This window comes from Neopelma chrysocephalum, unplaced genomic scaffold (assembly GCF_003984885.1).
Source record: "Neopelma chrysocephalum unplaced genomic scaffold, ASM398488v2 Primary Assembly neopelma1_42, whole genome shotgun sequence".
Lineage (NCBI taxonomy): Eukaryota > Metazoa > Chordata > Aves > Passeriformes > Pipridae > Neopelma > Neopelma chrysocephalum.
The window spans coordinates 17,865,771-17,937,859 of record NW_020897700.1 but is presented as its reverse complement, the minus strand read 5'-3'; the positions used below and the strand labels follow the sequence as shown (position 1 = coordinate 17,937,859).

The 72,089-nt window shown below is 38.6% G+C and overlaps 2 protein-coding genes across 10 annotated transcripts; one reads left to right on the top strand and one right to left on the bottom strand.

Moving 5' to 3' along the window:
- Positions 1 to 26,542: 26,542 nt before the first annotated feature.
- GASK1B (golgi associated kinase 1B) lies at positions 26,543 to 47,150 on the bottom strand. Of its 3 annotated transcripts, none has more exons than XM_027676824.1 (5): positions 43,876 to 47,150; positions 41,996 to 43,280; positions 34,792 to 35,006; positions 30,809 to 31,035; positions 26,543 to 30,509 (listed from the first exon to the last, which is right to left on the bottom strand). In XM_027676824.1, exons 2-5 carry the CDS (start codon positions 42,990 to 42,992, stop codon positions 30,302 to 30,304), a joined length of 1,647 nt encoding a protein of 548 aa, XP_027532625.1. In that variant the 5' UTR covers positions 42,993 to 43,280; positions 43,876 to 47,150; the 3' UTR covers positions 26,543 to 30,301. The 3 variants fall into 3 exon arrangements, with proteins under 3 accessions (XP_027532625.1, XP_027532627.1, XP_027532626.1); XM_027676826.1 differs by having other exon boundaries at positions 47,048 to 47,150; XM_027676825.1 differs by lacking the exon at positions 43,876 to 47,150 and having other exon boundaries at positions 41,996 to 43,576.
- A 938-nt stretch (positions 47,151 to 48,088) lies between these two features.
- On the top strand, positions 48,089 to 63,983 carry TMEM144 (transmembrane protein 144). Of its 7 annotated transcripts, none has more exons than XM_027676828.1 (14): positions 48,089 to 48,154; positions 50,472 to 50,557; positions 51,518 to 51,578; positions 51,667 to 51,863; positions 53,013 to 53,135; positions 53,529 to 53,628; positions 54,403 to 54,483; positions 56,325 to 56,406; positions 57,126 to 57,199; positions 58,093 to 58,211; positions 59,509 to 59,628; positions 60,098 to 60,195; positions 62,479 to 62,532; positions 63,655 to 63,983. In XM_027676828.1, the coding sequence occupies exons 4-14, from the start codon at positions 51,725 to 51,727 to the stop codon at positions 63,736 to 63,738; spliced, it is 1,074 nt and encodes a 357-aa protein (XP_027532629.1). In that variant the 5' UTR covers positions 48,089 to 48,154; positions 50,472 to 50,557; positions 51,518 to 51,578; positions 51,667 to 51,724; the 3' UTR covers positions 63,739 to 63,983. The 7 variants fall into 7 exon arrangements, with proteins under 7 accessions (XP_027532629.1, XP_027532633.1, XP_027532630.1 ...); XM_027676829.1 differs by lacking the exon at positions 48,089 to 48,154 and adding an exon at positions 48,208 to 48,322; XM_027676830.1 differs by lacking the exon at positions 48,089 to 48,154 and adding an exon at positions 49,191 to 49,330.
- Positions 63,984 to 72,089: the final 8,106 nt, after the last annotated feature.

The following is a 72,089-nucleotide window of genomic DNA, read 5'->3' as shown; positions in this document are numbered from 1 at the left end:
AAGTGGGAAGAAGAAATTCTGATTTTTAGATAGGCTTGGTTTCACAAAATGGATTTTGAGAACATTAGCAATGTTGTTTAAGGACACCACTTGTGGAGACCCTGTAGTGCTGACAGTAGTCTGATTAGATACAGAGCCTGACGGCCTGTGAAAACACCAGACTTTTTTCACAGGCCAGGATACATTCTGCAGAATTGCTCATAGCAAAAGCAAGGGACGATTTTGTGTGCCCTCCGTGGCCCTCATCAGAGCTTGTGGAATGCCTAACTCTTTCTGTTGACTGGTTTTCAAGATCTTCATGGAAAGACTTTGTTTGTACCTAGGATTCATTGCAGAGAATTGATTTAATTATGTTCTGCCTGATCACACTGGTCTCAGTGCCTTAGAAATTGCTGCTACTCAGTATGACAGTGTGCTGCTGCAGCAAAATTTCCTATGACATCCATATCATCTATGATACTGCTTATAAGCTATAGTAAGACAGAATTGGATTTCAGAAAGAGCTATGTTACTCTCAAAAATTTCAACCTGGCCTAGTAGTTTCTTCTAGCTGCTGGGAAAGATAGCCACAAGAACTGTGATAAGAAGGGACCATAAGTACCCCATGAATTGGAACAAATAGGGAGTTCACAGCTACCTTTAAGTATTTCATGTCAGGATGGTCACAAAAACTCTTCTCTAAGTAGTACACAAGATATGGATTGTAATAAACAAATTTACAGTCTGTATAATTTCTATAAACTCAAGTATATATCTCAAGTTGTTGGGATATTTGTTTTCCACTTTTTAAAGTAAAAGGTATAAGCAGATGACAGCACATTACCAACGTCAGAAAGACTCCTCTGTGTCATTTCTGTCTTATTCTTATCCTTCCCTCTTGTTTAATTTTTTCTACCAACTAATTGAGTGCCAGGAGCTAAACAGAGATGTGAAAGCCACAAACACAAGGCATCACTTTAGATTTTTGTATGGACCAATGCAGCAATAGAAACACTGAATTTTGAAAATTAACATCGTTCATTGAATGTAAAGAGATTAAATGCATTTTTTGAGAGATCTGAGAATGCTCATTTTTTTCCCATCTTCAGTGATTTATGAAACTTCTTATTCATAGCAGATGTGTCCAGCCACATACAGGAGAAGTTTGGCTTGTGAAACACATTTGTTATTTGAACTTTACTTAATGCTCTATACTTTTGCATACAGAATGTAACCTGTGTATGAAAATTGCTCATATTTTTCTTTTAAATGCAATTTTGATTGGAGTTTTCAACACCACAATCCATTATACATTTTGGTAGAACACAAGAACACGAACGGAATTACTGAATTTGAGGCAGGCATTTCAAAGAAAAAAAAGTCTATTTGGAGAGGGTACTCAGGGGTTACAAGTCACAAGTTTTACATTGTTTTCTGTTCTGCCCTGTTGGCTCTCTGACCTGCTGACCGGTTGCAGCCTTCGTCCTTTGACATTTACCAAATGGTTGTAAACTAGCTAAATATCTAAAAGGCTTCCAATTGGAAATCTTCAAAAGACCATCACTGATATAAATGATAGAGATACACTTGGGGAACATCACTCAAAGTTGAACTTATTCACCACCTGGAACGTAAAATATATCAGATCAGGAAACTAATAAAACATTTCTGGTTTCTGTGTGATGTTTGCTCAGGTGAAGAGCCTGAAATTAAGGAATTAGCTAGGTTTGTAACTATAGGCTTGTACCTGCATAAGTCTTACAACTAATCCATGACAGTGCTGGAATTAAAAAGCTCTGTGCATTTACATATGAGAAAGGATCAAGATGGAACTGGCCCAAGGCAGCCCTCTAGCAAGATTATTCAGCACGACTGTAATGACTTTTCAGTCCCAAAACATTACCTGCAATAACAGTGGCAGGGTCAGAGTAGTGCATATATTTTATATGATGTCACCTTTTCAGAGTTATTCAGTATACTCAGCCCAGTCTGACCTCAGCATAATTAGCAGCACATATAGCAGTTATTTCCAAATGTTGTAAATTTCTTTTCTCTGCTTTCCTTTAAATTAGCATTTTCAAGCTAGATATATAGAGAGCAAAAAAGGGATGTTGGATTTTGACAACTGTTGAAACAAAAGTAAAGCTCAAAGGTGAAATCACAAAAGCCTTGGTCTTGTGTTAACAATGGCAACACACAGAAGCAACTAGACCAGAGACCCACCCTGCATGAGATCTGAAATCCAGGGCATTTAATACATGAAGAAACCCTTCCAATCATAGGGTCCCTGCAATTTTGCATGGATCTAAATATAGTTAGAAAAGAATCTCCCATCCTCAGCACCTTTCCTGGGTGAGAAGAACAGGAACGTTATGGAGCGTGAACAAGTTACTGGTGTAGAAGGTGAATACCTAAGATATGATAGAAGCAACAAGAAGAAAGGATGGTACAAGCGCAAAAGTGATTCCACTTAAAAATTTTCGTGGTCTTTACTGAACCAGTTTTACTAGAAAAATGCACTGTGAACCATAATGATATGTTTAAGGTAGTAGATAGGGTTTTTTTCAGCACACAGCCTAATAATTTCATACTAATTCTAACAGTGAGTGTGAATACTGGCCACCACTTTTTATTTTACATGCCATTATACTATCCTATACCATTTATTCTGTAGACACAGGGTCTCAGATAATCAAATGGAGGGAACAAAAAGGAAAGCAGACACATTGTTTTCATCTCTCCTTGACAGAAGTTCTGGAGCATTCATGTGAGTCCAATAAAAATAGACCAGAGTATTTAGAACCTATTCAGACAAATATTAAACTTATAAAAAAATCAAAACCATTGAGACAATCTGATGGGCACATTCACAAGAAAAACTGAAATGAGAACAGAGTGGACTAATAATGTTTGTCTCTGGTTTGTATTTTCAGATGAACCTTTGATAGATGTTTGAAAAATTTCATTTTCACTCAACACAGGTCTGAAAATTACACTAATTTTATACGGCACAACTTATTTCAGGTGTTTGTTTATTTTTTCTGCATTGGAATCGCCTGTTCTATCCTTCTATTGTGGCATATTTAACCATGGAAAATGGCCCATTCCTTAACTTTACCTCTGTCAAGTAGAGGAGTTTTTAACCTTCATGAGGGGACATATCTGCTGACAAATCCTATGCCAAATTGTCCACTCTTACATACCAAGTCTGTGACATTATGAAAATGACACAAGTACAATTAATTCACCAAAATTATTTCTAATTTTTATGAGTCAGAGACAATAATTTGGTGCCTTAATTTTTCTGTTCTTTTCTTGACTTGATCTACCTTTAATTATGGAAATGTGAGCAAAGTAATTCTACCTTAGTATGTGTCCTGGTTGTCAGAGAAGTCTAGATACTCCTTGTCTAGGTGGAAGTGATCTTCCAAACTGTTATGGTAAATCAAGCAATGTAGCACATGTAGCAAATGAAATGCACAAATAGGGAAATAAAAACAATAAAAAAAGAAAGCTTCATTTAGCCAGTTCTCTGCAGCTGAGTACTGTACTTTGCAAGATGGAGAGAGAGAAGGATGAGAAGTGGTCAGGCTCACTTGAACAGGTGCAACTCTTAAACTGAATTTCAGTACTCTTACTGAACTCAGTATGGATTTAACAAATACTTGGCAAATTCCTACTCCTGCCTTCATCTTCATTTTCTCATTGGTAGAAGTGATACTCTAAAGTGTGTTTTGTGCATCAATCATTCCTCTCACATGCTGCAACCAATGCAATGCTTATATAAATATGTGATTTTAGCCTTATAAAGGCTAATGAAGAGCAACATCCAATCACCCTCTGAAAGCCTTACACATTTTTATCTCATACACTGAATTCTCTGTTACTATCAAAATCTAAAAGACTTTTTTCAACTTGAAACTGGTACTCTGTAGTCATTCCTCAAAAATGGCATTATTTTGCCATTCTTCCTGCAGATTACCCTAGGGTTACATCAGGATGATAACAGAATGTCTAGGTGGTTTTTATAATGCAAGTAAGAAAAATAGGAAGCATGCTGCTTGAGTGGATCTAGATAAGAAACTACTAATAAATGCTTATAAAAATCACTTAATCCTCACTTGACCTGCTCTAAAAATGTTTACTAACATTAAAAGGAATTTCCACTTTTGTAAATGGACAACTCAGGGTAATAAAAATAACTTGCTATTCATAGGAGCAGAGCAGGGGAAGTAGCTACTTTGTTCAACTATATGCAGAACTGAATGGGGGAGGAATGCCTTTTCATAAAAAAGGCAAGGGGTATTAAATCCCCTAAGACTTTGGAGAACCCTGTTAGCTCCATTTTCACCCATCTCTCCAGTCTTTCTTCATGGATAGTTGTAGACACAGGCAAAAATCAAGTGGTTCTTCTCACTTTCTCCTGGGACTTCTCTGTTAAGGGCTGTTCCCAATGTAGACAGAGCTGTCCAACAGACAGAACCCCACCTCCCAGCATCTACCATCCAATCCCACAGCAGATCTTTCAATTCATCTCACTTGATAACCTTTCTCAAACAAATGCAAGAAGATTTCATAGTTCAATATAGTTAAATTTCCAAAGGTCTTTCCTAGAATATGATAACACTTGGTTAACTTGAAAAGACTACCTTTTGTCCAATGTTTACAGTAGTAAATTCAAAAATAAGTATTTAGAAAATGGAATTCTTATTTGCAGTTAGCTGATGAATTCAGCAAATACTAGCATTTTCCATGAAGGAATCAAGAGTTAAAAGGAAATTGGCATACTGACCTAATAGGGTCTCACTTCTGTGTATGCCAGAAGACTGCAGCAATCTTTTAGCTAATAGCTTTGAAAAAAACTGCTAAACACAAATGCTTCTATTGTAATACTCTAGCTATTTTAATTACAGCAACTAACAAAGCTGTTGTGTTTTCTATGCAATCACCCAGTTCATAGTTTGAGCAGCAGACATTTCAGTTCTGGAAAAGTTCACTTGATACCATGATTTTTGAAACTGTTCTGCAGTTATGAAGATTCCTTATGATTTTTGCATATTTCTAATATTTTTAAAGAAATTCTATGTTCATAGTTACAAAGGGTTAACAGTATTTGACCTTGCTATTAAAAAATTATAAATCCCTCTCAATATAGTTTCAAATGCTTCTCTGTCATAAGCACTATATAATGTTTTCTTATGGATATGGATATGAAATTGAGCCAGCTTTCCCCTTTTGTTAGCATTTAATGTCCAGTTATGACTGAAATAATAACTCTATATTTAATATTCTAACTTAATGTCAGATTTTTGAAACATTGAAATATGTAGAAACCTTTAAATTCAAGAAGGGTCAGTGGGAGCTGTAGAGTGCTTAGAGAAAAGGAGATAGAAGCCACATAGCTAGGTGTTTAAAAAAATTTAGGAGGCTAATTTAGACCCCTCTATTTTTGCAGTTTATTTTAGGTGCTTGTTATTGTTGCTTTAAATGACTTTTTGTGATACACTTCCACCAGCCATCTCACTTCTAAGGCAATGGACTTTAAACTACATAAAGAACCACTGCAAGATGTTATGCAACCCACCTAGTAAGAAGACTGCACTAGCCTGAGGAGTTGTGCATGTAGTAAAATAAATCATCAGCAAATAGATTCCAGCTCTGCTTTACGTGACAATGATTGGGAGTTATTTTACATATGTGGTATTCAGAACTTAGGGACTTATAAATCCAAGTATCTTAAAAATGGCAGTGATAGAAAAAGCATTGAGAGATCTTTTCTCTATAGAGAATAAAGAAAACCCACATTTCTAACTCTGGAGCTTCCCAGTATTCCAAGGGACTTTTTCTCTATTAGCACTGACATTAATTTTCCAGCAGCTGTGGTAGGATAGGTAAAATGCACATTTGCCTTCAAAACCTCATTGCTGCTGTTCTAGTGAAGCATTCTCTGATGGCCACTTGTTTGAACCTCTTGTAAATGATTGGTCATGACAAGAAGCTCTAAAATCAGAAGCAAGTTACAACAATGACAACACTTAGCCCTTACGTGTCACTTCTGCCTCTTTCACCTCTTCCCCCAGCTACTAGTATTCCTGTAGTTTTCTTTGGCATACACAACAGACTTTTCATTATTTTCTGTTCTTAGTTCCCAGCAGACTCTGGGAAAAGTTCTCATTTGCATTGCACGGGTACAAAACATTATCAGCAGACAGGCAGGTATCACCAGAAACCACCTACATCTACGGGTTGAAAGCTATACTTTTATATGAATTGTACAAGGTCAAAAGAGTATTCTTATGGAAGTTCTTACCAGGAAGAAAAGATTTGTATTCCAGCTTCTCAGAGCACCTCACAATGAATCACAAAAAAAAATTCTTTCACTAGATAAATTTGCATGTTGCTACGATGTTACATAGCACACTTGCTACAAACACCATTTATTCAATATAAATTCATATCAGAGAAAATAAAAAAATATCCATCAGCCATATACAACACATGCAAAATGAGAAACAGATTTCTGAGCTGAAGGTATACAGAAATATATGTTTGCCAAATTCAGTCCTATAATGATAATCCCTTAAAAACTTCTTTACAAGATTGTTACATTTTTCCATCAACTATTCCAAGAAATTAAAGGGAGTTGCTACCATTTCAGAAGTTCTTTAAAATATATTCCCTTTAAAAACTGCCTTACTGCTCCATAAAATAGATCCGCTTAATGCAAACCCATAAATTCACTTGCCTGTAGTTGATACTTAGGAGAAAAGATAGAAACCAGTTGTATCTAAAACAATCTTGGTATACCCTTCTGTTTTCCAAATGCCAGTGATTTACAGGCTTCCTGAGTGAGTGATATCATCCTGAACACAGTTTCCCAAAGAACCCACCCCATATAAGTGCTTCTAATCTTTTAACTGCTTGTGTTGACTAGCTGGGCACAGAAAAGGCAGAGGACACTGAAAGGGAAGGTGAGTGCAGTAAAGGAGTGCTTCACAGCAAGACAGAGCTGAAGCTGGCAGGAGCTGCTGGAGCATGTCACTGATGTGAGAACTGGGAGCTACACAAAGTTTCATTAGCCTTTAGTCCCTGCCAGTTTGACTTCACAGCTGGTGTATCTCCTGCACATGTGCAGTGTGTAGTAGCCAGAGGGGAGCTATCAAAGGCCACAAAATCAAGGGTTACGCTGCTATAAACACAAAACCAGCAGGATTTAGGGCTCCCTGTTGAGGTGCACACAGACCAGATGGAAGCATGCATGAAGCAAAATCCTAAAGGAATACGATGCTTGTGTTAGTTAATCACCAAATCCTCACATTACATTTTATCACCTGATTCTGATCCATTACTTATCATTTTCAGGGCTGTGTCTTCTTCTACAACAGTCTCATTTTCAGGCCCATAAACCTAAAAGAAATGAGACCTTTCCAGTGTCACAAGTAAGTCCAGTCAGTGAATGATAGCACTGTTGTATCTGAGTCAACTGATCTAATTATTTCTCACGGCTTAGAAGGGATTTCAGACATTCACAGCTGCTTACACAAAGCATCACCTTTTAGAATGAGAAAACACGCTGCTAAAATTTCACATGACTATTTCAGCTCAGGTTGAAATGTTGCTGTTTTAAGACTGGTCATATAATTGCAATTTACTTAACTCTTGTGTGTTACTGTCCTCCTCATCCTAATCACTGCTTTTAAAATTTATGTTGTTGTTCTCCCTAAGGCTCAAATGATATCCAACTCTATGTTCAGTACATTTATCAGATGTCTCTAATTACAACCAGCTTTTCTTTTACTACTTGATGTAATCCTGAAACATTAAATAATCACAAATATTGATGTGTAAAATCCTCTATGTTTATATTATACAATCATAACAGTTAGAGATTAAATATATACATAGTTCATCTATTGTCTCTGTGACAGATTTAGATTTGTTTTATGAAAATTTAGGGTTTACTGTTTGCTCACATGATCTACAGCAGCTGCCAGAAATGGTGTCCACAGCTGCAGCAGCATGTATAGCCCCTCCTGGCTCTGTGCCTGATTATGCCCCTGTGCAGGAAGAAAAGCGGTGTCTATTGTCCCCTCCTCTGCTGTACAATCTAGAGGTAAGATCCAATACTGCAATATGCAATAAGCATCCACTGATTAGGTTGCTGCTCCATGTCCTCCTCTAATGAAATTTTTGCTCTAAACGCAAGTTTCCTGTCTGGGCATCCTGTGCTGGAAGAAGACAGGGGGATGGCATTGATCCTGTGTGCCACAGGGGTGCTGCCTACCTCCACCTTGGGACCCAAGAGCCAGGTCTGATAGAGCCTGGAAATGTGAATTAGTTTCCAGTCACAGCTTTGGCACTTGGGCAGAAGGCAGTGCTGGCTCACGCCTCAGCTTGGGTTAGGCGGTGGCAGAAACTGGGATGTGGGACTAGTTTCTGTCACATACCAAGTTCATGTGGTAGGTGTGCCATGACAAGAAGCACTGACTTTCACTGTTAGGTATTTTTTTATTTGCTCCACAACCACCATTGGTGCCATCCTGTTCTTCCTAGTTACATTCTTACTAGCATATAGGTTCACTGTCTCCCAGAGTTCACAAGCTGAGACTACTTATCTTGTTTTCATTATGGAATAACTAAAGAATGCTGCTCTGGGCTTTTTTTTTTTCTTCCTCTTACTTCACACCCAAGCTCTCTACTCATTTTGCTGCTTTTTTTCTGAAACCTTTCAGCTTTTGCGTTCCCTATGATATAGTGCACCGAATTTAGTGTGATTCTTTAAATTTAGTGGAATTAGATGAACATGAAGAAACATAGACCCCTATCTTGCTTTATCAGCTGGATTTCTGATATAAGCACCTCAGAAAACATTTGCAACTATATTTTGTAGCAGACATAGTGTTCTGCAAATTCAGTTTGACTTTGGCGTTCTCCCTCAGATTTAGGCTTTTTCCATCAGTTCTCATTAATGTAATTCTTTTCTTGCTATATATAGAGAGAAAATCCTTACAAAACTCCCCTTTCCTCCAGAGATTCGACTTTTAAGATTGATAACTTTTAGAAATATATCAGCCTAATTCTTTGCCACATGGTAACGTTATTTTCTGTTGATGCTTGTTAGTTTTAGATTCTCTGTTCATTTTCCTTCTCTTCATTGCTGTTTTCATTGCTTCCAATAGTAATTTACATTTTAATTAATTAGTTTTATTTTATATCTTAATTTAGATCACACATTAAAAATCCATTACATTTGAGAATTAACATTAAATTAATAGAATGGAATAGAAACATCTGGGAAGAATATAAAGCATATATAAATTATCCCCTAATTTGCCTTACAATTTTCAAAAGTGAAAAACTGCAGAGAAATTCTCAAAACAAGAACTTTTAAGAGCAGGATTACACTTCACTCTAAATGTATTATCTCTGAATTTGTTCTTGAGATATTTAGGATTTGTGAAAAAAGTTTCAGAAGGTTAAACAATAGAATTATCACTTTTATCCTATACCTTAATGGTAACTGAGGAGCCAGTTTTTAGGATAGTAACAACACTTACTCTAAACCCATAGATGGAAAGGAAAGTGAATGTTCCAGATGAGCAGCTAGAATGAGAATGAGATTCAGAAAAAGAGACCTTTTTTTTATCTTTGGAGAAGCACTGCTCCATGTAAGTACTGACAGTAGGAAATAAGAAGTTGAGTAGAATAATGGTGGAGATTCATATATATTTATTGTTTCCCTGACTCAATAGGACGCTCAAAGATGGGGAACCGATTCTGGGATATCCCACCAGCTCAAGCATTTGCACTACAAAAATTAATCTATGCTGAACTGAACATATTGTGAAAAACTGTAGGTCACTGAAGGCATTTATAAATGCTAACACATTCATTTTAATTAGAAAAAAACTAATAGGTTGCTTATCCTATCACAATCTATAGAGGTAGAAAAGTTAAGAGAAAAGATTTAGTCCTGACTGTGTGGGAAAGTTTTTTCAGCATATAATTTTATGTCAAAAAATTAAGCCAGGAAAACTATGTGGCTTGTGGCTTTAACTGCTATATTTTGCTTTGGCTAACCCTATGTAATTTCAAGAGGAGTTTTAGTGTGCACAGCTGTGCACCTTGGCTCCAGTGGTAATTATGCTAGTATAACTGACAAACTCTCTCTTGCAGGCAAAACCTTAGTTTTCCTGTGTCTGATGTGTGGGGAATAGCTATGCCTTCAGGAATATCCTGAAACAGTCACCCCAACAGATCTTGCCTAAACAGCACTTTAAACTGTCTGCTGGGACACATTAAACCATTTGAATGATGTACTCTGATCATTTCAATCAAACCAACCTAAAGCAATTAAGTGAATAGCATTGATGTGATGGTCTTCCGATTTTGTATTTGTATCCTTCTTACCATACCAAAAGATTTGTGCCTGCTTGGATAAACAATGACAGAGAAAACACTTCTTTTTCATTTTCTCTGGCAAATAAATGCCTCTATATACTCTTCCTACGCATTTGATATACATCCTTCAGCTTATCCAGACTTTCCAATGTATTACACATATTTCACTACACCAGCCACTGCTCTACTGCTTTCAAAATTTCAGCAAAAAGAAAACATTAATCATCAGTCTTAACTTTCCTGTATTTTTTTCTTCCTGTGAGCCAGTCATTACAGTATGTCTGATTATTAGGAACAAGGAATAAACATTTCCCCTCTATGGAGAACAGGAAACAATGTTTGGAGAACAATCAAGTCTATTCTCACTGGAAAAAAAAATGTAGCAATGGGGGAGAGGCTTGACCTTTTTCCAAACAGAAAAAAAAAAAAAAAAAAGAAAAAGTCCACTTTCATCTGAAGAAGAAGAAATTAGCCTATGTATTCACCCAGTCTGATCTCTTTTCTAAAGATGTATTTCATTGTAAAGTACACTTAAATATCAAGTATAACCATGAAAAGATACCAAAACATTAGGAGTTTTCAGTAAGTATTTTGCTTTCGTCGTGTGAAATTCTTGTTTATACCTGCCTGCCATTGTAAATTATGTTTTCAGCGTAACATGAAAAAAGGCACAAGTTATGTAGAGGGGCCATTCCCCTACATGAAGCACACATGAACATGCACTGCCACCTGCTCACAGCTGTGGTTTACATGGGACACTCAGCCTGGGAAATAACATCAGGAAAGGCAAAGCAACTGCTCTGACCACAGTCCAGCTGAGGTCTTGTAAACATCAACATATCTCTTGGAGTCGGAGTTTTTAATTTTGTTCTGTACTTTTTCCAATATTTATTAAATATCGGGGGGGGGAAAGAAGACACAAATGTGTACGGCAGCAGCAAGTGTGGTGGTATATGCATCAATTCCCTTAATCTGACAGAGTTCAAAGCCACACCTCTACATACATCTCCTGCCACCTGTTTCATCCTATCGTATTTTGTACTCCAGGTTTCTGTTGTATTGCACAGTTCTTCTCTTTGTGCTAATAACTACTTCTTCAGCGTGGGGCAGTATGTAATTTGTTGCCAGAGCACCTAAGGAGTCACAATATGATTCCCAGTTTGGCCCAAAGGGAGGAAGTAATAGATGCCAATTTTTAACTGATGAACAATACTTCCCTGTGTGTCAGCTCAGACATGTGGTTTGTGCATCTGGGAACTAAACACAAGGTTTAAATGTTCCCACTCACACCGCACACAGCAGAAATTTGATGGAAATTTTTCTCCTCACTGTGCAGTATAACAGCTGCACCGACTGTTGCAATCTGCTGTTAAAGTCCCTGGGGCTGCACTCCCTCTCTGGCCCCACAGGTGCCATGAGTACAATGACATCTCAATACACTACATTGCAGCAGAATAGACAAATTTACCAGTCATATGCACCAAAGATGTTGCCAAAGCTGATTTTAGTATTAGTTTTTCCCAACTTGCTGACCAACAACAGAATCTCAGGGAAGGGAGACACTTTTTTTCCTCTTTCTAAAGCCTATTTCTAGACCTTTTGATTAGTGGGAAAGAAAAGTCTTGAAAACAATGAAACATATACGTTCATTGGGGCACAGAAAACGGGGGGCTAAAACAAGGAAACTAAAGTTTGTCATATTTTTGAATTCATTATTTTTCCTCTGAACTCATTTTCACTGACAAAAACATGGGGTTTAGAGACCTGAGTTACTGAAACTGCAAATGCTCCTTGCAGTCCCTCTGCACACTTAAAGCTGACATATTTCTATCCCTGAGTTCTCAGTCTTTGCGGTGGCTTGACAAGAACAGCGTAGCTGCTGTGACCTTACCATGTTCAAAACCAAGATAATAAGAAAGGGCAGCAAGAAGATCAGGACTGCTTATTCTAAGGGGAGAAAGGCACGCTGCAAACAAAAATGCCTATCAGGCACAAATTCCTACTTGGAGCTCACAGGAGACTAAGGTAACATTGCTCTTTAAAAGGCTGCACGCTTAAAAATTTTCATGAACTGATCAGCTGTGAAACTCACTGCCATTAGATGCCACAGAGCTTAAACCACATCAAGAAGAAGATTTGTGCATATGAGCAAATTCAAACAACTGACATGCACAAGGACATGAAGATATTGGGATAATTTGATCTGGTGAGCAGGAAATGTATGAAGCAGGACTGGCGGTATGTAAAGATTATGGGGTTTTTTCCCCCAGAAAATGCTCCATTGGTGCTTGCCAAAACACAACCTCCATCTGACATCAGGCTGAGAGTTTATTGATTAATATGTGTAGGATAACCTTCCTGGTAAATTTCTTTAAAATTACTTGTTGCACTTTTGATGCATTTTAAATTTTACTCCCTCTAGAACCAGATAGTCTGTTAAAGGCATTCAGCAAATATGTTTACTGAATTTCATGTTGTATTAAAAAGCTATTATTCAAAGGAATGTTCTCAATGGTTCATTCAGCTCTGGTCAAGACGCTGCCATAAGTGGTGTTGTTCACTGAATTTGCAAATCCGCCTCCACATGCAGTAAAATACCAAGGCATCACAAGAACAAGTTAACTTTATAAAATCTCAGTCACCTTTTCCCTTTGCTTGAAACAATGCTGCTATTTGCTTATTTGTAAAATTCCTCTTTGGATATAATGACCTCTAGTCTCAACATATCACTGTACTACCACAGAGATCTTAACTTTCACAGTTTGTTTGCAAAATTAGGCAATTAATCTTGCAAACTCAAAACATTATTTTTTTTTGTCTCAGGAATCCAGTGTCTGGGGGCTGCTTTAAAATACATAAGGAGCAAATCTGTCAGTAGTTGTCTCAACATTGAGTACAGAGCAAAAGACTGCTAACCATATCTTAGAGATTTAGCTGAACATTTATCATAAACTGTGGGTATATTCTAGCAGGTTAAAATTAGCATTCATTAATCACAAAAATGTATTAATTTATATTTTCACATTCCATCCAGGTTTTAATGCATATTGTGGACTGGATTCCACATACTTTGTGAGCTTTTTATATTCCATATTTTAACTCATTTTTTAAACTGGCTTGAAATACCAAGCCAACAGTTTGTTTTGACCAGCTTGTACGGTTAGAGTTAAAAAAAACCCAAAATGGAAGTTGTCAGTTGTACACTCCTTCATATCTTTTTAGTCATAGTAAAGAAATTACATATTACCCAAAAAGTTAACTTCGGTTTCCACTGTCAATGGACAAACATTTCTGAATTAGCCTTACAGCAAAAAATTTCTGCCATTCTGTTACATCCTGTGAAGAATTACTCTTGGGTGTGCAACGCCTTCCAACCAGAACACTGAATACACTAATCCCCCCTTCTTTTTTACCACACTGGGCCTTTTTCTTTCTGTACCTCCTGCTAAGTGTCAAATATATTTTCCTTTTTGTACAGATCTGTGGACATATATAAAAGGCAATCCTCAGTGAAAACAATAGCACAGCGCTAGTGACACCATTTCTAGTCTGTCAATGAGCAGCTCAGAGCCTGTTGGTTATGGCACCAACACGTGATAGGATTTGCCATAGAGACATGCCACAAAGTTCTTTGAAATGAGTGACAATGTTTGCATTTGGTGCGTTAGGGAATTGAAAGCTACTAGAAAGGGAACTGCTGTGGTCATGACCTTTGCTAGCTTCATAGAATCATAGAATTATAGAATATCCTGAGTTGGAGGGGACCCACAAGGATCATCGAAGTCCAACTCCTGGCCTTGCACAAGACACACCAAGAATGACACCATGTGCCTGAGGGCGTTGTCCAAAAGCTTCTTTGAACTCTGTCAGGTTTGGTGCTGTGACCACTTCCCTGGGGAGCCTGTTCCAGTGCCCGACCATCCTCTAGGTGCAGAACCTTTTCGTAATATCTAAACTAAACCTCCCCTGACAGAGCTTCATGCTGTTCCCTTGGATCCTATTGCTGGTCATCAGAGAGAAGAAAACAGTGCCTGCCCCTCTGCTTCCCCTTGTGAGAAAGCTGTAGACTCCAATGAGGTCTCCCTGCAGTCTCCTCCAGGCTGAACAAGCCAAGTGACCTCAGCCGCACCTCATACGGCTTCCCCTCTTACCCCATCTTCATACCTCTCTTTTGGATGCTTTCTAATAGCTTATGTCTTTCTTATACCATGGTGCTCAAAACTGCCCACAACACTCAAGGTGAGGCCACCCCAGTGCAGAGCAGAGCAGGACAACCTCCTCCCTCGACCGGCTGGCGATGCTTTGCCTGATGCCCCCCAGGACATGGTTGGCCCTCCCAGCTGCCAGGGCACTGCTGACTCATATTCAACTTGCCATCAGCCAGGACACCCAGGTCCCTTTCCGTGGCACCACTCTTTGGGCTTTCATTCCCCAGTCTGTCTGTACATCCAGAGCTGCTCCATGATATTATGAATGGCTGCATATATGGCAACATTTTGGTCACTGCAATATAAGAAAGATATTAAGCTCTTAGAGAGCATCCAAAGGAGGGCAACAACGATGGTGGAGGGCCTTGAGGGGAAGCTATGTGAGGAGCAGCTGGAGTCACTTGGCTTGTTCAGCCTGGAGGAGACTGAAGGGAGACCTCATTGCAGTCTACAACTTCCTCATGAGGGGAAGAAGTGGGGCAAGCACTTCTGTGGTGACCAGTGAAGCACCCAAGGGAATGGCCTGAAGTTGTGTCAGGGGAGGTTTAGGTTGGATATTAGAAAGAGGTTCTTTACCCAGAGGGTTGGACATTGGAACAGGCTCCCCAGAAAAGTGGTCACAGCACCAAGCCTGACAGAGTTCATAAAGTGTTTGGATGATACTCTCAGGCACATGGTGTGACTCTTGGAGATGGTCCTGTGCAGGGTTAAGAGTTGGACTCAATGATCCTTATGGGTTCCTTCCAACTCAGCATATTCTGTGAACCCTGCAATCAGCAAGCATACTCCAGATACAAGGCATGACTCCAGTCTTGACATGACAGCATGCACAAAACTCTTAGCTGTAGGTGGAAGAAAGAAGGCTGTATCCTGTAGAAACTATGCAGCAGAACTGCAAAGCTGAATTTGACAGCAAAGTTACAAGTCTGAATGACAAGCTGGCTATTGATGTTGTCCACAGTGACAGGGGAACTGTCTGTGAGGATCTGAGGAAAAAAGATTAAAATCTCCATTAAACTTTAGCAACTGGCAAGAAACACATAAGATGATATCAGGCAGAGGCCAGTCAAAACAAACTGGAGGTCTGGTATTTCAAGCCAGTTTAAAAAAATATAGACAATGAGGAACTGTTTGAAACAATGGTGAACTTTCAAGTCCTTTTTATAGTTTGTCTTGATTTTTTTCCCAAAAGAACACTATCTTGGTGCAAAAAATGGTATGCAAAAGAGAAAAATTCATACATTTTTGCATTTTCAAAGCACATAAAAGAATTCTGAATTCATATACATTTGGTGCAAACTGCCTTCCACTCCTACTAAGTGATCCTTAGCAGCTGTTCATTTCACTATCATCTTCCAGCAAAAACTTATGCATTTTCATTTTCTACCTTTCACTGGAGAAAATCAGCACTTGCCCCCTGGGGCCGCCTCAGCTGCCAGTTTGCCTCCACTGCCAGGGGTCCCTGAGATAAATGCCTGAAGACAACCTCATCCTGCAGTGTTCCTCCTCCTTTCTCTTCCCACTCTTAGGAAAGTAATTCTTTCTCTGTGGCAGGTACTGGGAACTTGCCTTTCAACACAAGGCCTTCAGCTGAGTTGTGCTGAGATGCTCTTGCTATTTTCTGCTTCGTTCCATTTTTGAACTAACTGTATGACAAGCAGCTCAGCTTATAAACAATCCCATATATCATCCTCCTCCTAAAAAAGACAATTGTTTCCCAGTTCCTGTGTGGTTGGATGGTTACACAAATAGTGTGAACATCCTTCTGCATGAAGATTTTGGCTCTGGCATTGTTTGTCTCACAACTGAACACATCCTGCCCCATGATGTCTCCTTCAGTTACACTAAATTGTTCAGAGGATTTTTAAAGTCTTGGTTTGGTGTCTCCTTCACTTCCCAGGAGAGCAAGAGCCTCAAGAGAAACTTTACTGATCACGTCTACCAAAGTGAGCAAAAGTTTTCAAGGAGATGCTTTATGGTATTCATTTTCCAGTGGTGACTTGACTCGCCATGCTCCATTAAGCACGTGTACTAAGCAAGCCTCAGAAATGGAAAATTATGTCTTACGGTAAATTAGACGCCATCCCCCAAAAAAGCAAGATTAAATCCTATAGGATATGTTCTGGCACAGTTCCAAGCAGCTGGGCTCACACAAAGCAGCCTTTTTTCTTTAATAGATTCTGGTGAAGTTTTGTTCCTCTTTATAAAAATTGCCTGTGTTATCCTGAAAATAGAAGCAATTGAGCTTTCCCTGACCTGATCTGGAGGAAACATAAAAAGCTCATTTAGTTATGAAACCTCTTTAATTTATGCTCTCAAAGTTCATCACAAAAACTTTGTAAAAAATTATTTGGGAAGGCAAAGAGTGCCTCAAAAATGCTGTTAAATTACCATCCATTTTGTGGCTGTTGTCCATCCTGATTCCTGGGGAGTACTCTAGAAGTTTTCTATGTGCAACCATTGCACAATAGTATCAAACCAGACACAGATTTCCTAATATACTCCAGTTTCATGCTGTAGAACTACTAAAACCAACTGTTTGCATAGCTTTCTGGGATGCAACGTTAGGTTTCCAGCATCATCACATTGTTTTTGCAAATGTTAGAACACAAGCAAGGTGGTGCACTAAATAGAGATCCTCATCTTGCATGAAGGTTTTATTCTACACTAAGGATTATCTTTGAAACTCACCCTGTGTGGAGTAGTTAAAAGACATTTAAGGATTTATTTAATTTCAAATTAATGCTTTCATCCTGGTTTTGTTTCAGTGAAGTTAGCTTAAAAATGTTTATAAAGCAAGCTTGTAAAGCTCAAACAGTGAGTTCTGCATGGTTGAATTATGGAAAAATAAACAAAACTGTAATTCTAGTACTGTAACTGTCTAGCTGTCCTTTGGGGTTTTTCATTTTCTATTGGGTCTTGTTGTTTGGAGTCCTTCTTTCCTTTTTTAAAGCCTTCGAAGTCTTCAAAGTATTGATCTTTTTTGGATCTTACCTCTTGCTTTTGAGCAATTGAATTTGAAATATATCTATCAAACATCTGATTTTTAAGGACTTTTTTATTCTCAAAATTACATGTATTTCAACACCCCACCAGCTTTCCTTTTTTTGTTGAAAGTGTGATCAAACCTGGATCAAGGAATTGAGAAGAGGCTAAGGAAACATTCAACTAGAATGTTGAAAGACATCTGTGTATCTGATGTATGCCTCCCTTTATTGTCCTAGTCATCTTCATTTTTGAGCAATGCAATTTAAAGAAATGGTTATAGTTTTGAGAAATTATTTTACACACCTGAAAAAAATAGGCAAGTTTTCAGGTGCAGAATCATAATTAATTGTAATTCAATGATATCTCTGTTTCAATTTTTAATGTAATTATTATCATGGGTCAGTACATCAGTCAAGAGTCACCATTTTACCATGTGAATCCAAGTGCATATGCATATGAAGTGCAAGAGATCTGACAAGTTATACCTGAACTGAACACCCTTTCCTAAACCTTTGAATTCTTCCAAGTTAACGAGCGTTTCCAAGATTTTAATAAAAAACATCTGTATGTATGTATTTTTTAGAGTGCTCTGGTTTTTTCAGTCCATCATATTTCCCAAATGGTCTTTTATGTGTAACTGAAATGTCTTGGATGTGTGAGAAATTTCATCCATTTGAAGTTCTGAACTATATCAAAGCTGCAGGAAACAGGCCCATTTAAAAGGAGATAGATCTGTGTAATGTAGATAAACTACCTGACAGACAAAATGCCTACAACTCTGATGCTAGGCCCTAACACCTATACTGCTAGCTCCTGAAACACACTTTTGTCTGCTCTCAGAGCTACAAGAAAAAAATTATCACTACAAGAAAGCAGCTGCCTGCAGAGATACAAAAGAAACCCACAGAAAAGTAAGAGATGAAAGGGAAATATGTGTTAACAAGAGCCAGTGGAAGCATACAGGGCTTTCTGGTCCCTTGGGTGCTTTGCTTCACAAGCCAACATCCCCCGCCTGAAACGACCAGCTGGAAAGTGTCTGTCCTTCCAGAACTTGGCTCCCAATCAGAATGCACTAATTAAAAAATAATGCTCTTTGCCAAAATTTAGTAACTGCTTCACATGCTTCAGAGAATTAATAAAGATATTTTCATATTTTTACAAGAAAATTAAAACAGTCTAATCGGATTGCAGCTTCAGGAATTGCAGGTATTCATCTGAACATCCTCTGATGATAGTTTTAAAGCTGATTTGCAGCTGTATTGTCATGCATGGGGCTACTGTCATCACCCAACTGATTGGCTTTCAAAGCTGCTATCAGATCCTAAGTCAGCTGTAACTTATAGCATTTCAGGAATATTTTTCAATAATAACATTAGTTTTGTGTGAAATTTTCTAATTAGAGTCTTAAAACACACATAACCCTCACAAAGTGAGAACTGAGAGGGAAGTCAACTGTTTCAGTGTGCCATACTTTTATTAGAATATATCTAAGATGGTAAGTAATGAATGTCCTTTTAAGAAGTGTTTGCATAATTTTGTAACTAATTAATTAATTTGACATGACGTCTAAGACTATGTCTTTAATGAAAGAGAAATCAAACAAACTATATGAATTAACTCAGAAAAAGGTATTATGAGGGGGCAGCATCAGAATCAATGCACACTTCTGTACTTGGCTATGTTTTTCCCCTGTGGTGTCAGGCAGAAATTAGTCCCATTTTGGTATTAAAGAAAGTTCTGCTCTCAGGATTCATTGAGATACTTGCACACACATTGTCAGCATAGATTTTGTAACAAGCAGGAAGATAGGTTTTCAAATGGCCACTCTGAAAAAATGTTAAATGTTCAACGTTTTCCAACATCCCGGGACGTCGTAAGAAAACTCACCCACACAAAACTGAGCCTTCTTCGAGAAAACTGCCTAGTTTCTAAATATGTTTCATTCATTCATCTTTTACATTATTATATTTAGACTCAGTTTGCTGCTACATCTTAAACTTCTCTGGTTTTGACTTTGATTGTCTCCTTGGAGCAAACTGCTTAATGATCTTACTCTACTTTGGAAATCATAGATCTAACACACCATTCTGGGAAGCACAGAGTAGCCCAACTTTCAAGTGAACACGTATAATCATTATCAGAAGCCTGAGCCAATGACTACCATATTCCCTGGGACTGCTGCCATTAGGTCGTCAGGGAATGTTCTACCAGATTTTAAATGAGGAATGACTTCTAGATAAAATGGCCATATTCAAACAGTTTAGATATCCTGGTTTAGCTGGAAATGTATTTTGAGCTGAAATTAATTTAAGGGTTTGGGGTTTTTTTATGTAATTCTGCTATACTTGATCCATGCTACTTTCCACCTTGAAACTGCAGCATTATGCACAGTTTAGCAGCTTTTGAACTGATTATGAAAACTGAACAGGTAGAGAGCTTTCCTCAGACAAAAATTCATGGTATTACATATTTGTATTAATTCAAAGGTGAATGATTTGCCAGAAAGCACTAATGTCCTTCCTCATGAACCACAGTTGCAATTTCTAATTTATCATATCCTTCTACAAAGGAGGCTGTCAAATTTGTTTAAATGAAAAGCAACTCTGAACTGTATTTGCAAAATGTATAGAATGCTTGGATTCAGAGAATCCTAGAATGGCTTGGGAAGGGACTTTAAGGTCATGTAGTTCCAACCCTCCTGCTATAAGCAGGGACATCTTGCACTAGACCAAACTGATCAAAGCCCCATCCAACCTAGCCTTGAATCCTTCCAGGGATGGGGCATCCACAATTCCTCTGGACAACATGGTCCAGTGTCTCACCACCCTCACAGTGAAGAATTTCTTCCTATTATCTAATTCAAAACTACTATCTTTCAGGTTAAAGCCCTTTCCCCTTGTTCTATCACTACATGCTTTTGTAAGAAACGTCTCACAGGTGAAAACTTCATGTGCAGATAAGAATGTAAGGTGTTAATTTGCATGTGCTCTTGCAAGACCCTTGGAGAGCATTCACAGGATGTCTTAGAGGGGTAGATTTTCTGTATGGAGTTAATGGAAAGATGTATCACACCATGTCCAATCTAGCAATTCACTGTTATCCACTGTGTTTCTGAGAAGTTAGCACTTATTTTAGCAAGTATAAAATATATTTTGGGATCATTAAACATGCTGAAGAGCCTTACACTGAAGTTACTGTAAAGAATTCTCTATTTAAAAAACCACCAGTATAAATGAGAATCAGAACCGCATTAGGAACACATAAAGAACTAATGTGGATAATTCAAATTTTCCATTTTTGTGAAATCATGCTCAGGGGTGTATTTAAATATTGTTAATGTTTAGGGAGGAGCTGGGTAAACTGAGACAGTACCTAGATACAACCTACCATTACCTAATCTTCCATTAGCTATCTTCTTTCCAAATTATATTATTAGCCCGTTCTTTGCCTGTGATGCATGCTGTGAGAGACATACCACAAAACACAGCACTCTGACTGGGCAATCTCCTAATTTAGCCAGAAGTATATGGTGAAAGCTGGATGTTTACACGCAAACTGGAGGAAATCACTCATTTTCATTGAGAATTAACAGCTGCAAACTTGGCCAAAGTGGTCCTTTTCCAGAGGATCCTAATGGTTAGAGCTTATTTGGGAATTGAAAAGTACCTGGATTGAAATTCTTCAAAGTTAAATAATATTCAAATGTAGGTAACCCACCTCTCTACTGGGGAAAGAACCATTACAGTTGTAAAGGAATTTCTGAATTTCTTTTGTGGAACCCATTCCAACTGGCTCTCAGCACATTCATGTCAGAGTAGATCTCTGACACACAGAGGAATCAAGTTCTGGTCTCTATTATGCTCACCAACCCTAGGAAAAAGACACATCACTTCCACTAGGCTTCAAGCACAACTCAATATAAAGACCAAAGGCTTAGGTTTACAGAAATGTCTGTAAATAGGAAAAGTTTTTCTCCACTGAAAAATATGAAAGTTGCATAATGCATACTTCATTTCGATCCAGAATGCTTGAACAGATCTTGGTGACATCTTTATGCCAAGAAAGAAATGGGAAACAATTGCAGAAGTTTCCCTGAAACTCGAGGTTCAGTTTTGAGCCTTAAAGAATGCAGTCTTTGCTTCCACTAACGCCGATGAGGACTTCATTATGGACTTGAAACATATGCAAGAGTGGGAAGAAATCTAGCAAAGCTGAGCATACACTGTGTTGCAACACAGTCCTATTGTGGCTCCAAGACGAGGTTGTAAGAGTGGCCTCCAGGGATGGAGGCTGGAGGAGAGCAGATTGCAAACAGCTACGTGAGAAAATACAGCCTCCTTTTATCTGGATTCCACAGTAAAAGTCATCCAAAGTGCAGGACTTTTCCAGGCTTTAGTCATCAATACAGTGACAGGGAGGGTGGCAGTTTATAAAAAATTTTGGTCGAGGAAATTCTCTTCATTTTCTTTAATGTTCATCCACTCCTTAAAAAGTAGAATAGCCATGATATTGAGCTCCACAAGTTGTTTTTGCAAAACTGAATGAATATCCGACCACATTCTCAGATCTACACTTCTGAAGTACACTTTTCTGTAATCATTTGTTGTCCCTCCTTACAAGAGGTTTACATAGGTTTTGGCAGGACTTATTGCCCACCAAAGAGAAAAAAATACTTATTTTTCTTTGCTAATTATACTATTACCTATACTTAAAATCAGGGAAAGCAAATAGGCTGAAAATGACCCTAACTGTATGTGGGAGGCAGGGTGCCAAGAAGTACTGAAACACATGTAAGTTCTATTTTCTTAGCAGGAAAGACAGCAATTGTGAAAGCCTGAGGATATATACACTGGGTGGTAAAGCTAACAGCAGAAAATCAAAGAAATCTTAGCACTAAGGCAACAGTGTAACAAAAAATAGGAGTCAGCTCTTCATGGCCATGCAGATTATCACTCAGATAAGACTGTGATAAAGGGTAAGAATTCTTTCCCAGTATGGTGTTGACACTGCATAAGCTTTAATCTGTTGTTCTTTGGTTCTCGGATCTCTTGCTTCGCAACACAAACACTAACAAATTGACAAAAGCTGTGTTTGCACATTATAGCTACTTGCAAACTAGCATTTCAAGTTCAAGTTTGGACATACAAGCACGCAAAGCAAAATGAAGTGGAAAGCTGTGATTTTAATGGGGATTTAATCTCTTTTGTTCTTTGACCTTTTGCGGCTCTCAGAATACATCAACGCTTCTGTCGCATGAGTTGCCTTATTGGCTTAGTTCATGCTGATACAGCCAAGCAACCATTCAAGTGCAACTAGAAGTGAAGGGTTTGATGGTATATTGCACTTTCTAGCAGCAAGTACGACAGTACTATCAGCACTACCCAATGGGGTATAAATCCTGTGATTCAGTCCAGGCCTCAGCTGCAATCCTAAGCACAGTGACTCCTGCAGCTGGACAGAAAGTCTCATACCTCAGTTAGAAAGTAACTTCAGAAGCAATGGCTCAGGCAGCCCACCAAGTCTGGGGGAAGTATCTTCCCTGCCGAAGGTCAGAAAAAGGCAGAACAGCACCGAAACATAATACATATATGTATATGTATATAACATAATACAACTTTTCCAAGTCTTTTATTAAGATTATTAAGCAAACAGCATACTGCATTTTTAGTGTATGTAATATGTAATTTTTATTTCCCCTTCCCTTTTGAGCTACAAAGCCTTCTCAACCAGCAACCCTGTAGTAGAAGTCTCCTAGTTAAAAGTGCAGCAGGACCTGAATAATTACAAAAGAAATCCATATGAGAAAAGAAACCCACAGCACGAGGAATGAGGGCCACAGGAGTGATCAGTCAAGATGGAGCCAGCAGTAATTTGTGGACTACCTATGTGATAACAGATCTCATATTCTTTCACATCAACCTCTTAAAAAAATAAATTTAAAAAAGCCAACAACTAGGCTTATGAGATTTCTCATAAAAATCTATGTCTCACCTGTGCCCCCTTTTCAAAAATTCAGCTGGATATGCTCTAATAATGATACACATGAAATAAATCGGGAGATGCTTTCCAAGCATTTATCTATCCAAGTTGCAACTGCAATCCTGGATAGTAGCAGTGATATCTGCTTTAACAGGAATATTATATGGAAGAAAAATAACTGGTAAGAAAAAAAAAGGTGTTACTTTTTTATTTGAAATCTGAGAAATTATTGGTATTGATGCTTCACATTGTAAGAGATCACCAAGAGAAAACCGCACAGGTATTGATCGGCTGCATAAAAGACTTGAATCCTGTAGGGATCAGGCGCAAAATCAAAACTGCAGGTGTAGGATTCAGAGTTTTTCATTTAAGTGGTTCAGCCCCAGAGGGAGAAAAAATTAAACCTATTACATTGAAAGAATCGGCAAGATTTAGGAGTACACTGGGTATTGAAACTTACAGAGTAGTCAAAAACCTTCACGGTATAGGCCGTGATGCTAACCTATATGAGCTGTGATGGAAGAATTGTCCGTGTGGTCATGAAAAAAAGTAGCAGAATGAGTGAATGGGAGTTTGGGGAGAGATCTGCTACAACCATGTGGTCCTGAGCATAAGTCAGACAAAGAGCCTCAGATATTTTCCTCACATAATGAGGTTTTTTCAAGTTAGGTCTTGTCATATTTAACAGAATGATTCCTTTCATCTTCCTTCAGGATGATATTTTTATAAGGCAGGTCTAGCTTTTGTTTGGGTATCACGAGTTTACTGCAACTATGTCCCAGCTGTATTTAGAGTATGCTTCAGTCACTTTTCACTTTTATTTTTTGATTGCATATTTCTATTTCAGGAGACCTGAGGTAGGAAAAAACCCCAGGTGACCATAAAAGACCCTGTCTTAGGTATGTGATACGTCCACATATACCTGAAAATTAAGATGTTTGACTTGCCGTTGTTTCAGAATTCCCAGAGCATAGCAGAACACTGGACTACCAGCTTTTACCATCTGTCAGACATAATTCTCACACTTCATAAGGCTGGCTTTTACACAGTTAATAAATTCCATCCAAATCTCAAAGTGTTTCACATATCCAGCTGAAGAATACCTCTGATAAGGCATGCTTGTACAGCTTAGCAGACCTCTATGGAATGCCATGCCAGCTTTTCCATTGAAGGAAATAGAGATAATGTTCTTGAACAGTGAATGTTGAAACCAAATGATTAAATAAGAAGTAAATGTACTGCAAAAGACTAAAAAGGAAATAACTACTGAAACTGAACTAATTTTTAGAGAAAGTTACTTATTTCAGTTAAATAAGTAACAGCATTGGTATACCCAGATAAAACAATGCATCACAGTGAGAAAAAACGGTTTCTGCATTTTTGTGCATTTAATCTTTTCCAAAAGAACAAAATCCATGGAACTGCTTTTGGAAAACCACCAGTAGGGCCACCCAGCCAAATAGTACTTCTTGGACTGTGGCACTGTGAGGTGAGCATGCGAGCTTGGGGCAGTATCTGTAGCCCCTTTCCCCTGTATTCCCCAGTAACCAGAATTGTTCTATTAGGAATGTCAGAGGATAAAAGCTTGCCTAATTTTCACACAGTCCATATACATAAACCTGCTGTCCTTGAACTTGTCCCCTTTGAATGTCCTGACACACAGAAATACAGGTGGAACAAGCTGATAGTCTTCAAAGAACAATTGTAGATCCTGCTTGGAGCCCACAGATATTGTTTAGAGTACTTACATTCCAGGTTCTATATCCATGCTATATTTCAGGCAACTCTCCTTATTTGTATGGTAGTCTCCTAAGGTCTCCTTTTGACCTTAGGGTTCAGTTCTCCAATCTCTGAGAATATGGATTAACCTAACTGACTTAAATTGTTTTATCTGGAAATGGGATAATTCAGTGAAATTGAAATTAATTCACACAAATGTATCTGATGGAACTTAGCCAGAAGCACACAATAATGTGCATAAATAAATAAAATTTTTAATAAAACAAAGCAAATTACTTTGTGTGGGAAAGAGAATGTTTGAAAATGTTTCAGCATCTTTATGTTTCCCATTAGCCTCTCTTGGATCACGACAAATAATGTAAACTTGAGAGGCCAAAAGTTCTTAGGCTACTTTAACTCTGTGTGAGTATCTATTCCACATGGAGTTCAGTATCTCTCTTCTATTCCTGTGTTTGCTCATGGTGTGTTAGAAAGTTTACAAGTCACTGACCAATACTTCTGTTCTGGCATCATAAATGGCCATGGCCTTTTCTGCTCAATGTTTATGTAAGTAGGTACTGTCAGAATGGCTAAAGAAGGTAGTAAATACCAGTGCTTCAGTAACCAGAAGCTTCACAGATACACTGCATCAGTTTAGTAAGAAAGAGTTGCAAGTCTCATGAGTAAACAGATAGAAAATATTTCGGCAGAAAGAGTCCTATAATCTGTTTTGGATTGTTTCTGTGAAGAAGCAGTTTCAAGGCCATAATTCTTTCTGAACAGTAACTAATGATCCACATATTACAATAATTATTGTGTTACAGTTTTGTTTTTGCAACTTAGAAAGCTGAACTGAAAATCTGACAAAGTTATTCTTTTATTTTTTATATTCCTAGACACCATATGAAAATAGCAGCAGATTCAAATTATTCCTTTCTTGTGAACACGCTTTTACTGGTATTAATTAAAGGATAAACAAATTGACTTTTAAAATTCACAAATTCCAAAATAAAATAGAAATTCAATATCTAGTACAAAACTTTAAAAAACCTCTGAGTTGATATCACTCTGACAGTTTAGCTCAGACACAAACATATTGCTATTTTTCCCAAAAACTTATAAGATTATATAAATGTGTTGGCAAGGGAAGAGTTAATCCTTTGAGAACAAAAGTTTCATCTATAATAATGTTTTGTTTAAACTTCAACTTGTGTATACCCGAAATTTGACTTACACTCACAAATACAATTCTACATGTAAACAGTAAATTACATAAACAGCTCACTCTTTATTAGCCAAACTGACCATTTTATAGGAACAAGCCTAAGTATATAAATATATACATGTATGTTTATGCATACACACACATGCACATGAAAGTGTTTCCAGAATTGCTAGTGGAACCTTGTCCCATAATGTATCCTAAATCTGTATTTGCTCATTTGAAACCATGGAATTTATCTTTTTTTTATTACTATTATTTTAATATAGCATGTTATGGAGTACACACACAAAAAAAAGAAGGAAACTGCTCTCATAGTGCTCCACAGAAGTTTTCATGTCCTCAGCTTCTGAAACATTTAAGAGTATTAACTTGCTGGCAGGCTCCCAAGGAATTTTAAGGCATCTGTGCCTGTGCTACTTATTTTAAGCTCTGTCTTCCAATGTTATGAAATCAGCAGACTCTTTTGACTTTCTTAGTAATTCCATTTCATGTGGTTCTGGCTGTCAGGCAGATTCAAGAATGACATAATCGCCTTTTCCTACCCACAGGTTTTGCACTGTTGCTGTTGGTTACACCCTTCCAAGTAATGTGCAACACCAACCTTTGTGTGATCACATATGTCCAGAAATGGAGGACAGCCCAGCAAAGATGACTAAAGCACAGACTCTTGGCTTTCTATTGATCACCATAGGTTGAGTAAGACTTCTTCGGGATTTGCCCTGTCAGTTAATATTATTTAGGCCACAGTGCAGTTCCTGTCAGTCCAACGCCATGCTGCTTTCAAAGCAAGTGAACCGATTTCCCAATAAACTTTACCCCTGTTACCGAAGGGACACCAGGTATCTTGAATGTAGTAGCAGAGAATGAACAAACTCAATAAAGTGCTTTTTTTGTATTTTTTACTGTAGCTTTTATGCAAATGCACTCAAAAAACACAGAATTCTTCATTATCATAAAACAACCCCCTAGACTTTGGCTTGTATGTACTCACAAATGCTATTGCAATCATACTTTGCATTATTAACAATACTGGATTCAAATACCAAGCTCCACAGCAACAGGATAAACATTATGGAGAAAAAGCACTTTCTGGAGTTTGTTATGAACATTAGAGAATTAGAAGAAATTTACAGTCCAATCCCACTGTCCAATTTCACAAAGCCTCTCCTGACTTACCTGAAGACTTATGAGTGTTTGCACACGTAAGAAATATGGCATGTTAACACAGCAAAGCCTCCAGCTATGCATAGTGCAATAATAACGCACCATTGTAAGATGAGAGCAGCATGCAGAATGCCTTGTCCTAGACACAAATTCAGACTTTCAGAGAAAGAAATATTTCTTTACCCTTGGAAAGTCTCCAGAAGTTCTGCTTTTTACAGTTATGCTTTTCATGCTTTGTCAAATTTTCAAGTACTGCACAGCATCATGGCTGCTCAGACCTCTTAAACTCACGACAACTGAGAGGCAGTGGTCCAGATCAGCCTTAGGGCAATTTCTTACTAGTAGGCAATTACATTGCTGCTTTAAGAGCTGGCACTGAACTGCCAGGCAAATAAAAGAGCATGTGTCATGCTCAGGGAAACACTAGTCCATATCCAGAAGAAATGGAGAAGAATGCATCAAGTTATGACCATAAAAATAAATGACCCAACCTGAAAAAGGTAAAAAAATCCTTACTTTCAATTTCCTTTTTATCTTGGGAAATGACCCAATTCTGGAAAAAAAAAAAAAACAACTGGGCAAAGTGAGGCAGTGACTTGGCATCAGGATGTACAGTCTAAAAGATAGAAGGCAGAGTTCCCACGGGACTTTTTTCATAATCAGGTACATGCATATCTCCACTTGGCCCTCTACTAAGTTTAGTGCAGCTGAGATTCATGCCTTTCTCTCACTCCCAGCAGTGTCTGATAATCCATTTGAACAGATATCTAGCAGGAAGAAAACTGTGAGATAGGCTGGAAAATGAGACAAATTGATCATGATGGTCATCAAAGAGTGAAATTCACTGCAACAGGAATTCCATGTGAAATGGATGCTGAGGATTACTTCTTTCTCTAGTTCACAAGCCAAATTAACATTTTTGTTTCTGTGAAAAAAATTATCTGGCTGATAAGTTACAACATTTTTAAGAAAGGGGTAAGATGAAAATCCTATAAAATTCTACTTTGGTGCTATTAAAAAGTCCAAGGCACTCTAAAACACGTGCTTTCAAGGCAATAGTTAAGTTCTAGTAAGTTTTAACAAATTTATCTGTTCTTTGCCGACAAAATAAAACAAAATATTATTTTGGCTAAGCCCTTAAAATTTTACTAGGTATTTTTAAGTCTGTCTATAATGAGATCTATTTCTCCTAGTAATGCAATTATTGTTAATAGGTTTTCCGATACTAAGGAAGAAAACTGGTTTTAGCTGGTTTTAGTGGAATTGTAGTTATTTAAAACATTAAATTCACCCATCCACACTAACAGTGATGAGACATTTTAGTTTCTCATTAATGACATTAAACAAGCACTTTCAACAATATTTTAAAATCTTATACACCATATATTTTTTTACTATACATAAAAACAAGAGTAGCTACAAAAGTATCCAACTTCTACCATTATCTCATGGCAAGTAGATGATAGTTATTTCTCTAGAAAGACGATAAGAGTCTTTCTAAACAAACAGGTAGAATCAATTGATATTTTATTTCTGGAGGATAGAAATCTGAAGCGCTTATCAAACTTTCTCTAACAACCTTACCTTTGGGAACAGTTGGGGTAAGTCACTCCATAGTGGTCAATCTTAATGGAAAACCAGAGCCTGAACTGCTGGCTAGAGCTGAGCACACAGAATAAACATTTCCTGGGTGCTGGGTTTAAAAACATTCATGTTGCTAGTAGGTCTGCTTTTTGATAATTCTCAAAAAATACTGTCAAGAATTTTGCAAAAACAAAACATGTAGCAGCAGCGTATTCACAAAAAGCTAAAGCCACTTTTAAAAATAGCAGTAGCAAAGGACAATTCTGTGAGAAATACCCAGTTAATCAATAGACAGAAAATATCAGATTATCCACCTACACATCAGAACAACTTGCACTGAAAATAGTACATTGTAATGAGTGACTCATGATGAATTGTACTCCATACTGGACAGATAAAAACTATATTTGTCAAAATAATTATTATTGTTAGAGTCATGTTCTCTTTTTTCTGTTTTTAAAATTCTTTCATGTCCAGTGCAAGCACTCCTGTCTTTAAAAGAGCTGAATTTAGTTCTCAGATTTCAAAACATCAAAATAAATCAAACAAGCCTTTGGAAATGTTGGAATTTTAGTATTCCTAATAAAAAGAAAAATTCCTGTATATATGTTTCAGCAAATAGATGTGATGACAGTTGTCATCAATGTATTAAGCTTACACATCTCTGGTCCCATTTAAACTTGTGAAAAAAACTTATACTGACTTGAATGGGGGAAGTAAGAGTAATCCAGACTAATACACTGAAAATCCTGTTACTAATTTTCAGTTTAACAGAAGGAGTGTTCATGGTCCCTATATATTACTGCGTATTATTTATTGTACCATTTGGTTATTTTTCATGCCACTGGTGACATAGAAGAGACTTCACTGTGTTGAGCTGAAGCTCACATTTAAGTGTTGCTTTTAAACCATGTAAGATTTCTTATCTAAAAACAACCTTGAAAGTTTGGAGGAAAAAATTAAATAATTCTATGAATTAAATCAATTTTACTGTCAATTTTTGCCCCATACAAAATTTTTTAAAGACTATCTCTCAGATGGAAACAAGACTGTTTCATTCATTCATGGGCACTACTTTGGCTCCATGTGCATTTATATAAGTAAGAAGAATTTTGGACCTCCTTTCTATTACATCAATAAGCTTTTCAATTCCTTTTCTGCCTCCTTGGCTCTCCCAGTATATTTTGTCAAGGAACAAAGACTGGAGCAACTTCTCACGTAAACGCTGGCTCCTCAGCACTGAAACTGCAGATTCAGGGAATCTGGAAAAGCACAAAGAAATTCATCAGCTTTGCCATTATTCTGAATTCCAATATTTATGTTGTGCTTTAGCAATCAATTCTATGACTGTACCCTGCGACTCCGCAAATGAAGTTCCACGCACGCTTAACCATATGCATGTTAACTATATCTTTTACAGCAGTGAGATTACTCATAAATTTTTAGGCACATCCTGTCAGTGTCTTGACCAATGATATCTATTTCAGTAACTTAAGAGTCTCATACTCAAACTGGGAAGAAATTATCAATCTTTTTACAAAATTATTAACTTAAAACTTACTCGTTGATTCCTTGTAGTATTTTGAAGTCAAGATTGTCCTCATTTCTGTCAAAGAAACCCTTATTGTCTACAAAGGCCAAGTGCCTTTGGTCATGCCTTCTCTGAACTATGTGTGTCAGGTCAACAGCATCCTGATCATTGCATTTCAGCTTCAGTCCTTGCTGCATGCAGGAATCCTCCTTGAGAGGTTTGAATCCGCAGCAGTTTCTGTCTAGTCGATTATAGATCTAAAACAAAGTACAGCAGAGTGCCAAGTGAAAACAATACCAAAGTACTCGGGGCAAAGTGCCACTGTAAGGCATCACTCACTAACAGAGTTGACAGGAAAGCAAGCCCAGGACCAGTATAATTAAAGTCAGCAGTGAAATGGCATTGAAGATCTGGTCCCCATACTTCATGTACTGCTAGAAGCAATGTCTCAGATTGTGTATTTTATCCATTTTATAGCCGTGATTTGTTATGTCAGTAGAAATTCTTTGAAAATAATGGAACAATACCACTGTGTAACTGAAATAACAGGATGGTGAATACAATTCTTTTTTTTTCAGAAGGCTGTAGGAGTTTTTTTACATTTTCTCTGTAGGAGAACAATAGAAATAGCACAGTCTGACACACAGAGAAGATCTTCATTTTGTGGGATCTCTTAGACTAACAGTACACAAAATAACTGAAAAGACTAGTAAGGGGCACAGCAAACCATCCAGAGCTATAAAATGTAAGAATAGTGAACTTATAATCACAGAGCAGCCTCCCTGAGTTGCACTGTAGAATAAACTTTAATGACATGATGGTCTAGCCTTTTTTTTTCCCATGCAAACCCTCGATTATTCATCACACAGCACTTAGCTGGAAGGAATACACACATCTGGTCTAACTTTAGTGGTGTAAATGTTAAGCATCTCCTTTGAATTAGTCATTTCTTTTCCCTTTCATAAACAATGAAGAGAATGAGGCACATCCAGAGCAATGGACACCATTTTTGGATAATCATCTAATATAGGAAGGATAAATCACTCCTTGAAAGTGCTTCTACCCCTGTTGACTAGATGAGAGTAAATACTCAACTTTGCCGGGGCCCTGAGTGCACAAATCAACCTGAATTTCCCTGAGAAGTCTCATCTGGGACTTCCACATACCTCATCTCTGCCTCTGGGCACAGGAACTCCCTTTAAGCTCAGGCTTGGCACCTCAGCCCTGGCACCTCAGCCCTCTTCTGAGCCCTTTGAAGGGAGGGGTGGTTATCTGCTGCTTGTCCTGCTACCTGATGTTTCTGGGTTGCTGCTTGGGGTTCATGCTTGTTGGTCTTTGAATTGCCTTGCAGCCTTGTCTGTGCCTGATGCTCACTGGACTACAAATCAGACCCCTGGCTTTTGCTATCCATCCTGCTGGGCTGCCTCTACTGCTGCTAGCCCTGCCTGTCCTACCTGCCCTAGAGCTGCCCTTGGCTCCAGCTCATCTTCCCAGAGAGCAGAGTTGCCCCTGATAACAGTTAATTAGAGAGTAGAAGTCTGGTCTGGAGCATCTAAGGCAGAATGAGTAGCTTATGAAAGGTAAAGCAATTTTCTGTCCTTCCTTCTTGTTTACTGCTAAGTCTTTATACTGCTCTAAGCACAAAAGCATTAATGTTCACATAAGCCTTCTAAAATTACAACTTTATTTTTGTGACATCCCAGTGAAATGAACTGTTAGGACTTTTCACCTGATGTAGAACTAGGTTGCATGTTGAAATGAAAAGGCCTCCTATTTCATCAAATTAAAGTCTGAGAATTTGTTTGGGTTTGGGTTTGGTTGGTTGTTTTTTTATACACAGTTCTATTGCTAGCAGTATTGCTGAAAGTGTTCTTTTTCAAATGTGAAAATCCCGAGGAAGAGATTTCTCTGCCTCTTTCTCCTTTCATGAGCAGCATTCAGCATCTGCAGGTGGTAGAGTCTCTCTTGCTTCCACTGTTTAGGTCATGAGATGTCTTATTCAACTCATCCAAAGGTAAAAAAGTAGAGTCATTCTAGACAGACTCCTTTGATGTATAGACCTAATTTATCTGCACCACACTTCACTATGTGCATTAAATAGACAAGGAGGTCATGTTTTACAGACAGCCTTTTCATAATATCTTCCCTCATTTCAGTGCCATTATGATAGGACACTCTGGAATTGATGCTGCAACCTTAATAGTTTAGCATGTTTTTTGTTATACATTTATGTACATAAGATGTCCAAAACCCAAAATTAAAGAACCAACTTTACATTTATGTCCTTATTTTGCTTGAGTTCTTGCAGAAGGCAAGTAAAGGTCAACTATAAGCATTTTTCACCCTGCTCCTATGTTTTATAGCATTTGAAACCAGAGATTAGGAACAGCTATTACAGGAACCAAACCCATTCTTCTGAGGGAAGTATGTTTAACAGAAAATACTTTTCACCATTATTCTCTACTCCTGAATGACTCATTTTTTTTTAATGCAGAACCCCTTCTTAGCTTTTTTTTTTTAGAGTCTTCTTCTACTGATGAAAAATTTTAAAGTTAAGTATTTTGTTTTTAATAACCATAAGGCTCACTTTCACTCACTATCTGGCATGCATGTTCTTGTCTGGTAGGTAACCAGAGGTATAAATCATTCTGATACCAGCTACTAGCACAACAGTAATTTGTTTCTTGTCATGTAAAGTTCAATCCTCTTGTATCTTATTTTAAGATGCAGCTCCTTCTGGATAATAGGAGCTCTATTATGAATATTAAAAACTTTTCTTAGAAGACCCTAAAATTAGAAATCAACACAGAACTCATAAGAATTTTTAAACTGTTAAATGAGAATATAATGCCATGAAAACATTAACTCTGACGCAATCTGTACTATTCCTATAGGGGCATTACTGCTTAGCAACAGACTAATCCACGTATGACTTTATACCCATTTCTAAGCATTACTTGCTCATAATGGGACTAGAGATGGAGTTATTAGACAAGTCGCAATCTATTTTTGGAGAATAATTGAATACTCTGTTTAAGTAACAAATATACAAAAATATAACAAAAAACTGGAGACATGAGTTCATTCTCTAACAGGACTGAGAAGAACAGGGACAGGCTATGCATAAACCAAGTAACGATTTTTAAATTTCAAGAAATGTCACCCTATTAATAACTAAATTATGTGAAAAACCAAACACAGTGCTTAAAATTAGTGCTTGATGCAGTTTTAAACACACCAGTAAGTGCGGCAGGAGGCTCAGTCACCTGTACCTATCTAGCGGGTAAGGACAACTTAAAGCAGCACTATATCTCAGGAAGACATAAAATCATCTTCCAGATATGTGGTTCAGTTCAGGCCTTGTTAATGCAGGTAGTGTTTTAATATTCTATTACATAATTGCTGTAAGTGTAGCCACACACTATACCAGTGGGCAGCACCCTAGTTTGGTGTTATTTGGAGAGCTAATGCTCATGTGAAGTACTTAATCAAGGAGCAGCAGCTATATCATTCATCAGTTGCTGCTCTAACTTGTTGCTGGCTAAGTTACTGGCTACCCTTTTTAAAAAAAGGAAAACTAGCAACTACAGCTATCTTGATCCAGATTGCAGCTCACCAAAACCAACTCTGGGGGCTGGGGAGGTGCAAGAAGGACCACACAGTAAACAGAGATTTACAGTTGTGAACACAGTCAAGATATTTTTCTTTTGGAGAAAAAAAGAGTGAAGGAGAAACAGTATGCCTGCCTCAAGGTGAAATAAAACAAGTCAAAAGCCTTTGCTTCCTCTTTAAAAGGAAATTAGTCAGTTATGTTCCTGATCTCTTTCCCTGATTATAGTCTGCATTTTGGATATTTTAATCACAAGAAAGAACCAGAAATAAATTCAAACTATGCAGATACATCTCTTCCCCATTAAAAAAAATGAAATAAGACTGAAATTATGTTTTCTAAGAGTCTTATGTTTGCTCACAAGGTTTTTGAAGCAGATAGTTGTGTTCAGTAAGCGATTTACCTGCAGAAGAAAATCAAAAAGTGCCATCTTGGACCACTCGTGATGGTGGATTTCAGTACAGCCCCACTCAGCTTTGGGAACTTTACCATTCTGCCAGCATTTCTGCTTCAACAGCTGCTGATATCGTCCCCATGTTAACCTCACTGAGGAATGGGTACTATTATCTGTTGGACTCAGTGAGGAATCCCAGAGAATAACAGGACAGGCTTGACCGCCTGAAAAAAAGAAAAAAAACATCATTAGTATAGTGCAATACTGTCAGTCTTATTTGACTTTTCTTTAGACATTTTACAGATCTGGCAGGAAAAACAGCCAGGGACTAATAACTTGACATCCTTTGGTCAATGTGGTCTTATTCTACACCAGCCACCACAGGAACAAAAGCATAGGTATAAATGCCTTCAGTGGACAGAAGGCTTTTCCTGTTTGAAGCAAGAGATTAATGTACAAAATCATATACTAAACCAAACTATTACAAAGTTTCTAGGTAAATTAAGAGCCTACACTCTGAATCAACAATGTAATTTCCCTCTGATTCCAGTGAACTGCTGATTTTCAAGAGCTGAAAACATGTCAAAGGGGTTACTTTCTGCATAATGGATATAGAAATACTGCAAATCCTATACTCAGTGGGTTTATTTTATTATCTTTAGCATTTTTGACCTATAGTTTATGCCTTCAGAGCTCTGAAGAGATATATGAGAATACTAGAATGTGTGAGTTTAGCATGAATAAACACCTTGACAAGTTTGGGTTTTTTACCTAGAGATGAGATCTGTTTTGTATAGCAGATATTTTGGCCAAATTCTTTAGTTCCTCTGTGTAAAGAATATTCTGCTCTTCCCTGAAACAGAGAAAAGGGACTTATCTTTGGTGAACTCAGGTGTTCAGAACTCTCAGTGAGAAGAAACCTCACCAAAGAATTTAAAATGAGCTTTCTCGGTATAAGAACTGGCAAATATATGTCATGAAATATCAAGTAACAAACATATCTATCTTCTTGGGAAAGTGGAACTCTCCTTTTATTGTTGATGCAATGTTACTGCTGCCTTAAACTGTCAAGGACCCATGACTGACTGTGGCTTGTACACACATTAAAACAAAGAAATTCTTTATATTTTTGAGTGCGTAGACAAAAGACCAAAATATGTCTTGGTACAGAGAGAAAGAACCATTTATCTGCAAAGCTGCTGTTTACTAAATAACAAGTGTTCGAACACATATAAAGCTTTAAAAATTATTCATATTCATCTTGAAGGTCAATGAACTTAAAGTCTACACTATTACACAATTTACTGCATAGTTAAAGGCAGCCTAAACTGTCTCTTTGTCTTCCACATGCCCATGGAGACATAGACAGATCTGAAAAAAAGCTTTCAGAAACGCACATGGAGGCAAAAGGTCCAAGGCACCTTCTCTAGAAGCAAACCAGACAGAGACTAGCACAGGAAAAGCAGGTATCAATGCCAACAGCAAGGTAAAAGCTGCTGATGTGAATGTTCCACTTGTAAGCAGCCAGGACTGTGAAAAACTATCTCCATACAGCTGAATCAAAATGCAACTTGTTCAAAGGATGCTGACTGGTCTAAAACAACAAGTGAGAAACTATCTTTGCCCATACCTAGCACTGAAACATATGTAAAGTTCCATCTTGTGTTCACCAAAAAAACATGAGAGGCCCTGCATGCAGTCAAGCCCGAGAGAAAAACTAATTCCTTTCCAAAACCAAAATGTACTTGATCTTCTCTCTGCCATGGCTTGCACATACAAGGTAGTCCTTCCCAAGCCAAGACAAGCCAACCTAAACCAACATGCAGCTTCACCACGTCTTTATGTTCCCTCCCAGTTGTCCAATGTTTTCTTAGAACACAGAGTGTGTTCTTCTATTAGGAACATCAATCTCTCTTTCATTATCAGTATTACCTTTATCAGCACCATGCTCCATACTCTTTCCTCCATTGAAAAAAAGTGCTGAGCACTCCTGAAAATCAGGCTTCTCCTCTACTGAGGTTCCTGAATAAGTATTTAGGTAACCAATTTGGGAAATCCTACCCATTTCTCCATCTCTCTTGCTCTGGCTCCACTACCTACATTGAAGATGACTTTAGCCAAGTTAGGTCAACTATTGGCTAGGTTTCTTTTCCCAGACACTTGGAGAAAGTCTATATAAGCATTGGAAATTGTCACTAAAAAAAGGATTGCTTTCTTCAGGACCAAGCTTGATCTATTATTTTTATATCTCCAGTAACAGCTTATGTAACTATTCATGAATTTTTCCACAAACCAAATACATAAACAGTCTTCTAACAAAACAAACATCTCCTGTCTACCCAAAAAGGACATGATAAACAATAGTAATATAAATACTTGAAAAATATTAATAATATCTTGCCAGTTTCCATTAAGATACAAAAACATTTTTAAAAGACTAAGGTTAAATGCAGGAAACGTTTGCATTTCAGAGGAAATGGGAGCAGAAAAGATGAGCCAAAATAAAATCTTTCAACTCTGTAATATAAATTGAATTACAGGAATATGAAACAGCAGCTTCAATAAAGAGCTGTGACTCCGATTTTTGACACTTGTGGGAAAAACATGAAGATTCCGAATTAAAGCAGATAAGGGGTCTGATTCACATCTGCATGAATTGCCATGACCATAATGAAATAAATGGAGCTCTTCTGATTCAAACCTTGTGAGGATGGGGCTAAAGTCACCTGAATAGTGAAGAGACCTACAGCCAAAACTGAGAAGGTTGAGTACACTTCAGAATAAGTCCAGTGTATTCTGTATGTGCTTCTTTCCTAGTCAGCTTTATATATTAACACGAAGGGCTGCTGCTTTTCTTTTGCTGCAGCTGCATTGCACTGAATCTCCCCCAAAGCTCACTGGCTTCATTTTACTTTCATCTGCCACTTTAGACCTATATACCTACCCAACCATCCAAAGGCAATCTGCAAAATTCTACAGGAAAGATTTTTCAGAACTCATGTTGAAACCAGCTTCCTAGTAATTCATACGCATCTTTGAATATCAAAATATTTCTAAAATGTCTTAGCTAAATTGAATAAGCTAACACAGATGAAATCTCAGGCTGATGAGACTAGACTACCTCAAGGTACTCAAACTGCTTCATGTGCAGCTAAGTAATGTATCACTGCATGCCTTCTTCAATATAGGCATCATCTTAGATATCCACACTCCATATCATTTCAAAAATAGTCTGCATTCTTCTTCAGCACATTTGGTTAAGAACCACATTTTGCTCTTGCAAATGTTACTTTCATCTTGTGCTCTAACTTGCAGCTACAGCATTTTTTCTAACTTTCTTAAAAGAAAATATTTTCAAATATGCCCATAACAGCAACACTAAAACCAGAAAACCATTCATGAGGTAGCTAAAGCCCTTTCTCAAACTCATCATTGTTCACTATAAGGCAGTACAGCTTACCACTGCCACATTTGCAAGGAGCGGTTTAGCCGCCCACATATTTGAAGGAGAGGGCAATCTAGTGTAGAAAATGAGAGGGACTGACATACCGATCATTACTTGATTTTGAGAGTTTATATTCTGAAAGAGAATATAAGGGACAGAATCAGAAAACAAGAGAATTTAGGCTATTTATTTTTCTTTCTTCACTGTGCAACTCATTGCAATGTTTTTGTCCTGTGCTCATATAGATGTCAGTATTAAGGAATGCATGAAATGTGCATCAGTTGCTCTCTAGACTATGGACTGCATTGTTGCTCATTCACAAACTTCTCTACCCTACAGAATATTGGAAATATTCTCTTACCCTTCTGAGAGGTACAGCACTACAAGGAAGTATTTTAGAGTACCCTGCATGCATAAAGAAGTGTTGGGTTGGGGTTTTATTCTTTGCCCTGACATTAGTGATTCATAATATGTTATGCTTTTGCATAACTTTTCATGGGATGGCAAGGACAGTCTGATAACACAGGGTACAACAAGGAAAAGCTTATGGCTCCATTTATCATCATGTAGAGGCCAGTAAAACAAAATGACAGGTGCAACCAGTGGAGCTATCTATCACATCATTCAGCTATTTGCATTAAACCATGCAAACATAAAGGTGTTATTCAAAGGAAGAGTTTCTTGCATGTTTGGGGGTGACAAAAAGAAAGAGGTTCTGGACAAGGAGTGAGTTCAATCTTTAGCTAAAAAAAAATTAAGCTGAATTGAGTACACCTGTTTCTGTTCTTTTCAGCACAGTACAAAACATATTTAACCAAACTTAGGATATCAGAAAGTCAGAGGGAAATAGAGGTAGTTCACAGCATGCAGTAGTTCAGTCCCTCAGCAAGTGGTGCAACAAAATTGCATAGCAATAATTATATATAGTACCAAATTCTGAATAAAGAGCTCAGCCTTGTTGCTATGATCCAAGGAACCAGAGTGCTATCCTTACAGCTGTCAGCTGCAACAGAGAAGCAACCCTGCTCCAGCTCACGTTAATCCTGTTGTAGCTGAAGCCCTAACAAGCATCGCCATCATCCTACCCTGAAAATTCGATTGCTGAGCTAGAGGCAACATATGCAGTCATTTTACTTAGCTTCTGTGCAAAGGTAATTAACATAGGGCTGCAACACCAAGCAAGGTCCCTTATGTCTCCTCTGTTCCTCAGGTTAGGGTTATGAAATAATGAAGATTCTCATTACTGTGGTATTAATGTGACCATCTCAAAACTCAGACACATAAGGTTCAGCCTCCATTGTCTCCAATAGACACAATTTTATGATTATTTCTTGTTGTTTTATAGGCTTGTCCTTCTTTGTTTATAGATGTTTTGAAGCTCTTGACATTTTTCACAACTTGTAGGGAGCAATGGGAGGAAAGAAGGACTGCTTGCGTATGCTCAAAATCATGCTCTTTTAGACTGTTACACTAAACTCAAAGGGGCTTTTCCTACCTGTACTCCCCAAGCTTTTTATGTTCAGAAAATGCATTGCAAAAATAGGAGACAGTTATCATACCTGATTTTTCCATCCATGATAGAAAAATTAGACAAATGATAAAAACATTCAGTTAACACTTAAAAGCTCTGACAATTAAGTAGGGTAGGTGAGCACGGACTTGAGTACAGTGTTTTGATTGACTTTGGACAAAAAATCAGTGGCAGATTTATGAGAATAAGGGAGACAGAACCTGTACAGGGATTTACTAAGCAGTTCTTTGAAACTGCTTTTGACAAAATGAATGACAGTTTTGAAAAGCCCATTTTTTAAGATTTTAATGCTACATCAAACATGTCTTGTTAGATCACATCACAACTGAGGCAAGCAAAAGGGATGTGTCGGGGAGAGAGATGTGTCATCCCAGAAATAGTGTACATTCGTACACACATGCACAGTCTTTAATCCTGCATTACTTGCTTTCCCGTGTGAATAACTATTTTACAAAAGCCACCCTGTAAAAAAACTTTACAATGCCCACCTAATCTTACATGAAATGCATATGGGTCAGAGATATGAGCTAATTGTTCATATTATTTTTAAGAATATATTTTTGCTCATTTGCTGAACACAGATGTTCTCAGATTATACCCAACACAATCACATCAATAGTAAAGAGCTCAAGTAGTTATAAGGCATCTGAGCTCCAGCATATTTCCAGGCTAAAGAAATGGTGAGAGACAAGGTACAATCACTGTTCCAAATGCTCAGTTCAGCTTTTAGCTGGAAAAAATGAAGTGAGACCAAAATAATGTTATTTCTCTTCTCATCACCTAGCAACACTCCTCTTGCAATAGGAACATAGCCAGTTATGAGGAAGAGAAAATTAAAGAGGGCAGAACAACACACTCTGTCACAGACAGCCTAAAACATACCGTAAGGTGACAGACAGTGAGCAACACAATGCACAATTAGCCTAATAGCAGTTTTCCAAGCTTTGCAGTCTGTCATCTCCACAGCCACACTATGCAGAGTTCCTCCAACCGAGCTACCTTAATGCCTTAGGACAGCTCTATAGCAATAGATGTTGTTCCTAAAAATAAAATAGGCATAATGTATCTTCCATGCTCTGCAACTATGAATAATATTCAGAAGCCTCCAAACTGTTGTTCCTAGAGATTCATTCACATTGTTGTACAGGCCGCCAAAGTGAAGGTTTACAAAGCAGGAAGAAACCGGACATCACTGGATTGTCTTCCTGCTGACAGACTTTACAAAGTCATTCTTGCATTACTTTTAAGAAATGCAGACTGATATAAAAGTATTTGGTATAAGCTAATTTCAGCAGCAAGAAATGAACAGCAAAAACATAGCTAGCTACTTTTGCAATGATTCATTAAAATGCAACACAGTCCTTTTGGATTGTGATTTGTGACTGTACAAAAATAGCAGGTATGCTGAAGACATTTAAGAAAGTAGCAATGTTAAAGGTAGACTTCTAACTCACATTACATGTCTGAAACTTACCTCTAATTTCACTAAAGGTTAAAAATCAAATTCTTAATTGAAAACTCTCTGTCAATCATGTAACAGCCATATCGAGATATTTACTGTGTACGTTTCTTTGGATAATATATAGATGTGTACAGCAAGATTCACTGACATGCAGTTTATTTGGTTTTTAAGTACCAGAGGAGAGGGAAGCACTTTTTAAAAAATTTTCAGTTCCCAAGGGGATTAGTACCATAGAAGTAGACTCAAGCTTCTGCAGGAAAGTTCCCTACCTCTCTGAGTAGATTATCTGCCTAAATACAATCCCCCTTTCCTACAACCTAAGAGATGAATTTTTGTGCCCAGTTTCAACAGTATTTGATTGAAATCAATTCTAAAAGATGAGAAAACTTTTTTTAAAAAACACCAGAAATACCCATTGAATCATGGAGTATTCCGGAACCTCTTTCACCAGTTTCATTTCAGGCAGTTTCTACAATTTCATGCAACCTACGGATAACACTCTCTCTTTTTTCTCATTCCAGATTCTCATGTAAGAGAAACTGTTACTGCCCTCAACAACTCAATGGTATTTGACCTAAACTTTGGGGTACTGCATCCTTTGGACAGGATAACTGCGCTGCAGAAGTTATACCAGCTTTATTTCCCTCTACCAATAGGGTTAGCTCTTGGGCTCTCAGGAGTTAAAGGTGGCGGCTGCTGCCCCATGGCTAATGCGGGAGAGGAAAGGAAACCTCTGCACCCCACCTGCAAGCTGAAAACCATAGGAATGTGTTACCTTGGAAGAACTCTGATCTCCTGCTTACAGAAGGTAAGCTCCTGTTTAGCCCCAAGATCCTATCCAAATGAAAGGCAAACACCTCGCTCATGTCGAGGGGTCTTTTGACAATCCCACAATGTCCTTGATCACAAGCAGTTCCTGTGGTGCTGGGACCTCCTGCAAACACTACCAGGACTGCTTTGTGTGAAGGTACTTCTTGGATGCTCTCTATCGGAGAATCTGCCAGAATTCGCATGTTTAGGATGTCATTTTTGCTCATCCATGAAGGAGAGCTCTCACTGTAAATCCTGATATTGCTTTCCTCAGGCTGGGGCCGTGCCTTTACAGCTCCAGAAATCGTCCTGGGTCTCTGGTGACCCCTCTCCCCGACTGCCATTCCTTTATGTCTGTGTTCATCCAGTTGGTACTTTCTCACCTCCAGAGCTACTGCTGCTCCCATTGTGCCCGTGGCATGCATGGCCCTCCCTGGCTGTTGGGCAAAGGCCTCTTCCAGGCCCGTAAAAGTGGCTTTTGGAAAATGCTGCCCGTAGGACAAAGGCGTTGCATTTTTCTTCCTGCGCTTTGGCTTCACTGTGCCTCTGATATTGGCAGGCTTGCTGCGCTTGGACCGCAGGGTGATATAAACTACATTGGGTGGCAGCAAGGTCCCATTGCTACCCGGCTGGGGTTCCTGGAAATTGGGCGGTGACAGGGTGCCATCCAGTGGGATGCCCAGAAAAGGAGTTTGGGCTGCATCTTGGAGACTTCTGGAACTGATCTTTTGATGTTCTCCTTTGTGCTGGGGTAAAACATGACCAACCTGACTGACAAGGAATCCCAGGTAGATCACACAGGCGGTGCCCACGAGCAGATTCCTCCTTGTCCTTGGGCGCCTGCAAGTCCAGAGCCTCAAGACCCGCGAGGGGCACAGGCAGCAAATAAACAAGTTTTTGATTTTACTTTGCTGATCAAAGGTGGTCATTTCTCTAGTGAATCCACATGATGAAAGCAGCATAAAGTCTTCAGTACATTACAGCCAGGATGATGATGCATGATTTCCCTTCCCCAATTTCTACTTCTTGTTTTCCAACTAGCTTCCAGCATGGGTGATGGACAGAGGCTACTGATATGCCTGGGAAAGTGGTTAGCACTAAGGATGCTGACGCTCCACCTTCTCAAGCTGTTAAATTCTTATCAGCCACCACGGGGAAAGTGATTGGTTTCAGAGAATGAATGGAGCCAGCTGCGTAAGCAAAGTTTACTGACTTGTAGTCTAAAAGATCTGATGTATCTCCTTTACAAACTGCAAAAAGAAAACAGTAACATTTCATTTCATTACTCACATATGGTATCTGTGGTTCTATATTTTCCAGGGAAAAAAGTTCCAGAGGAGACAGTATGCATGTAGAAATTTGTCAAGATACATCTTTCACTTTCTCATTACAGTATAAATTAAACACCAAAATCATTAAATACAGGCTCAATTTGCAATCTCAGCTGGCTGTATTACAGCATTAGAAGAAAAGCCTGTCAAACTCAGATCGTTATCTTTTTCTTATGAGACAAAGTTTTCACTAAACTTTAGGTTATGGAAATGTTGTAAATTATCCAAATATCAACACCAGTAACTGTAGTAGTTAAATATGCACATATTCATTAATATGAAAATATATTAGCATTGCCAAATTTCCCTAGTTTACATGAATATAATTCACATAATTCATAAACACACATTAAAAATGAAAGATGGTTAATTCTTTTCACACTTCTGAAGCTATAAAAAGTATCTAGCTATAGTTTTAAAATGAAATGACAGCGGCTGATACCTCTTTCCAAAGAAACAAAGACAGAATAAGTGCACATTGCATGTATATTGCTATAAAAATAAAATTTCTTACCTATTCAGCTTGACACATCCTTTTTTCTGGTAAACTCCTTAGGTCAATAAAAGTAACTGAGCTGGCGTCTAGCACATATTTCAGTTTTAAGTATGGTTCACATTTAGGTATTTCATTGCAAGCTAAGTACAATTTGGAAGCTAACTTTACTGAGAGGTGGTTTGCATATGAACTGCTATAAACTTACATGAACCTCACGTTATTAAAAAAAAAAAACCAACCCACACACACAAAACCACAGCAACTTCTATTTTAAATTCTGTAATGAAAAGTCCTGTGAAGTGTATGCCTTCCAAAAGCGCATTCCATCCATTTCTAACTCCTGAGGGCCCTCTAGTGCACTGCATGCAAATGTACTGAAAAAATTCTCTCTTCCACGTTTAAGTTTGTTTACTGAGATTTTTAATTTAAAATACCCCCTGCCCCCTGGATTTTAGAACTTTTGGGAATCATATATTCTTGTGATGAGAAATTAAAAACAGATAAGGAATTTTTAAATTCTATTTATATGCTACTAACCAGCTCAGCAGTGTTTCCTATTTGTGCTTTCCAAAGTGTGGCATAGCCTACTCACTACACAGCTGAGAAAGTTGAGGCAGACAGAAGTTAAGAGCCTGTGCCCCCTTAAGCAGTGAGACACTGGCAAAGCTCTGACTTCTGTCTCCTTGCCTAGTCAAAATACAAAATAATAAAATTTATATGTTCACTGTAATTCAAGCTAATAGAGATATTCTCTTCTTCATAGTTAATACAAAAAGGGAATAGACAATTAAGGAATTAGTTTATGTTTCATATTGGTCCAATCTGAATTTATAAAACTTTATGAGTGGATTTTTTCACAAGCCATCACTTTTCTTTACGTTTTTGTCTAAATATGTACTATCAAGTTAAAATTTCAGCATCTGTGCCCATTATCAGTAAAAGAGCCTTGATATCATCTCCTTTTTCCAAATGTGAGTTTTTGGAGGAATTGGGGTTGTAAGAAATCTCTCCATCCACTTCAGTTCCTCTCCCTTTTTTATTATTTTTTAATTCAAACCTGACTGATGGGATATATCCCAAGCAAAGAAAATTAATTCAAAATGCTCCAGACAAGTTGAGTCGGAAATGCATCACACTGCAACAGCTGTTTCCAAATACCCAGTTCTTGCATGTACTCAGCACCGTGGCCTGTCCATTACAACCAAGAAGCGCCAAAATATGATACATTCCAGTTACTAACAGCTTTCCTATGCTGCAACGTTTCTCTGAAATTGAAATTTTGGAATCTGTAAAATTTTCCTACCGCAATTCTTTAAAGATTATCTGGACGAAATTATAAACTGATATGGAGAATTTTTCTTCCTTCCTCGTTTCATTTGCAACCTTGAAATCATTACGTGGTGTAACCACTGATGTACAGTGTTCACTGCTGAGGGGTTTTTGAGGCTTTCTCATGCACCAGTACATTCTTTGGAATGGATGGTGGTAGAAATTCAACAAAATAGAATACAGTATCTTGTTAATTTAGCAGATACTTGCTCTAATTTTGGACATTTAAAAGGTAAAATATCAAGTGACTTTTTTTTTGTTTTTTCAGCTCTTGTGGTGTACAGCTCCAGCACCCTACTAGATACCACAAAACAATTAAGGCTAGAATGACTATGGAGTTGTTTGGAAAACAAACATTTCTTCATGTTTCAGGAAAAAAAAAGTTCATTGTTCAGGTGGGTCATATTCTTCTTTCTGGAATTATTCTAGACTAAAGCCGGAACAAGGCAGTAAAAGGCACTTCTGAGCTAAAACGGTACTTCCTCTGTGGTCATAAAATATGCAAGACAAATTTTTAGATAGAATAGACTGAACACAGTTACTGTCTGACCAAATTCCAGCCTATGTTATTTCACTTTGCCTACCTATATTTAGCCTGTAATGTCCATTAGATTCTGTATTTCTTCTTTGCTCTAAACTGTATCTGAGATACTGTCATTTGCATCCATTAAACTCAGCTTTTTATGTCATTTCTTCATATACCCATATTTCATGGTCAGTGTTGTCTCTTCCTAAGGTTAGGAACATAGGAATATAAAAAATAATATAGGAAAATAGCAATAAATGGAAGAGGGGAATTTAAGAAGTATTTTCTAGTCCTTCACAGTCCTAGGTATAGTTTGCAAATGTAAATGAATAAATGAACTGAATATTTGCAATTATTTTCTCCCCCTCCTCCTTTTTTTTGTTTTGCTTTTTTGTTTGATTTTGGTTTAAGCTTGGGAATTCATCTCCACCTATAAATGCATTTGTAGAGGAAACCAGATCAGCTTATACTGATGGGAAGAACTGTGACCCAGGGTGCTGCTGATCATGCTGGACAAGCTACAGTCTCCAAAACAGCTGGTGGCCTGCACTGCTGCCAGTCTTCCCAGCCAACAGCCTACGGCCAATCTGCAGGAGACAGGTGGACTGTATCAATGACCACCAGGCACAAGCTCCTCCATCTTGGCTTGTCTTTATCCCTGAATACCTGAAAGGATGCAGTCACAGACTAGGCTCCTTAATGTGCTCTTGCTTTCTATGTGCAGGAAATTCAATATAGAATATTAATATTGTTCTTAATACTTTTCTTCTAAATAACATAATATAACACATATACTTGCACTGCCTTTAGAATTCTTTTTTTTCTGGGCTACATTTGTTCCTCTTGGATGCACTACAGCTAAACTGTTTCCATAGAGATGTTCTGCAGTTCAGCTCTAAATGACACATGTACAGACATGTGTCTGTTAAGGTGATTGATAAATGGTGCATTCCTAGCTTTACTGGATCCAAGGGAATGAGAGCTTATTCTCCAGAGAAAAACCATAAATTCTTATTATGGTAAATGCAGATTTGATTTGCAAAATATGAATCATTACTTTAGAAGGCTTGTGCTGTGTTTGTAAGGAGATCAATTTGGGCTGCCATCTGGTAACTGTACTTCAACAGTACAGAGAGAAATGTTTGCTTCATGACTAAACATGCTGACTAATAGTCTGTGCTTTAGCTGTTTTGGATCAAATCCTTACAGGGAAATCTGCAAAAATCTCTTCTTGACAGCATATAAAAGGTTTTTTCCCTACTTGATTTTGGTTGCCAAACAACACAGGGGCTTCCAGAGCAACTGGTGGTAATTTTTGTGCTTAAGGAAAAAAACCCTGGATGCTCTGAGCAGCCTGGGGGCTTTCCTTGCCTTGCTGTGCACCACAGGGCCAGCGGCTGCTGCACAGCCTTGAAATGTCGCTGCCTTCCCTGACATGCCTGCCCCCCTCAGCAGGTCCCTGTGACCTCCCAGTCCCATGGAAGCCCCCCAGCAGTCAGGGAGGCCTTAGGAGCAAGAGAGGACCTCTAAGGAGACCACACTATCCCCCGTGGGAACAGTCCCATCTTTGAACCATGGCTGTGTTGCTGGGCAAGTGCTGCCAAAGCTTGGGCGTCTTTTCTGGAGCACAGGTCTTAAGTGCAGCAGCTGAAGGAGGAGCTGGGGTTGTTTAGCCTGGAGCGGAGAAGGCTCAGGGGTGACTTTATCACTCTCTACAAGCACCTGAAAGGAGGTTGTAGCCCAGTGGGGGTCAGTCACTTCTCCAAGTCAACTAGTGACAGGATGAGAGGACATAGCCTTAAACTGCAACAGAGGAGGTTTAGGTTGGATATTAGAATTTCTTCACAGGAAGGGTGATTAGACATTGGAATGAACCGCCCAGGGAGGTGGTGGAGTCACTGTCCCTGGAGCTGTTTAAGGAAAGACTGGGCATGGCACTCAGTGCCATGGTCTAGTTGACACAGTGGTGTTGTCATAGGTTGGACTCGACGATCTCAGAGGTCTTTTCCAACCTTTTCCAGACCTCTCAGAGGTCTTTTCCAAAACCAATTTTGTGATTCTTTCATGTGCAGTTACAGCCCAGCATCGGCCTGTGAAGTACACGGGTGCACTTCACCACGCCGGGAACTGTCTCATCAGCTGCCGCTTACGGCCGGGAGGAACAAGGGCGCTTTTGTCACAACTTCAGTGCCTTAATTTGAGGTTTCTCTCAGTGTTTGTCGCCCGCTAGACGGGAAGCCGACGCCCCAGAAAATTCCCTCCGCCATGGCAGCAGGAGAAACGCAGGCGCGTGCCAACGCTGCCTCTCTTCCGCGCAGTCCCGACCGGCGAGCAGGCTGAGGGCGGGGGGCGGATGGGGGCGGGTGGAGGCGGACGGGGGCGGGCCGAGGGGCGGGGCGGCGCTGGCGCGGGCGGGAGCCGCTGGGAGCGGTGGCGAGGCCTGTACGCGGCCCCGGCGGTAGCGTGGTAGGGGCAGGCGCGGAGGGGCGCGGGCGGCGGGAGCCGAGGGCCGGGGCCGCACGGAGGGCCCGGGCGAGGAATCAGCCAGTGCGGGCTTGCCCACGGCCGCCTTCCGGCCCGCAGCGGAGACTTGTAAAACCGGCCGCGGCGGTGAGCCGGGCGCGAGGTGCTGGGGGACGGAAGGCGTCCGGCTGGAGCCGGGCCTCGAGTGTCCCCGCGGGGTGCGGGGCCGAGCAGCTGCGTCCGGCGGAGACGGCCCGGCCCGGCCCGCCGCTGCCCCGTCAGTGCAGCCACACGGGCCCGTGTGGAGCGCTCAGCTGAGCAATTTCCGTGTTCCGTGGTAGCGCTTGCCGAAAACACTGCCCGAAGAACGTCTTTTAAAAGCATTCGTATCGGGGACGTGAACACACATTTCCTGAGCAACTCTAGTCATAAGTTGTGGTGTCACCTGGGGACGTTGCTCTGAGCCACGTTAAGAAGACTTGTAGCAATCTCCTAAATTCGGGGTGAAAGTATTCATTCTTAATGGGAAGTAGATGATAGGAGAAACGGGCAAATAAACAGTCGACGTGGAATTACCCATTCTGTTAGCAGCCTCTAAAATTACCCATCCATTAGAGCAAGCAGTTTATTTGGGATCTTAACAGCAGTTCGGGTCTCCTTTGGGGTGAAAGCTCCCAAAGGCAGGCTTCTTGATTTCATGCCTGTCTGTGGAAACCACAGCAATGTGTTGCTGATGCATTAAGTGAGCATCATAATTTGTTGTGTATCTCTGTGAAGGAAGCAAATGGTGGCAAATTTCTGAGAAAACAGTGAAAATACAGAGCACAACATTCCAGTGAGGTGAACCAGTGAAGTTAGTAGGATAAGCAGAATATGTGCCAACAAAAGTCCATTATATTTCTTCTGCAGCATGGGAACCCTGAAGCACCCTTCAGTAAGGGCTACTTAGGGGGAAAAAAAAGCCTTCAATAACAGCAACAATTCCAGTTGCCTCTGCTTGATTTTCAGATGCAACCACTATCCTCTAATATGTCAGCTTCAGCAAGTGATCCTGATTTGGCATTTGGTATCTATAATAGAGGCATATAAGCAAGTCCGTGTGGCAATAACACAGGATTGAAGAGAAGAGGCTTTTATGGAACTCTCTGAAGCTCTGTATGTGCAAAAAGTATAGTCAACTTAATGCTGTGTGCCAGATCGTTATTTGCTCTTGGCATTGGCTCATACAATAGTAGAATTATTTAGCTTGGAAGGAGCCTCTGGAGATCATCTGGTTCAACTCCCTGCTTAAAGCAGTGCTGCCATTGAAGTTAGAGAAAGTTGCTCCAGGCCTTGTCTAGTTGAGCTTTCTCTTGAAGGATTTAAAATGGAGTTGAAAGTTGAGTCTGAAATTTAGCCGACGTTGGAACAAAGTGTCCCAAACTTTGGAAAGTAACAGAGCTTTAAGCAGTCTGAATGAAGCACATTTTTCCTTAGTTGAGTTGTCTTTCTGGTTTTGGTATTACGATTCTGGTTCTCCAACTGTCCAACAGTCTTCAATGTGCACAATACAGAGATTTTTGGAAGATACAAAGCAAGTAGAAGAGTGTATTGCCCTGCAGCACACAGATTTTCTCTTAGTAGATACAAAACTGATATATTTTTAAAGTAACTATTTTCTGTACAAAACCAAAAAGACAGATAAGCTACTTCAAATTTGAAAAGTTCGTAGTATCTTACCTGCATAATGACTCATTTATTTAAAGGCAAAAGGTGTGATTCTTGCATTCACAGAGGTGCAGTGTAATCAGCTTTATTTCTGTGTCCTTAACAGCATGGTGTTCTTCATGTGCATAACCCAGCTCTTGTGTCTTAGTTGTGCACTAAATGAATAAATGTATTCACTTAGTGAGTTGAGGTTGATGGAATGAAGGTAGCTGATGCCAGCCTTTATCTTTATTGGTCTTTTCTTGTCATGTCACAGTGTATCCTGTGAAGTCGAGTTTTTGAAGACATCTCAGAATTATTATTTGCACTGCTCAGTGTCTACAGGTCCTGGGTAAAACACACTTTGTAGAACTTTTCACTGTATTTATCTGCTAAGCAGGAAAGAAAGATGATGAGGGAGAAAAAAGTTAATATAAATTGAAACAGCTGTGCCATTGTACCTTCATGATGTGTCTTTTAAGTGTTATCTGTGTTTTTCTTTAGTTAGAGCTATACTGATATCTTTTGAGGGGAAAAATTACAGAAATTAAATGGTTATGTAGTTGTGGAATTGAGTTTTTCATCTGCTAATACAAATAATTAATTTCAGCAAGCACTGATGACCCTGTTGAAGCTGCAGATAAAAGCATAACCTCAGCAGATACAGTTCTTGGTGTCCTAAGGACTGTGGAGAAGGTAAGACTGGAGGGTAAAATAATATGAAAGCATATTCAGCAGCTCAGCTCTTATTTTGTGCAGAGAGTGTAGTCACAACACCTCTTGGCAAAATTTCCACCATCCTAATTCAGCTTTTTTTCTCCAGGCAGTAGCCAGTCCACCTACACTGGGGAATGGCAAACTGTATTGGGATGTCATTTAATTCAATATAAATAGCATTACTATGACAAGAGAATTGGATGAATATCGCTATAGCAACGTATTAAGTATCCTGTTACCATTTCAAGTTAAATTTGCAAACACTTTTCCTACATGTAGTCTTTCAGGTGTGGTGTTAAGATTATGTTTGCAAAGTTCACATAATTATGGTTGTCCTCAGAGACACCTTTTCTGCCAAAGTTATAATCCATATCAAAAGTATATATGTGGCACATCTGTTTAGTGTAACCTCAAGATGAATTTCCCACTTAAAAAAAAAAAAGAGAGAGGTATTATGGGATTAAAAATATCTTTGCCTTTCTTATTATAGTTATGGGGAATGAATGAAGAAACCTTGTTCCCCAGAGAAAAAATGAACCTTTCATGTTTTTTATCAGCTAGAGCAATCCCTGTGGTTGCCTTATGATCTTGTATTGATCCCACTGTGACATATATAAAATCTCTTTAGCTGTTCACAATTCTAGACAGTGGGTCTGCAGATTGCTGTAGCCTCTTCTGCCAATTAAGATTTTGTCTAACTCCAGCTTTTTTATACATCCCTTAGCCCTTTGGCTACAGGAATCAGGAATAGTCTGTTAGAACATCTCACTAAAGCATTATGGCTTCCCATGGATTCAAGTCCTCATAACCTTTGAGTGCACCTCTACATTCACTTTTCATGTATTCAGACATGTTTTTCTGTGACGCTGGTTATGAAACTAGAGATTTTTTTTTTTTGTGCATCTGTTCTTAAATCACTTTATTCATATTTTATGGCAGCTTCTCATCTCATGAGATTCTACAGTATACTTTGCAGTTCATTCCAGCTTTTGAGAGATTGGTAAGTAAGGCCCTTTAAGTTTCAGATTTCTGAACTACACTAGTATTATTTAATACTCCACATATTTAATTCCAGTCTTTTATTTCAGAATCTGTCAGGACCTGCAGCAAAACAACTCCACAAAAAGAGGCACCTACAGAACAAAGATGAATATCGGGAAGGCTTACAGTGCTGCTAACACCAGCAATGAAACAGATCTAGTTATTGGCTTTACTTCTTCTACAGTAGCTGTCCTTCTGTTTGGGACAAATTTTGTGCCTGTTAAGAAGTTTGATACTGGTGATGGTAAACTTTCTTATATTATTTTGTTTGGTTTTCTGTTTTTGCTAATAGGAATAATATTTTACGAGCAAATACCAGAGTTTCTGTGCTAGAGTTGTAAATATCATCACAGTTTTAATCCAATAGAGTATGTTTCATTTTCTTTGCTGTTGTTAGGGTATAAAGCAGTAGTACTGCTTCAGGATGTGACAAATCTTTAGAAGAGCTTTCTTAACTGTTGTTGTGCACTTTAACAGTGATGTTGTACATTTCATGAGCATTTCACAATGGAAAGTGAAATGTCCTTTCTTCTACCCTTGTGGGGATTCTCAGATACATACAATGTTATTTATAAGGTAAAAGTTGTTGGACTTCAGAGAAGTTGCCTTTCATTTGTGAACCTAACATAAGAACAATAGAAAAATTGAAATTTTTATTTGGTGAGTTGGTAAGTGGAAATGATCCTTCCTGTTTCATGCTTGGAATTTCATCACTCTGGTAGGTTTATGTTATATTTCCATGTTTATATTAAACATAATGAATTACAAGATCCCTAGATGAATAGCTGTTATTGCAATCATGGTATCTGCATTGCAGGCTGGATATAACCTTTCCTCTTTATGCCAAATATGGCCCTAGCAAGACAAGACAAGGCTTTGAAGTGAAAGTCTGAGCATGGCTGACATAAAGTTAACCAGTCTGCCTCATTGACTCTTCGAGAATCTACAGAGGTAGAAGGGATGTGTCACTGACCATCATCAGTGTCCTGGATTAGTGGAAAAACTTGAGCTTTGAAGGAGTGTTTCCCTCTGCAGTCATCTATGTTAGCAGCTCCTAGGGTTGTGGGAAAAGTTTGCAGCAACTGAATACCCTCTTTGTCAGAAATCTGTCAAAATTTTCATGTGTTTGAGAATCAGGACTTGTGTAAAGTTTGTGCAGCAGTGTCGTTTGCAGCTGTGTATAAGGAATGCATGATAAAGAAAAGTTGACAGAATTATAACCCACCTTAAAAATATATCTTTTGAATATATTGTAACATGGTCCCTGAAATTCACAAAGGAGGTGGACACCTTTTTGAATTTTTTCTGAGCTACTGTAAACTTATTATGTTAAGAGATTCACACATGCAGTATTCTATAAGTTTTCTATTGTGTGCATATGATTTTTCCACAGGCATGTTCTTCCAATGGATTCTCTGTGCCTCCATATGGATGGTTTCTTTGGTGGTCAATTTGATCCAGAATTGCCCCCGGTTTTGGCCTCTGGCTATGGTTGGAGGTTTTGTGTGGGCCACAGGTGAGGATAAAGAGATTTCATATCTTGAAACACAAAGTAATCCTCTCGCTTTATAAAAAGGTGATAAAAACTTTTCCATATGTAAGGTAGTAGTTATTTAGTAGTTATTTGTTTTTTTAAAGTCTCGGGATTAATGGAGCTGTACCATTGTAGTAAATGTTATTTTATTATACTTATTTTATAAGAGGCAAATTCACACCAAAAGTAACTTTTAAAATCATATGGAAGCAAAATCCATGTTCAATGTATTTATTTTTTAAAACACAGTTTCTTACCACTTTGTGGTTTCCTAAATTTCTTTGTCTTCTGAACAGGCACAAAGTCTAAAGCAAATGTATACAAGACCACATTCTATTTTTTGACTGATTTCAGTTTTGTTTTTTTGTATTTCAGGCAATATTACAGTTGTTCCTATTGTTAAAACTATTGGCTTAGCTCTTGGCCTTTTGATATGGGCTTCTTTTAATTTGCTGACAGGTTGGGCAAGTTCAAGGTAAGTATGCTTAAGTCTTAAGTCGTACATAATTAATGTTGCCAATTCTTCATTAATAACTGCAGCAAAAGCTATCATCTCTGGAAACATAGAATCATTTAGCCTGGAAAAGACCTTTAAGATCTTTAAGTCCATCCATTAACCTAGCACTACCAAGTCTACCACTAAAGAGGGTTTATCATAGATATTAAGACTTTTCCCCCCTGAGTGGAAAGTACTCAGGTTAATTATTTTACCTTTTTATGTTTCCTTTGTCTCAATAGCAAGAAGAGTGCCCAATGATGGTCAGTATCTTGAGTCAATAAATAATGTATTTGTTAGTGTAAACCTAGCACACTGTATTTTTTCTTTTGCAACATGGTCTGATAAAATAAGTTAACTTCAATTTTAAGTGAATTTTAACAGATTTAAAAAATCCATATACAATAAATTAGTGTAAAGATTATTTTTGTAAAGTACACATAGCTTTTTGCAAGCCAGCTGAAGCACTGATATAATGCCGCAAATATATACTTAATCAGAATTCTAAGATAAGATAAAAAGTCACAGAATATTCTGAGTTGGAAGGGACCCACAAGGATTGAGTCCAACTCTTAGGTTAATGGCCTTTGTAAAGATCAAACCTACAACCTTGGCATCATTAGCACCATGCTCTAACCAGCTGAGATAATCTGAGAGTTTTATTTACATGAGTCAAGATTTCAAAGACTAGGTTATAAGTTAACTATTCATATAAAGTCAATGCAACTAAGTGAAACTGGTTGAATGTTCCAGGTTTGGTTGGTTTGGAATTGACCCAGAAGAGGTGTCAAGACCGATCTTAAATTATATTGGAGCTGGACTTTCACTATTAAGGTAACAATTTATTGTTATAATGAATTTCTGTAATGTAAAATATATATTTAATAATCAACCACAAGGACAATTTAACTAGCGAGTGAATGTATTAAAGTATTTTTTGCAAATCAGGTTAGTGCCAAAATCATGACATATCCATACCTAGCTGGTCGGTGTTGTATTTCAGAGTAGGAACATACATGATACCCAGTACAGTGGTGGCATGGTTATCCATAAACACAGAAATATATTTTTATGCTGGTATGCACATTCAAGGCAAAGCAGGGATTTTCACTCAATCAAAGGTAAAAACCACAGAAATGCCACAGAACCCTTTCCCTGATACTTTGGAGTCCTGAAAAGCAAGAGGCTTTGCATGTTTTCCTTTCCATAATAACTCCCTGTCTTGTTTTAAGCCACATTTTAAGCCACACTTAAAATTTCCGAACAGTGTCCTCCTTTGGGATCTTGAGAAGGGCTTTATTGGTTTTTTTTTGGTTGGTTATTATTTGCATGAGTGCACACAGTTTGGTCCAAACAAGGAGGAAAGAGGATCCTTCTTAAGTAGCAGTGATCTTGCTTTCCAGCTGGGTTGCTGGGAAGGCAGCCCTAAATCCTAAGGGCTCTCCACAAGTGATGTAAGCAGCAGGCGGACATAATGCCTTTCAGAAATGAAGGTTATTAAGAACATGGAGATAAGGAAACCATTTTTGATTGCTAGGAGAGAGCTGCTGCCTTAGATTCATGATTTTTGTTTCCACTTTCCCTCTTTCCTAAGAGGCTGCAGCTTTGTACCCATTACTGTTACGTGGGACACATGAGTTTGGGAGGTACTGAGAAAATAGTGGTCGTACTGCTATTCATTCCTGATGAATTCATGCAGCTCACCACCTGCTTCCTGCCTGTTTCTAATATATCACGGAGGAAAGATCAACAGGGAAAAAGATTGTGACCAGACTTGTTTTCCTGGCAAACTGTACAAAGCCTGTGTCAGTTGCTCTGCCGAGTTCATTTTAGCCTCCTGAGTGGAACCTGTATGTTTGTCAAGTCCCTCTGGAGAAAGCTGACATTCTTTTATACTTATACTTATTCAGTAAGGCATGAACAGTTCTTCAAATGTAGACATTCTGTTTACAGTTTGGAGAAAAATTCCTAAATCATTGAAATGTTTTTCATAAAAATAAAAAACAGATCCTGCCAGTTCTGATTGCATGTATTTACCTGATTTCCTAGAGCCAGGGGTACAAGTAGTAATGTTTCATGTGATTCTCTTAGTGCACTGGACCCCCACTGAGCAATACCTCTTCTCCTTCCACATATGCATGAGGCCTGGTAGCAGCAGTATTCAATCCCTCATATATGACAGAAGACTAAAAACTAACATTTTTCTTTAAGCGTAGAGCCAATTCTGTGCAGGTTTAAGCTGTTCCATATAGAATAACAAATGTTCCATTGCATATGTGGTTTGGTACAAAAGGGCACTCTTAACTAAGGCATCTGTTGTTAATGTGGCTGTAACTACACACTGTAGAAAGGAGACATTTCAATCCCGTTGCATAAGAAAAGAGATCTATAAAGTGATACAAAACCTGATTTATTTACTTACTTAGGTTGTTTGTTAGTTAAATGAATAAATTATTACATTTTATATGTGTATTATATATGTTTATTATATATGGGTATATATAATCATAATAAGTTATGACTGTTTAAAGCAATTGCGTTTTTTAAATATGTTGAAGTGACTCTACGGTAATAATGAAAGCAGTGCCTCCAATTATAACTTTTGTCTCTGAACACTAAATGTTACATCCTTATGAGCTGACATGATATTTATTGGTGTATTTTTCTCTTCTGAGTGCTGTCGTATTTCTTTTCATAAAAACTGAAGTCCAGAGTTCTTCACCTTCATTAGAAAGCACACCTTTACTGAGAGAAAGTGTAAGTCCTCTACAGTTGTTATTTTACAGTAGTGAAAGTACAGATCCATTTAAAAACAAAAAATGTGTTCATTACTCAGGTTTGCTAGGATTTATGGTAGACTACATGAAACTACATAAATATGTATTTAATTGTATCATTGATTGTATCTTAATTTGTGGATCTTGTATATCCAGTTAAATATTAGCAACAGAAGAGTTTCTTCCCAAGTGTTCTTTCTTGATTGTCAGCTTTAAATAGCTTAGAAAGTCCTTTTTCATTATGATGGAGATATAAAAGACACAGTGTATTACTTTCCTATGTGAGAAGAGGAAGCAATTTCAATTAAATGTTGACCATAAAGCTATGAGGGTGCTTAGATGAAGGGTCAGATTTTTGCCACATTACAGAGCCAGGAGACTGTCAAGAGTTGCTATCATCTCATCATCAGCTGTGGCACGGGTTGGAGGCCAGTAGGGGGTACCAGACTGGCTGTCACTCCTTTGGGAGCCCAAAGTGTTCAACAACAGCTAGAGAACAATAGGCTCCTACTACTGTTGTATCTTACTCTTAGAGGTCAGTGCTCAGTTGCCACCTGAACCCCGAGAGTTTTCTAACTATGCCCAATGCACACTAGAGGTTCCAGGCTACCAGACTAAATCATAGAAGACAGTCTGATTACAGATTTTGAGAAATCAAACTAAACTAAACTTGCATGAAAAACTCTTGGTTTTTTGCAGTCTATTAATGTTTCTGAAGATACCTCTGATGACTCATGGGTGAACAGACTTTCACCAGCGAAAAAGAGACTCATGTAGGTTCTTAACAGTTCTTTTACTGGTACAGACCAAATAGCCAGAGAAAGTAGTTGAACACAGCATAAGAGCAAAATTTGTGTCCTGTGGTTTTCCTAACAAAGTCACACAATAATAAATAACAGGGGTTTGTATACTAGTATAGGTTGCAAATCTATATATGAATAATTGCACAAATATTTAGATTATTTCTTTAACACTGTTGAGTGTGCTTAACCTTACCAGTTAAGTATTAGGTACTACTATGAAAAAAGATCATCTGGCAAACTAAATAGCAATATCAACTAATTACAGAGCTGGTTTTTGTCACCTGGTTGATTAGCACTCCAGCATAGAAGAAGCCTGTGCTAATGATGTGCTTCCAGGTGTGGTTTCTGGTTAAATACATCTGGAGAAGGCATCGCAGTATGGTAAGGAGACAGTAGGAAGTGCTCCAAAGTGGAAGCAAGCAAAGGGAGACTGCCAAGAGCTCAACGATCTAGAGATGAAGAAGGGGACTAAAGAGGCAATGAGTCTGGGAATAGTGATAAAAGAATGTATAGACTGCAACAGTGAAGCTGAGGGTGGGAGCATTTTTAATTGTATATTTGTTTGTTTTTCCCTAGCTTTGCTTTTAGGAAATTGTAGTTAGTTAATTTCCCATGTCATTAATGGGACTGCTTGCTCTTGGGTCAGGAATTTTCCATGTTACTTGGCCACAAAGTATAAGGAAACTCAGTGAACTATTTCTACACTACACTGAAAGTAAAAATGTGCCAAAATGTATTATCTTTATACCTAGCAATTTTCACATGATACACAGTGTTTAGGTGGAATACTGGGTGCTTAAGTGTGTTGTCTACTTCGTTAATTTATGCTAGGCTATGTTCTCCAATATTTGCTCTTTTTAAAGAGGCTGTAGCCTGGCTGTAGTAGCTGGAATACTGTACGGTTCCAGTTTTGTACCAGTACTTTACATCAAGGACCATGGAAGAAGAAATGAGACTATATACACAGGAGCAAGTCAGTTTGGTAAAGGCTAATAGATCATTTCTACTTTATTTAATCATTGTGTTTTCCTGCTTTTTTAAAGGCATAGGGTGGAATTCTTCATATGCCTGAAAATATACCATGACAATTTACTGGTTCTGCATTACATATGTTGTCATAATCATAGTCCTAGCACTCCCTTTTTCTCAGAGGTGAATTAATCCATCAAAACCAGTGAGAAACATCCCAAAGGCTACCATACTTAACTCATAGCTATGTTCCAGAAGGCATTAAGTAGTAGCACTCTCAAAATACAAAGTTCGTATGCGTGGAGGATGAGGTGAACAAGGGCACAAGCTTGCCAATTGCCAAATTAGTACACCAATCAAGGAAGAGAAGGTTGATAATAAGCGATGAGTGGAGCAGAATATAACAACATAAATAATTAAAACTGTGTAGGTTTTTTAATTGAAACCTTTTAACGTAAGCCTAATTGCCAATTTCAAACATTTCCCCGAAAACATTTTCCTTAAGGTTTAGATTATAGTCTGTCAGGTAATACCAGCAGCAGTTTACGAGCAAGGTGTTGCTGAGAGTGCATAATGTTGCCATTGTCACAGTTTCTCTTGAATACTGCAGTTTGTATATTCCCCAGTAGGCAAAACAGATGTTGTCATTACTATAGCTGCCTTTCCTGTTGAGAATTTACAGCTCCAAGGAGACAGGGATCGCCTTGTTACATGCTTCTACTTTGCCATGTGGGAAATACTCTTTTTAGCATATACAAAGTCGATACAAATTTATTATTGTTAGTGATTATGGTAATCAAAATTTTGATACATCCTTTAAGATTAAAAAGGGACAAAACTAAGCCATGTTTAGCTTACATACTATGTGCAGTTTTCTTGCCCTTAAAAGTACAGAAAAGAAACAAGACTATATACAGGAACACGTTGTAGATGATCAGGAGAGGATGTAATTATGTAAAATCCCCAGCCGAGTTTCGTAGCCTTACTTGAGGATTTTTCCAAGGTTTTATTAAATGAATGCAGTAATATATAGTAGAGTTCCAAAAATAACAACTCACAGAAATGCACAGAAACCTGTAATAAATGCTGGAGTCAACACAGCAGTTAGTTCATGTTTAATGTGTGTCATTGACCATATCCATCCACAGTCAGACTGGCAGCTGAGTTCATCACATTCAGATTTGAATTTGAGTTATTAGGAATAGCACCTTATGCATTTTTGTCTATATGAATGCTGTCAGTGAAATTAATTTTGTTAAAATTAATAACTGATGTTTTATACTAACATAATTTTGTAATTTCTCTTTCAGATTTAGATTATGTTTTTGCACACTTTAGTGGAATATTTCTTACAAGTACCATCTACTTTTTGATCTACTGTGTAGTCAGGAAAAATAAACCTAATGTTTATCCCCAAGCCATATTGCCAGGTATGACTGTTTTTTAAATTAGCAAAGCATTTCAATTACTTCTTCTGACCATTTTGCAGTAATTAGTCCAAGCTATGTGTTGGAATTGTAGTTTGCCTTTCAAGTGGCTCCATTTGACTTTTTGTCTCTTTTGAAAGAGCACTCCTATTAGGTTAATTAATTAACAATGATAAATTTTATTCTAATCTGACACTAGAACAAAATGACATTGCAGATTTTCAAAAACGGACTGCCAAAATGGAGAGCACATTGCCCCAAAAATTGTGAACTTTAATTAATTTGCTGCTTCAGAGTAGCTGATTTTTATCCTTTGAGCTTTAGTTTAGATTACCAGAACCAGCTTGTTAAAGGAGTTAGCATACTAAAATACATACCTACCATTTCTGTATTATGCTATAAGTATAAATTTTCCACAAATTGTAGTCTATACCTTACTATGCATGTTTTTGATTAGGATTTACTTTTCTAGGGTTTCTTTCTGGTGTGCTTTGGGCAATAGCCAATTGCTGCTGGTTCATAGCCAATCACTATCTCAGTGCTGTCGTCAGCTTTCCAATAATTACTGCAGTAAGTATATAAAAAATAAAATATGTAACTAGAATGAAAAGTGATTTTTTTTTACCCTTCTCTTTGTGAAATTAAGTTGAAATTATGATGGATCTAGAACATTTTTAATCAAGAGTATATATTGCCTTTCTGGTTGTCTGTGCTAGTCTTTGAATTTTTAGGAACATAAATGACTATGACAAGCACTATCCTGGTCAATGCCAAGCATAAGAAAAAGCAGAAGAATTAAGAGTGTGAGTCTTTAGGTTACATAAAAGCCAAATCTCTGGAACCAGAATTATATCAACATTAACTATTTAACCAAAGTGATTAAAGGAAGAAATATTTTATGTTTTCATCCCAGGGAGTACATTTTGGTCTGGATGTTTTAATTTGTGAGTTTTATCCCCTAGCAGTCATTTTACTTAATTAAGTCAGGTATTTTTTCTTTTTGCCGTTCTTGAACAAACAGAACAGATTATGTACTGCTGAAAATAATGTTCTTATGCAAATGAGAGGAAAATAGGTTGGCCTGTGCTGCCTGTTTTATTCTTATTTATGACACTGTACCTTTAAAGCATAAATTCTATCACCAGGTAAAAGTAAACTGCCTTCACTCTCTTGCCAGTGTGCTAGTTGGTGATGCAAAGATGGCAATGAGAGTTAATAAATATCAAAACCAAAGTTTTGCTCAACAACAGTATTTTGGAATCAAACTAATGAAACATCTTTAATAGGGATTAAACTTTGCCTCAAGATGCAGTAAATCTGAATAAACTCGGCAGTATGCAATGGAAAAAAAAGACTTGGAATCATTCTAATTAGAAATTGAAGGATTAATGGAAAGCAGCTTTAGTAACTTAGTTATCAGTATGCCTAAAGGGCAAGGATATAAAATCACAAAATGAAAAACGTAAGGACAGCAGTGATGAGAAACTGCCAGAATTGCTGCTTTACTTCACCCTGGAGAGAATTTCAAGAGCTATTCATCACAGCCGTTTAACAATTTGTTTCATTTTTAAAAATGCATTCCTCCCGCAGTGTACATTACCTAGGAAGTGAAATAACACCTCAAATTTCACTAGGAAACAGCAACCACACATACATTCAGCATGAGACACCATTTCCTGCTGGTCTTTATCTGTGTCCCGGGACCCCTGGTGGTCTAGTGGTTAGGATGCGGCGCTCTCACTGCCGCGGCCCGGGTTCGATTCCCAGGCAGATGGAGCTCGTCAGCCCTGTAAGCCCATCCATCTAAGAGAAGGTCACTCTAAACAAACCTACATCCTGAGGACCTCACTGCCATTGTCCAAGCTCGCTTGGCCCCGGCAGATGAACCTTAGGATTAAAGGATGGGCTCAGTTCAGCGCATGCTGTGTCTCACCTAAAAAATCCATTGCGCAGGCTGGAAAGGTAAAAGACCTTTCCCCAAATCTTCGTTCGCGAAGACTGGCCATACATACATTTATCTGTGTCCCATCAGCTGCACTGAGGATAGAGAGAAGAAGGTCCTTGTCCAAACATCTGTCAAGTGTTCCTCAGAGCTGCTCTAATGGGAAGCATTAACAGAGCCAGGTTTTGCTTCATATTCAGATATTTTCTCAACAGACGTGAAAATTCAGATCCTTGCTCCCTCAGGGGAAAAAGTGTGTGGAAAAGAGTGTGAAAAAAAGAGTGCCTGCAAGTTGCCATTGTGTATCATTGTTTGCTGTTAGCCAGGAAATCTGTACAGCATCATCACCAGTAGTTTTCCTGACCTGTCTCTGTGGCTGGCTTTGTGTGTTGTCCAGATGCCAGCTATATAGAAAATACATCTATGTTCCAGTATCTTGATACCATACTGAGTGATAAAATCAAACCTTGTCCAAATAGTTAGTCATGCTAATAAAGGAAATGTTAGAAATATCCATGGTAGTTGCCAATAAACCTGAAAAGTCTTCTGAAACAAGATAACAGGGTGAACTCAAGTTTGGACTTAAGTGAGGCATATTATTTAGCCTACTGAAAGAACATGGAACAGCCAGGGCTGACTCCACAGTGTAATTTAAAAAGAAATTGTGCCTACTCGGAAAAAAAAAAAAAAGCAGTCTCTTGCCTCTTTAGTCCTTCCTGAAGATTTTATTGTGTCTTACTTAGTAAAGATTTCAGTGATGTTTATGCTTTAGTCATGAGGGCTTTACTGAGATGAAATGGAAAGGCCTAAATGTGTTATCCAGACAAAATTCAACCACCCTGAGAGCAGTAATGAGAAGGCAGTAAATTTCAATGAAGTACTGTAATGTACAAATTAATCCTATTTTTTAGGGGCCTGGCCTGGTTGCTGCAATGTGGGGAGTCCTCGTATTTAAGGAAATCAAGGTAATGTTATTGAGTCTCTTGCCCAATCTCTCTTGCTTGTCTCTAGCTCTGGAAATAGAATGACTTGGTATACAGCTGTATCTCAGATTTCTCCTCCTTACAAGTATTGCACTATGAAGCTGAAAGTCCTATCATGCACTGCTTAAGTTTTCCAAGAAACATGAAAAACTGTGAACAGTTTTTATGAGAATGAAGATTTTAATTCCATAACTGTATGAGCAGCAGTGGATGTATGTGAAGACTGTAGCATAACCAGGAGGTGGGATGCCAGGTGCAGCCTGAGGACAGTTTTCACTTGAGTCAATTCTTTCAGTGGGGGTGGGGGAATGAGCAGTTATCCTAATAATCATGTAGACAGGGAGAGTAGACTTTTAGAGTCAGGTTCAACTAAAAAATGCAACAGAGATTAGTTAGTCTTAATAATTACAGTATAACATAAAGATCCTAAACTGATATGGCAGTGATTGCCTAGAACAAACTGATTTACTCTTCTGGATATTAACATACAGGACAGAAGTTATTTTGCTAGTGGAATTTCAAGCATTGAATGCTAGCAGTGTAATCAGGTTCTCTTAGCTAATCTATCCAGGATCCATGGGTATCTAACTTTCTATTAGAGATCATCTTTCCCAATGTTTTCGGTGACTGTGTAAAATGAGTTAGGCCTCATTGGATCTACAGCTAGAGGTTCTGTGCCTTCCACTGCAGATTAGTGTTGCACCATGTGAGAAGATTGTCATGCTCATTATCTAAATCTTTGTAACTGTCTAAATCTTCCATTCTTTTCACATATTTTTGAATAGTCTCTGCATAAGTGCTTACTTAAAATAATCTGAAAAATAGACAAAGGCCTTTAAAAATACCTTCAAAAATTACTGAATTAATTTTGTGAATATTTTACTAAATGTATAGGATCATTGATTGTTTGTAATAAACTTTTCAGCAGCAAATATGTTACAAGTATATGAAATAAAATGGTATAAAATTTACCATTTCATATAGTAGATTTATTAATTTTGTCCTAAAATGAGCATAGAAGTTCTTTATTTTACTTTTTTTTTTTAAGGGGTATCAATTATGAGAAGATGATATTTTTCTTTTTCTCTCCCTTTTCCTATACAGGGACTGAAAAACTTCGTGTTACTATCAGTATCGTTTTGCATCATTTTGGCTGGATCACTTTCCACAGCTTTTTCTAAAGTTTGAAAGGACCTTTTGGACCAGTAGATGGTGCTAATGTTTAACACAGATAGAAAGACAATGTTGGTAAATTGCAATACATAGTAATTTTCAACATGTATGTCCAACATTTACCCTAATTTGCTTCAGGCAAGTGAAGATTAAAACCATTTGGCATGAAAGAAAATATGGAAATGTTTGTTTCTTCATTTCTTGGAATAGTAAGAATATCAGAAGTTTTTATTAAATAAAGCTAAATGATTTTATAATTACAAATTATTGTTTTTTCTAGTACTAAACTTCATGTCATTATAAATTGCAGTTTAATGTTGTGATGGTGGATAAAGGGAGTTTAATTCATAGTCTGTAATACTGTATGTATTTGCAAGCTGACTCGTTTTGACATTTTGTCCTACTAACTGAAATATAAAATATGTCTTGAAATATTCTTTATGGAACTGATACACATGAAGCTAACAAAGCTTTTATTTAGAAGCATTATTCTTTAAAGTCATCAGTTTACGTAAAATTGTTATCTTCCAGTCAGTTTAGAATTGTGGAGGAGATAGAGTAAAAAAGGAGCTGGAAAATAAATTACTTCTGTTTCACAACATTTACCATAACCACCACTATCATGGAAAACAGTTTATTTTCTTACTTGTGGCAGCTAACCTTTATGTATGCAAAGCATGTTGTCTTAACCTCTCCTTACAGAATCACAGGATCGGATGGGTTGGAAAACACCTCTGAGATCATCAAGTCCAACCTACGACCAAACCCCCTTGTCAACTAGACTATGGCACTAAGTGCTACATCCAGTCTGTTCTTAAACACCTCCAGAGACGGTAACTCCACCACCTCCCTGTGCAGCCCATTCCAATGCCAAATCACTCTTTCTGTGAAGAACTTCTGCCTAATATCCAACCTAAACCTCCCTGGCGCAGCTTAAGACCATGCCCTCTTGTCCTACTGATGGTTGCCTGAGAGAAGAGACCGATGCCCACCTGGCTACAGCCTCCTTTCAGGGAGTTGTAGAGAGTGATAAGGTCCCCCCGAGCCTCCTCCTCTCCAGGCTAAAAAACACCCTCAGCTCCCTAAGCTGCTTCTCATAGGACTTGTGTTACAGTCCCTTCACCAGCCTTGTTGACCTTCTTTGGACGCTCTCCAGCACCTCAACATCCTTCTTAAATTGAGAGGCCCAGAACTGGACACAGTGCTCGAGGTGCAGCCTCACCAGTGCCAAGTACAGGGGAAGAATCACTTCCCTGGTCCTGCTAGCCGCACTATTCCTAATAAGGCCAAGATGCCATTGGCCTTCTTGGCCACCTGGGCACACTGCTGGCTCATGTTCAGCTGCCGTCAGTCAGTACCTCCAGGTTCCTCTCTGCCTGGCCGCTCTCCAGCCAATCTGTCCCAACCTGTAGTACTCCATGGGATTGTTGTGGCCAAAGTGCAGAGTGAGGCACTTGGTCTTGTTGAACCTCATACTGCTAGATTTGGCCCATCTATCCAGCCTGTCCAGGTCCCTCTGCAGAGCCCTCCTACCCTCTGGCAGATTGACACTCTCCCCCAACTTGGTGTCATCTGCGAATTTGCTAATGGTACACTCGATCCCCTCATCCATCCAGATCATCAATAAAGATATTAAACAGGACTGGTCCAACACTGGTCCCTGGGGGACACCACTAGTGACCGACCACCAACTGGATGCAGCACTGTTCACCACCACTCTCTGGGCCCAGCCCTCCAGCCAGTTCCTAACCCAACAGGGAGTGCCCCTGTCCAAGCCGTGGGCTGCCAGCTTTTCCAGGAGTATGCTGTGGGAGACAGTGTCAAAGGCTTTGCTGAAGTCCAGGTAAAGCACATCCACAGCCTTCCCCTCATCCACCCCAAGTCGGTCACCTGGTCATAAAAGGAGATCAGGTTGGTCAGGCAAGAGCTGCCCCTCTTAAATCCGTGCTGGCTGGATCTGATCCCCCATCTGTCCTGTAGGTGTGCTGTGTTATTGCACCCAAGATGATCTGTTCCATAGCCTTGCCAGGCACCAAGGTCAGGCTGGCAAGCCTGTAGTTTTCTGGATCCTCCTTCCAGCCCTTCTTTTGGGTGGGCATCACATTGGCCAACTTCCAGTCATCTGAGACCTCACAGTGAGCCAGGATTGACAATAAATGGTGGAGAGCGGCTTGGCGAGCTCTTCTGCCAGCTCCATCATCACCCTAGGATGGTTCCCATCTGGTCCCATAGACTTGTGAGGGTCCAAGTGGCTCAGCAAGTCACTGACATGCTTCCTCCTGAATTACAGGGGAGGCTATTCGGCTCCCTGTCCCTGTCTACCAGCTCCAGAGGCCAGTTGTCCTGGGGATGACCTGTCTTATTGTTGAAAACTGAGGCAAAGAGGGTGTTAAGTACCTCAGCCTTTTCCTTGTCTTTGGTAACTGTATTCCCCCCTGCATCCAATAAAGGAGGTTTTCCTTGGTCCCTCCTTTTGAACATTAATGTATTTATAAAAACACTTTTTATTATCCGTTACAGAAGTGGCCAGATTAAGTTCAAATTGTGCTTTCACCTCTCTAATTTTCTTCCTGCATGACTTAACAACATCCTTAAACATTTCCTGAGTTACCTGTCCTTTTTTCCAAAGGTGATAAACCCTCTTTTTTTCCCTGAGTTCCTGCAAGACTTAGACTCCTTAGTCTTTTCTTCAGTATATGAGGCAACACAAGCTCCTGCAATCTTCCTTTGTTTGTAACATGCTTATAACTTCTCTTTCTTTCCTGATAATAGAATGGTTTTGGTTGGAAGGGACCTTAAAGACTGTCTAATTCCAACCACTCTGCCATAGACAGAGACACCTTTCAGTAGACCGGGTTGCTCAGGGCCCCAACCTGGCCATGAACACTTCCAGGGATGGGGAATCCACAACTTCTCTGGGCAGCCCATTGCAGTGCGTCACCACGATCTGTGTAAAGAATTTCTTGCTAACATCTAATCTAAACATGCCCTCTTTCAATTAAAAACCATTGCCCCTTGTTCTGTCATTATCTGCCCATATAAAAAATCTCTTTCTTCCCTTTTATACACCCCCTTAAGCTTCTGGAAGGCTGCAGTGAGGTCTCCCTGACGCCTTCTCCATGCTGATCTCTCACTAAGTGGACTAGGTCTGTCTAGAAAACCAAGACATGGCAGTCAGGCTACAGCCTTAGAAAAACAAAGACCAGCAGTAAGATTATGGATTTTTTTTCCCTGTCCAATTTGCAAGCTCTGTTCATGGTTATACATCATAGTATTACACATTCCATGGTTACACATACATAGGATGACACTTTTTGCCATCAGGGCTTGATATTGTTAACATGTTCAGATTGCAATTATAACTTCGCCTTTCTCCCTTCCAACCTTCTTTGTCTACTCTGTAACAGATTTGATCTTAGAACAACTGTTACTTAACCTGCTTTTTCCCATCTTGTGTTGTTTATTCCTACACAAGTGTCAGTAGTTGTTGTCTGACAAGTTTTTTCCCCTTTAAGCCATTTCTCTAATTTTGGTCTGTATGGTAACCCCGTCCTTCAGCAAATCAGCAGTATTTTTCAGTCAGGTGTTGTCTGCAAATGTAATAAACGTACTCTATAATTGTTGTAAATAATGAAAATGCTGCACGATACTGGCCTTTACTTACTCTTTGAAATGTAATACTTCTTTTCACTCTGACAGGGAACAATTGATTACCCTATCCCTCTGTACAATTTCCCTCTGTCTTAGAATGATTCTATTTAGACTGCTTTCTCTGAGCTTTTACATAACATCTGTAGTGGGTTGACCTTGGCTGGATGCCAGGTGCCCACCAAGCTGCTTTATCACTCCCCTTCCCACCTGGACAGGGGACAGAGAATAAGGTGGAAAATGACTCGTAGGTTGAGATAAGGCAGTTTACTAAAGCAAAGGCAAAAGTTTGTGTGCACAGAAGCAAAGAGGAAAATAACAAGTTTTATTCTCTTCTTCCTGTCAGCAAGTGGTATTTGTTTTTTTTCCTGGGAAACAGGGCTTCAGCACCTGTAGCAGTTGCTCCAGAAGGCAAACATTGTAAATAATGAATGCTTCCCCCTTTCCTCCTCCTTTCCTTCGCTTTTATATCTGAGCTGATGTCATAAGGTATGGAATATCCTTTTGGTTGGTTAGTTAGTCTGAACAGGACCAAGAGCTACCACACAAGCTGTTTCCTGTTTGTTCTGCTCAAAGTCAAAAAATCTGGCCACACAAACCCTATATAGATCTGATAGAGTTGTTCAAGTCAAGGTACGTGATGTGTTCCACCCTAACACTTGTTATTGGACAGAAAACTGGCCATTTCTGTGTCCAGTATCGAGGCACAATTTCTCCTTGACGGATTCTTGACTGTTACTTACCTAGCCATTATTCTGTTGGCTCAGACGAGGAAAAGTAATACGTTTACATGTTTTTAAAATAACTTAAACTAAATTGGACATTTATTAACTTCCCTGGATCTGTTTCCTTTCTTAAAGATCACAATCTTAAAGGTTTCCTTAGTAAATATTACTGGAATACACTCCATGCCATAAAGTTGCTGATAGACAAAGAATTGGCAAAACCAAAATGCACTGTTCTTCCCAGTCAGGATTAGTTTTTATTCCCATGTCCCTGTTCACAGTTGTGTTAACCTGGGCTGTGCTCTGTTTAAGTAAGACTGAAGGAACAAGGGTGCTGTTCACTTTAGTTTACAATGTCATTGTGGAATAGGGGCAAATTATTTCTGATTTCAACACAGGTACTGACAAAAGTACTAGACTTGTAACTCACTATTGTGCCAAAATATTTGCAATGCAATACAATATTTATAAAGATAGTGTGATTACAGCACCAGTTCGCTTCGATATACCAGTGCAGCTGCTCAGGCAGGATCATCTGTTTAGTTTACTACTACCTGTATATCACCTTTCACATTTGGTTAAAGTCTGCAAGTACAGTCTATTCAGTGAGTATACTCTTCACTGGTTTATGTTTAGTGAATTACTAATGCCTCAGTTCTGCTCTCTGGGAGGTGGCAAAGGTAGAAGCAGTAGGACCTGCCTTGGACAAGCGGGTGACAGCAGCAGGGGCAGAGGCAGGTTTCTGCCCTTCACAGGCCCTGTTGCCCCCCCAGCCCCTCGCCTCACCAGCTGGAAGCCCCTGCTCTCAGTGAACAGAAGACTCTCCTCAAGAAACAACCCTCCTGCTTCAGGCGAGCGCTCCGGGCTCTGCGCAGGCTGTTCCGGTGCCCCTGCATGGCAGGATGGACAGGGGATGCTGATTTTCCAACCATGCTCACCTGTGCCTGTTCCATCTTGGGTGCAAGACAGGTGCAGGCAGGGTGCCAGAAACTCAAGGTTCATGGTTGCTGCAGCCAAGATGGCCACCAATCACGACTTTGCCCGTGAGAGCCTCTCTGGGAACAAGCAACAAATCGCGGAGCGCACCTCTCCATGGCAGCTCCCTGGGTCCCTGAACCAAGAAGTTATTGTCCGGGTGTTTTAGGAATCAGCTGGAGCTGTTTTTACCAGCTGTGAGGTGTTCCCAGTTGACACCCAGCAAGGTGAATTCCCTGACAGGGCAGTTGGTTTGGAGGTGTCCCTCGATTCCTTAAAGAATAATTTCTTGGTGTCGTCATCGTGACTGGATGGCCAGTAGCAGCCTCCCACAATGACAGTGCACAATATTCTTTAACTTATGTCCAAAATTATGATCACTTTAGGTAAAGATAGATCACTTTTAGATGAAGAAAAGAAACTTGGATGCAATATTCCATGCTGAACTGGCATATGGGAGATGTTATAAACTTTACATTCTGTTCATTGTCTCTAGAACATCCATGATTTTAAAGGCTCAGGATATTAGATATACCACAGGAAAAAATCCCAACCAAGTAACCAGATGGGTTTTCTTCTTCACAACTTGACACGGACCCAGCTCAGCTATGGAGGGAGTACACGATCATGTGACTGCCAGTATTTCCATGATCATGAGAAACAGCACTACAAAAGAGACCACAACTTCCTCCCTTTCTCCTTAGCCTTCCTGCCATCCTGCCATTCCCAGGGATAGATGGGAAGACAGCCTCTACAGTCTTTCTTGAGGGATGCTGTAAAATTAACTGCTGGTATGAACACAGCATCCATTTTCTGGATATGATTACAGTTGAATCTTGCAGAGCAGAAACACCTTTACATTTCCTGGTTTCTGTACAAGGTCATTGGCTTTCTGAAACAAACCAAAAACCTGAGCTCCTGACCGTAGCAATTGCCATGTAAATGTATGTAGTTTGATGCAGTTCTCCAGTCTATGTTGTAAAGCTATCAGATGTGCAAACTTAATTGCTGACTGCTAGGGTATTAATTAAAATTCTTGTTTGTGAAGTCTCAAGTATGACCTTTATTAAAATGGTTTTTAGCAGCTGTCCTATTACATTTGAATTGTCAACTGCAAAAAAACCCCCCACCTCTTCAAGCACTTTGCTGTGAAAAATCCCATGTGGTAGTTCATCAGGATTCATGGTTTAAATATGTATGTATTCCAAAATAGTTTTTGTGATGTTCACTTGGAATATGTTGTATAAATATTCCACTCATTTCTGAGATTTTCTTGGTCTTTAAGTTTCTAGTTAGAAGTAACACTGGTACTTCTTTCATGTGAGAATGCTGGATTAACAGCATGTTTATAGAGCTATTTGTACAAAACAGTCTGACAGCAACCAAGTTTAGTAAGAAAAAATTCAACAACTAATATAAATTATCATTGTTCTGTTTGTATAAGCATGATTTTGTGTAAATGGAAAAATCACATTTCTGGGAGACAATTGAACTTTCAAATATTTGTTTAGACCTGTTTAACAACTGTTAAGAATATATTTCAGCGTGCTGTAGGAATTTCTCTGGTAATACTTAGAGGCAAAGTAGCCTTTAAAACAGACTGAGAGTTCCTAAACTTTTTGTCCAGTGTTGGGAACCAGGGAACTCAGTGTCATCTTTTTTTAGATTTTCCTACCTGTTTATTCCTTTCTCTGTATTTATTTTCAATGGATATTCTGAGACTCATGGCCCTTCCAGATATTTGTTCCTTCGTATTCTTAGTTGTTGTTCTCTGGAAAAATAAGAATAGTTCCTGTCTTCAAATGTAAGCAGTGAAAACTGGCTTTTCTTATCCCCATATAAATTTTATATTTTATCCATATCATAATTTTCTTTTTCAACTGATATTCAAGGTTGATTAAATACTATTTCAACAGTCTGACCTGATCCTTGAGCTTTCTTGAATCTGGTGGGAAAATAAAATGAAAATCAAGATGATGCATGCTAGCAATTAGTGTCTTTTTTGTTCCTTTTAATTTTGACCTTGCTTTCAAATAGAAAATACCCTATTTTTTAATGCCCTATTCCATAATTACTGAATGACTAATGGATTCCACTTTCCTTAGCTATATAAAAAGCTGATAGATGGTGACTATGGAACATTTTATTTTGATGAAGTTGTTGTTCTTACATTCCTCATTCTTATCACAAAACGTTTTTTAAAAATATAAAATATACTTACATTTTTAAGTAAATACTGAATGGTTCTTGTGTCTCTTATTGCACCAAAGGGCCTGTTTGAGAGTATAACCTGAGAAAGGAAATAAGACTGAAAGGAATTAGGACTTGCATTAGTCCTGCCAGTATCAGTGATTCAGGCAGTCTGACACCATAATCTGTTTGCAGATGGTGCGAGTAACTCCTAATGAACTTATATAGGAAACAATGCACTATTAATGACATAACTTACACCTTGAGATACATCAGTTATTTCTCATGTCCTAGCATTTTTCACACTGCATATCTTCTAAAAGCATTTCCTGCAGAACTGGAAGACAAACCACACAGTTCCCAGGCCTTAAGTAGGGAAGAGGTGGGGAAGGAGAGGTTTTTCACCTCACTAGTTAATAAAATGAGAGAATTGGTGGCAGCATTGTTTCTGTGGCCCTTGGTTTGCTGCAGTGAGGAAACAAACTAGCTACTCTGAGCTAGTCTCACTGAGCCCATAGGCAAGCCTCAAAGGACATTGTTTTTTGTTACTGTTTGTGGACCACAGAAAAAATTGTAATCTCTGACTGATGAGTCATTTTTCCTTTTTATCGTTTGCAGATGGAGGCTGGGGAGAGGAGCACTTGTTCAGGAGTTGCAAAATTATAGCTGGTCCCACCTGTATTTGCACATTTGAGCTTTGATCTTAGCTGAGGAAGAGACCCTGGAATGCAAAGGCCTCAGGCTCTTTGCAGATCCATCTTAGGCAAAGGGCTGATCTCGTACTTAACTGGTTAGCAATATTTCATATCAAGCAATGCCCTGACACTG

Excerpts from the sequence above, each read along its gene's own strand:
- GASK1B (XM_027676824.1), bottom strand. The coding sequence starts at position 42,992 with ATGCTGCTTTCATCATGTGGATTCACTAGAGAAATGACCACCTTTGAT. Across the intron at positions 35,007-41,995 it reads GAGATCAGAGTTCTTCCAAG|GCGGTCAAGCCTGTCCTGTT; the intron begins GTAACACATTCC and ends TCTTTTTTTCAG. Across the intron at positions 31,036-34,791 it reads TTTTTGATTTTCTTCTGCAG|ATCTATAATCGACTAGACAG; the intron begins GTAAATCGCTTA and ends ACTTTGTTTTAG.
- TMEM144 (XM_027676832.1), top strand. The coding sequence starts at position 51,725 with ATGAATATCGGGAAGGCTTACAGTGCTGCTAACACCAGCAATGAAACA. Across the intron at positions 56,407-57,125 it reads CACCTTTACTGAGAGAAAGT|TCTATTAATGTTTCTGAAGA; the intron begins GTAAGTCCTCTA and ends GGTTTTTTGCAG. Across the intron at positions 57,200-58,092 it reads CCAGCGAAAAAGAGACTCAT|AGGCTGTAGCCTGGCTGTAG; the intron begins GTAGGTTCTTAA and ends CTCTTTTTAAAG.